The sequence below is a fragment of the Odontesthes bonariensis genome, chromosome 14 (assembly GCF_027942865.1).
Source record: "Odontesthes bonariensis isolate fOdoBon6 chromosome 14, fOdoBon6.hap1, whole genome shotgun sequence".
In the NCBI taxonomy this organism is placed as follows: Eukaryota; Metazoa; Chordata; class Actinopteri; order Atheriniformes; family Atherinopsidae; genus Odontesthes; species Odontesthes bonariensis.
Genome location: NC_134519.1, coordinates 22,310,512 through 22,382,600, shown reverse-complemented (window position 1 = coordinate 22,382,600; position 72,089 = coordinate 22,310,512). Strand labels below are relative to the sequence as shown.

The 72,089-nt window shown below is 41.3% G+C and overlaps 1 pseudogene; it reads left to right on the top strand.

Moving 5' to 3' along the window:
- Positions 1 to 22,001: 22,001 nt before the first annotated feature.
- On the top strand, positions 22,002 to 71,876 carry LOC142399117 (neurocan core protein-like; annotated as a pseudogene).
- The last annotated feature ends 213 nt before the right edge of the window (positions 71,877 to 72,089 follow it).

Below are 72,089 nucleotides of genomic sequence, written 5' to 3'. Positions count from 1 at the left end.
TTTTCACTAGTTCCCTGTTTACAGACCTCTTGAGTTGGTCTTTAAAGGCTGGACAACCTCATAAAGACATTTTACATTCAACTCTCTGAGGCCCTACTAAATGAAATAGATTGATCAGTGCGGAGGGAAACGTCTTGTTATGTAATGACGACAAAAAGGGCTGGCCAGGTCAGAGGGGAGATGAACCCCTGACCCGGCCTTAGCCGCGGAGTGTGCCGGTGACCACGGGGCTGTTGATGAACTCGTAAACCAGTGGACACTGCATTTGGTGACCTTTGGTGTCACTTGCTGGACAGCAGACGGATGTGTCTTTAACTCAGTAGGTCCTGATCAGTTGACCTGTGGAGGCAGAAAGCAGCTCTGGTGATAATGTTATCTCAGAGGACCGTTCCATCTGAGAGACCAAAACTGGCTCAAGAACAATGGAAATTACAAATTACAAGAACAACATTATGTCTTCAATGTCCTTTAAAAACAGTATGCACCATTGCACAGAAATTGTACATGATTACACAATTAACCAAAGTCTTACATGTCTTACATGAGATGTGAAACCTTCATTTAACTCGGTAAGTTTTTTAAAACATGGGTTAAACTGTTTACTTCTACTGCCTAGATTCATTCTGGAGATATCATCCTAATTTTGGTGATGATTATTTGAATAAATGCATGAAAAGATCTATATAAATATGATTTATGGCTACATCTTTTATATGGTCTGCCATGATCACTGAGTAAGACTACAGGGGCAGTGTTATTGCTGTTAACGAACAGATCGAGACACACCTGCTTACAGCTACTTACAATGTTGTAGTGTCTTTGAAACCTTTTAATAATTGTTGTATTGCTAATAAAGTAACCGTTTCCTCTGAATGACTGAACATGTGTTATATGCTTAGAGCATTTTAAAAAGCGCTGTTTTGAGCAATATTAGCTCTTAGTGAATAGATAAGGTGTGATATGTAGTACCAAGGTCTGGTAGCTTGAGTGCATAAGCAAATGAGACGCAATCTGATCCTCAGCCAGCCAAATACACCCACCCAGACAGTGTGACGACTGGCTGTCACACACATAACTGACTACATATAAACAAAGGAATACACCATGGCAACTTATTTAATGCATGTATGATTTCTAAACTTCCTTAATGAAATATTTATCATATCGCTAGTTTTATTTTGGCCACTATGGCATACTAGAAATGTTTCGTCCTCAGAAAGCTGCTCCTTAGCAGTGAAATATTTTTAATATTTTGCCACTGCTTGGTGGTCGGTATTAAACAGAAATGGATATGAACTGGTGGGCAGACCTTTCCCATCCCCAGCCCATCACACAGACACACTACAGGGCAGTCATTTTTCAATCGGCCCTATGGGCCTCTGACAGGTCTGGGAGAGGGTCTGCCTCCATGTAAGGCAGACTGGCAGGACCGACACCTCCGTATAGCATCGTTAATTATGGGCATCTGTTTGGATGTCCCAGTGTAGGGGCCTTCCAGGGTCCTCAGCTGTTGCCATAGGGACAGTGGAGAACCGTTGGTGGTTTGCGGACCAGACAGAGACCCCGTTATTCTCCTGAGAGGTGGCCAGACATGACCCCCCACGACTCACCCCCATTGATTCGGGTGGGAAACAGGGAGCAGCCATCCAGGAGAGACACAGATAATTTCATGTTCATTTTGCATGCTGTGGGTGCGGATCATGTGAGAGAGGAAAAAAAAGATTTTGGGTTTGCGCGCAGGAAAACTGTATGTCGGTATCAGAGAATGGTCACTACTTTTCAAATGATTCTCTGTAAGTAAATGTATTTTTTTTAATTTATCGTATGGGCAACTTGGCTTAAATTGAGTTGGTAAACTGTGATATGGTTGCAAAAAGATAAAGGGCAAATAAATTAGAAATACTAAACAATTCATACACCACCCACAGACAAACACACATGCAGACTGCATGAGCACCCTTTATTCCCACTTTGCATATATTAGCCAGTGTCTGTGCACTGAGATGCATTGTTGTGTTTTCCCACACCTCCCTATTTGATGTCTCTTTTGTCACTGTGAATAAAAGCAGACTGATGAATGGGAGGTGGGCTGCAGATCCATCTGAGGGGGAGAGACTCACACTGAGGCAGCAACAGCGGGTGACTCCTGCTGGACAAGATGCGAAAAGCAGAAAAAAACTGTGATGCTTCCGATTTGAATTGGAATCCTTTTTGACTTTCAGATATACACTGGGACTTTGCCTAACTTCACCAAATTGTTAATATTGGAATATGTGAGACGGCACAAACTGTCTTAGTTTTAGTGGAGAAAGGACTCACATGCATAATACAGGAAAATGCCCTCTTTCTGAAACTTATGGCAATTCAGTCTTGGTTTAAGTGTTGTCCCTTGAATATAGATATTGTTCTGGATTCTCTGAATCTTAGATGATGATAAAATTCTCAAATATTTTTCTGTTTAAAGTAATCACTTTTACTATTACTATATGATCAAGATGAAGTTAAAGTGAACTGGTTTTTATACAGAGGACAGAATAAACTATGCTATATATATATATATATGTTATGTGTTACAAATTCCCTTAATTCTTTGTAATTTTATGTGGAAAAATGTGCTCATCTTGAGCTGTTAAGTAATTTGCTCAAGTGTTCTTTTACAGAGTTGTGTCACATTGTTTTCACCAAATCAGCTCTCGTTCATTGTAAATGGTAGGTGATGAATGGGTAGGGTCACCCATGGCAAACAGATCCTAGATGAGGGACCAGACAAAGAACAGCTCACAAAACCCCTATGATGAGAAAGAAAATTGGACACCGTGTTCCTTCGCCCGGATGCGGGTCACTGGGGCCTCCCCCTGGAGCCAGGCCCAGGGGTGGGGCCCGCCGGCGAGCGCCTGGTGGCCGGGTCTGTGCCCGTGGGGCTCGGTCGGGCACAGCCCGAAGAAACGACACGGGTCCCCCTTCCGACAGGCTCACCACCCGTGGGAGGGGCCATGGGGGTCGGGTGCAGTGTGAGCTGGGCAGCAGCCGAAGGCGGGGACCTTGGCGGTCTGATTCTCGGCTACTGAAGCTGGCTCTTGGGACGTGGAACGTCACCTCTCTGCTGGGGAAGGAGCCTGAGCTGGTGCGCGAGGCTGAGCGGTTCCGGCTAGATATAGTCGGACTCACCTCGACGCACGGCTTGGGCTCCGGAACCAGCCTCCTCGAGAGGGGTTGGACTCTCTTCCACTCTGGAGTTGCCCGCGGTGAGAGGCATAAAGCAGGTGTAGGCATACTTATTGCCCCCCGGCTGTGCGCCTGTACATTGGGGTTCACCCCGGTAGACGAGAGGGTAGCCTCCCTCCGACTTAGGGTGGGGGGACGGGTCCTGACTGTTGTTTGTGCTTATGCACCGAACGGCAGTTCAGAGTACCCACCCTTTTTGGAGTCCCTGGAGGAGGCACTGGAGAGTGCTCCTCCGGGAGACTCCCTCGTCCTGCTGGGGGACTTCAATGCTCACGTGGGCAATGACAGTGAGACCTGGAGGGGCGTGATTGGGAGGAACGGCCCCCCCGATCTGAATCAGAGTGGTGCTTTGTTGTTGGACTTCTGTGCTCGTCACGGACTGTCCATAACGAACACCATGTTCAGGCATAAGGGTGTCCATATGTGCACTTGGCACCAGGACACCCTTGGCCGCAGCTCGATGATCGACTTTGTAGTCGTATCGTCGGACTTGCGGCCGTATGTCCTGGACACTCGGGTGAAGAGAGGGGCGGAGCTGTCAACTGATCACCACCTGGTGGTGAGTTGGCTCCGCTGGTGGGGGAGGAAGCCGGTCAGACCTGGCAGGCCCAAACGTATTGTGAGGGTCTGTTGGGAACGGCTGGCGGAATCCCCTGTAAGGAGAAGTTTCAACTCCCACCTCCGGCAGAGCTTCAACCATGTCCCGGGGGAGGTGGGGGACATTGAGCCCGAATGGGCCATGTTCCGTGCCTCCATTGTTGAGGCGGCCGACCGGAGCTGTGGCCGTAAGGTGGTCGGTGCCTGTCGTGGCGACAATCCCCGAACCCGCTGGTGGACCCCAGTGGTGAGGGAAGCCGTCAAGCTGAAGAAGGAGTCCTATCGGGCCTTTTTGGCCAGTGGGACTCTGGAAGCAGCTGATGGGTACCGACAGGCCAAGCGGAACGCAGCCTCGGCGGTTGCTGAGGCAAAAACTCGGGCTTGGGAGGAGTTTGGGGAGGCCATGGAGAACGACTTCCGGACGGCCTCGAGGAGATTCTGGTCCACCATCCGGCTGCTCAGGGGGGGGAAGCGGTGCACCGTCAACACTGTGTATGGTGAGGGCGGGGCTCTGCTGACTTCAACTAGGGACGTCGTGAGTCGTGGGGGGAATACTTCGAGGGCCTCCTCAATCCTACCGACACGCCTTCCGATGAGGAAGCAGAGTTGGGGCCTCCCATTTCTGGGGCTGAGGTTGCCGAGGTGGTCAAAAAACTCCTCGGTGGCAAGGCCCCAGGGGCGGATGAGGTCCGTCCTGAGTACCTCAAGGCTCTGGATGTTGTGGGGCTGTCTTGGTTGACACGCCTCTGCAGCATCGCGTGGACATCGGGGGCAGTGCCTCTGGACTGGCAGATCAGGGTGGTGGTCCCCCTCTTTAAAAAGGGGGACCGGAGGGTGTGTTCCAACTATAGGGGGATAACACTCCTCAGCCTCCCTGGTAAGGTCTATTCGGGGGTACTGGAGAGGAGGATCCGCCGGATAGTCGAATCTCGGATTCAGGAGGTGCAGTGTGGTTTTCGTCCTGGCCGTGGAACAGTGGACCAGCTCTATACCCTCCGCAGGATCCTGGAGGGAGCATGGGAGTTCGCCCAACCGGTCTACATGTGTTTTGTGGACTTGGAGAAGGCGTTCGACCGTGTCCCTCGGGGACTCTTGTGGGGGGTGCTCCGGGAGTATGGAGTGCCGGACTCCTTGATATGGGCTGTTCGGTCTCTGTATGACCGGTGTCAGAGTTTGGTCCGCATTGCTGGCAGTAAGTCGGACATGTTTCCTGTGAGGGTTGGACTCCGTCAGGGCTGCCCTTTGTCACCGATTCTGTTCATAATTTTTATGGACAGAATTTCTAGGCGCAGCCAAGGCGTTGAGGGGGTCCGGTTTGGCGACCTCAGAATCGGGTCTCTGCTTTTTGCGGACGATTTGGTTCTGTTGGCGTCGTCAGGCCGTGACCTTCAGCTCTCACTGGAGCGGTTCGCAGCCGAGTGTGAAGCGGCTGGGATGACCATCAGCACCTCCAAATCTGAGACCATGGTCTTCGGCCGGAAAAGGGTGGAATGCTCTCTCCGGGTCTGGAATGAGATCCTTCCCCAAGTGGAGGAGTTTAAGTATCTCGGGGTCTTGTTCACGAGTGAGGGACGAATGGAACAGGAGATTGACAGGCGGATCGGTGCGGCGTCTGCAGTGATGCGGGCTCTGCACCGGCCCGTCGTGGTGAAGAAGGAGCTGAGCCAGAAGGCCAGGCTCTCGATTTACCGGTCAGTCTATGTTCCTACCCTCACCTATGGTCACGAGCTGTGGGTAGTGACCGAAAGAACGAGATCGCGAATACAAGCGGCCGAAATGAGTTTCCTCCGCAGGGTGTTTGGGCTCTCCCTTAGAGATAGGGTGAGAAGCTCGGTCATCCGGGAGGGGCTCGGAGTAGAACCGCTGCTCCTCCGCATCGAGAGGAGTCAGATGAGGTGGTTCGGGCATCTGGTTAGGATGCCTCCTGGACGCCTCCCCGGTTAGGTGTTCCGGGCCCGTCCCACTGGGAGGAGGCCCCGGGGAAGACCCAGGACACGTTAGAGAGACTATGTCTCTCGGCTGGCCTGGGAACGCCTCGGGGTCCCCCCAGAAGAGCTGGAGGAAGTGGCCGGGGACAGGGACGTCTGGGTCTCTTTGCTCAAGCTGCTGCCCCTGCGACCCGATCCCCGGACCAGCGGAAGATAATGGATGGATGGACTTATACAGCACTTTTCCAGTCTAGCTGACCAGTCACACCACTTTTACACTACAAACCACATTAAACCCAGTCACACACACACACACACACACACACACACACTCGGTCACAGTTAATCTACATCATGCTCTTTTCTCTTTCACACACATTCACACACTGATGGATGTATCAGTGGGTAACAATGGGTTCAGTGTCTTTCCCAAGGACATTTGTGGAAACTTTGAGCTGCACTTTTCCAGTTTTTTGTTTCTTCTTGTCCCACCGTTCATCAGTGAGTCGCAGGTATTAAACTCAAATTATACAAATATAATGTTAAAAAAAAAGAAATAAATTCATGTATTGTGTCTCTAGTTGTACATCTGTTAGGATGTCTTTGCTCTGTCGATAATTACTTCAGTTAATGAACATGGATGCTCAGTTTCCACTAAAAAATGAGAAATGAATCCAACCCTCCATAGAAAAGAAAAAGCATTGTTTTTCTCCTCTTGAAATAATTTGTTCATTCATTCATTCATTTAGCAAGGACAATGAACAATACATCTTTTTCTTCTAGATTTAGCCAAAAGCCAATCTAAATCTGTAATCTAGTTAAAAAAACAAAAAACAAACAACAACAAAAACAAAAACAAAACAAAACAAATGAACAGAAAAGGCCACATTGATGGTGTGGAGCTTAATTTCCTTTAACTCTTTCTTCCTCTTTCATATAAGCGTCCATCACGTGTTATCTCATCATTTCACATTTCATTCTTCCCATGAAAAGCTGGGTTGGGTCTGTTTTCAGGAGTGCTTGAGAAAAAAAAGAAAAAGAAAGGTTTGCCCTGCATGTGTGGCACCACTTATAGCCACTAGATGGCACTAAAGTATTACAGTGAATCCACAAAGCATCCTAATGAAGCTGAACTCTCTTCTCCCTTTATTAATGTAACATTTATTCTGTGGTGAAGAATGAGAAGATTAAAGAGATTTTGTTCTGTCAAGTTTTTCAAACCACAAACTTCTAAAACTTTACTCCACATGTTTAGTTCAGAGTGGAAATCTTTACAAAAGTCTGTTCTGTCCTTCAACGTGATCAACCATGTCCAGCAGTCCAAGGCGTAATTTGCTGGAGCACCGAGGACAACCATCCGCAACTTGGTGTACTTCAAGAAAGTTTCTCCAATTATTTATGAGCAAGGAAGTGGCAGCGTGGGGGCAAAAGTGGCAGATGGGAGAAACAATGGTTGCATTGCAGTGATGAGACCATTAGAGGCACAGTGCCGCAAAAGAGTGGAGACACAGGACAAATGGAGGTGACCCGTTATCGGTTCAGCTCTCCTGAGGATGCTGAGGTTTCAATTATATCGCCCTTTTTACCCCAGAGGTTAAAGACCAGCCCTCTGCACAGGTCAGTGGGATTGTTAGCCAGCTCACCGGGTGTGTGAGTGTGTATGTGTGCCTTAAACCTAGAAATCAATAAAACAGAGAAAACAATATATGAGTTTGTACTTTAAGATGGGGAATTCTGTCAAGGATGGTGCTGTGATTTGTTTCATGGATCTGTCTGTCACTCAAGGATTTACAGGCCTGCCTGCATAATCCTCAGCCAACATGCCCTCCTCATCCTCGCCAGACACAGCAGCAACACAACAGATCGAGGAGAGTGATGTTCAACATCTGACAGACAAATGAAGGATGACCAATAGGGACATTTAGGCAATATTTTTTGAAAAATATCAGTATTTTGGGAAGTGCCTTCAACCAGATAGGTTTCTGCTGAAGACTGATTCTGTTCCCCACCTGACCCTTTACTGAGAACTGAATCCACCTGCCTGCATTTTTATTAGCTCATTAATTACTCTAAAAAATGGGAGAGCCAATGTGGATGGTTGTTCTATCTCTCTGTCTTGCAGCAAGATTACTCCTAAAGATCCCGGTTGAATTTGATGAAACTTGAAAAGTGGAGCATGAGCAACAGAAGAACCCACTGAATTTTGGTCTGAATTTCGCACTCTTCCTTTGAAACTTGGCCCTGAAGTTTGCAAAGATGTCAAATGCAAAGCCCAGACAGCAAGTTCAGCCCATTAAACTCAGTATAATATCTTAGAACACATTCATTTTACTATTGGTCTGTCTGAGAAATTACGCATGTTTTTTTTTTTTTCAATTTCAACAAAGTTAAGCACGACCAAAAACTACGACTCCAGGGACAAAAAACATGTAGCAATACACAGCAAATACTTGCTCAAAAGGCTCTCCTGCAGAGCTGTATTTCTTATATTGTAATTATCTGACAAAAAGCCTGTGTAATTTTTGCACGGGCTTCTTTAAATTCTAGTACATAAACAGGACTTTCTGGTTTGAATTAATCTCTTTATAAGCTATAATTAAGGCTTTTTGATTGCAGTGTTACAAATGACTATGATCATCTCCTTCATTATCAACTCTACTGATTTTGGTAAACTCAACATGATGTTTTTGGTCACAGTTAGTATCTGTTCCCAGGAAAAAAAAAATGCTTTCATGGTTGACTGAACACCAGCTGCTCAAAACCAAACTGCAGAAAAACCTTATAGGTAACTAGTTGGTGAGGGAGCAAATGGCAGCTATACAGCTAGACGTTTCTCTCACAAATTGGTTTGATGTTTGAAAAAGGGAAAAAAACAATAACAAAATTAAATACAAATGCAGAGCTAAAATGGGTTTAAGAAGGGTGGTCAGAAACCCAACCCCTAATGAAAGCAAATGTTTTCTGTGTGACACCATATTATCATTTGTCTACAAGATGTGTCCACACATCAACTGTCACTGGGTGAAGATATCTCAGATTTGTTTTCATAACTTGTTTCTACTGCCGGGTGAAAATGGCCCAAATGAACAAGTTGTCAAATCAAACTGACCGCGTACACAGATGCACTCATGGCACTCTAAGTGGCACCCATGACGCTTTGATAAACTTGTGCACTTTCAGAAAATATGTGGGATGCATGCTGTGTTAATGTTCTGACACGCCAAGTGCGACAGAATTGATAGAATACACCAGTCGGGCAGGTGTTAGAAGTGTGTGTGTGTGTGAGAGAGAGTGATTAGCTGTCATGTGAAAAAGTGGGTGCACCCAATCAAAGTTGCGACTTTTCCAATATTTTTTCGCAAGTTCTGATGCGCCTCCCCCATTTCTTCCTTTTTGAGGAATCTTTGGGTATTTGTGCTAAGAATCTAGAATTCAAAGGTCTATCTTTATTTCATTTTATCTTCCAGACAAATGTCTTCAAACAATCTTTAAGTACTTGTTGATTTGATGCAAAATTTACTGTCCAGTCAACAAAATCTCTCAAAAACACATGTGGTACCCCTGCCTGAAAGGTACTACCTCCAGTAGGGGTCCTTAGGCAAGACCCCCTTACCCTACCTGCCTACCTGTAAGTCGCTTTGGATAAAAGCGTCTGCCAAATGCGTAAACATAAACATAAACATAAACATAAACATAAACATAGAGCAGACTCAAGATGTCCCAATCTCATAATAAAGGCTCCAAAAATTGTTGAATTAGAGGTTAAGTGCTGACTCGTGATATCATTGACTCTCACTAACATTAACTTACAAATGATCACATTACATGTTTTCTTGGGAGAACTTGAGTTCAGAATCAACCCCAAACCGAGACATTTCCACCACAGTTAGTCTGAGGTTCTCCTGAAAAGAGTCCATATTTCTGCTGCAAACATGTCCACTGTTATGTTCGACAAACTACTCTCTCTGATTTGTCCTCAGGACATTGTTCCCACAGAACTGGTCCCTGCCTTAATGATTTAACTGTATATTTCAAACACACACGCACACACGCAAGCCAGATTAGAGCAATATCTCTCAGTGTAGATGCAGTAGTTTGACGCAAACATGTCAGATCCTGTGATGTTATTCTTAACAGTGGGATGATTTATTTCACATAATTTGGTGAAACTTTTAAAATGCCCTGTCAAACTCACAGACATTTATAGCCTTTTTCTGATGGCTGGATGGAGCCGCTTTAAATCTGGCACCTAATATGAATCTGGATCACCAGACTCTAAATGTATGGATTTAAGTGTTGGATAAATGTAGGGAAGTAGTTTTTCTATGTGTCAGATCTGCTTTTCTAATTTGTAGAAATTACATCAAGCATCCGGTTTTGTGCATCACGAGTTGAAATATTTCCCCCTTGTTTGTTCAAATCAACAACAGCTTCCATAGTGTGTACTTTTTATGGCTTTATGGTCAAAACATGAACAAACCATTCGAACTGTTTGTTTAATAACATTGTAAAAAAGACTGAAGTGATTCAGTTTACCCTCCAGACACAACCTGTTATGATCTTTTATATAATACCATGATCTGATCTGACCCCTCAGCCAGGGAATGAATAACGTGCATGTCAGTGCAAAGGCTCCTGTGTTTGCAGTGAGACATGATGAAAGGCTTCCAGAGGGATGTTTACTCTCTTATACGTAATGTAGTCCTTGAACACATTAAAGCTGCAGTCTGCAGGATTTGTTGTTGTCATACGTAAAGTCCTAATTTTTGGCATTTTAAGAGTTTACATGATCTATCAGAACGCTTGAAGTTGAAAACGGTGACCTCCGTAGTCGCAAAATGCAAGAAATGCTTATTTTTTTAACCGAAAAATAAAAAGTTATTCAACTTCCTGTCCCGCCCCATCAAAACACATGAGAACTCGTGCACGTCTACGTGCACGCCAGATGCGCCTACACGACTCCTCATTCATCGACTCACCTGTCATTTGCGATCATGGAAGACACAGTAAGTAGACTAGCCCGTAATGAAGTTCAATAGTCTAGATAAATAAGCGTGGGGACGAGCCTACCTTGTATCGCGCGTGCACAATCGGTGATTGACAGGCAGCAGAGCCCAGCTCGTAAACCTGATTGGTTACCTTTTACCGGTCCGGTCTGCAATTTTGTAAACAAACCTGCTGGCTTTGGAGGGACCTAGCGGGACATATAGGGGACCTAGAGAACTCATTTTTTTTTGTATTGGGGTATTTAATGTACTACTTTCAGAATTCCCGGACAGATCCAGGCATTATGCTTGAAAAAGAGTTGCAGACTGCAGCTTTAAGACGTGAAGAAGAAGGTGCGGTGAAAGCGGAACAAGCTTTTCTTGACAAAAATAAGAAAAAGAAACAGTTGGGCAAAGAAGCAGAGTTTTAGCTGGAGTAATGTAAGAGAAAGAGTGTGTCTGTAGATGAAACTGATCAAATCATATCAGTGTCAAAGTGGCAAAGTGAGGCAATAAGAATGAAACACACTTAGACCAAGTGGGGCAAGTTCTACCTGCAGCGATGAGGAAATAAAAGCCAAGTTGTTAAATTATTTCATGACTCTAAAATTTATTCCTGTATGAAGTTACAATGAACTGTGTGTACGTACACTACAGAGGAATAATGATGTGTGTGGGAGAGGAGATGAAGTTAGAGTAGAGCCAATTAGTGCGTAGTGGAGAAGGCCAGGAGAGTTAAAGGGACACTCTGTTGATTTCAAATAATAAGTTCACTCATCTCAATGAGAACTGCGTAGCATGAATATGAAAACACCTGTTTGCTTTAGAGAGAGATAAATTCTTCAGAAAATGATGACAGAGTGATGCCATCGGGGTAATCTTGGGCAGGGGCTGACACCTTAAATTTTAAACACTCAGCTTGCATTACACAGTAGAAGCGTGAAATTTAAAACACATGCACTTTATCAGAGCAGGGAGGATCTGATGACACATACGACAGAGACAGGTGACAGTAAATTTAGTATCAAGTGTTTCTGGAAGTTCACCCGCAGCAAGGGGACATTGATGTAAATATGTGATCTAATTTTCAGTGGCCTCATCAAAGCTGTAACAAAAGCCACGCCCTACCATCTTGTAAAAGGTGATATCTAATGTCTGACAAAGATTTAAAAAAGCATATTATGCTTTTTAATGGAATACTGCAATCCACTCCCTAATGGCCTTTCGAATAAGATCATTAAACATTTGCAGCTCTTTCAGAATGCTGCTGCTGGAATACAGACAAATACCAGGAAGGGAGAAGACATCACTCCAATTATAGTAGATCCTTCCACTGGCTTCTAGTTAGATATATACCTTGATTTCAAGCCACTTCTATCAGCTGCACTTCTCTGAATGGTCTGGGCCCAATTATATCAGATATATGTTTGACCAAACAAGATGAAAACCTTTGTTCCTTTGTTATTTTAAAATTGGTGTTGTGTAATTAGTGGGCTGTTTTAATACACTTAGTTTGCCTTAAATCACATCAAAGCAAAGTGAGAAGAATACTGCTTATAATAACTTCTGCATCTTGATAACTCTTGTGCTGAATGTAATTGTTGAGACATGGGAAAGCTGCAACATTCCAATTAAACACGGGCCACGCAGCAGAAAGCCTATGTGGTGACGCCATCTAAACCATTTTAAACGAGCTAAGTGTTTGAGGCCTGCTTCTCAAAGCCTGAGCCATTGTGGATAAACTGTAAACAGTTTAGATTTCTTAAGTTATGGGTGAATTTGGTGAAAACTATTTGTTCCAATCAATGCGACAATTTTTTCTAGAGTTGGCGCTACACCTTCATTTGTCATGTTTATGACGTGGTTAAACAATGCTATCGTAACTGACAGAAATTAGGGCTGAAGCTATTACAATAAAACCCAAGTTGTAATAAGACATTGCTTTTCTGAAAGCAGAGTGAACATTATGGATAATAGTAGAGTTACAGCACAGCACTGCAGAGAAAAGAGGACAGCAGAGGTAACTGGGTTTGAAACACATTTATAGCAGAGTACAGTGACACAGAGTAAAACAGAGCACAGCTGAACAGAGTTTGAGTTGTTACAATAAATTGGAGAAGAGTACAGCCGAGAAGATTAAAGTTCCATCAGTAGGGTATAGGATTGATCGTGTTAGTAATCTATTTCTGGAAATGGCGATATGAGAGAAAACTTTTGGTGTGTGTTTGTATCCGTGTGCGTTTTTCTCTCAATATGTGTGTAATATTCAAAAAGCCTTGACAGCTGAGCTTCCTCTTAAAAGCTGTGTGTTTTTTTTATCTGCTCCTGTGAAGACTAATACTCCCACAGAAACAGATGAAAGCAGGAGGAGGAGGAGGAGGAGGTTGAAGACTGAGTGTGACACGGACCACAGATGCTGCACAGGAGATCTCATTAGAGACATACACACACACACACACACACACGTTTAAATCATTTCTGCACACCCCAATCATGCATGAGAATGTGTCACATACAGACACGTGTGCATGAGCATCGACACACTCGTGCACCCACAGCTGCTCCTTCACACATGACCTGAATTTTAACTGCCGAGATAGATCAGAGCCTAATTTAGCATGTAAAAAGGTTTCTCTTTTTTCATGCTTTTTTTTTTACTTTCATGACATGAGTGCGTGTCTTTCTGGGTGGTAAAGTGAGTTGTTGGAAATTGGGGACATTTGAGCTGTCGTCCAGTCTGTTTGTAAAGCCAAGCTGTAACAGAAGCCCAGACACGTGCACCAGGGCATGCACAAACAAAAAACCTTAAGTCTGATAAATGTATTAAAAAGAAAAGCAGCACCAGAAATGTCATCTGTCTGTCTTAGAAGCATGGAGCTCAGGCATTTGTGTTATCACTGTCAGACTACATTTGGTTAGGAATTTGTATCTTCTCGTTTATTCCTGCTCCAAGTCTCTCCTCCCTTGTTTGCTTCTTACCAAGTCTTTCCAGGTTGCTGAAACCTTCTTTTTCTTTGACTGCTGGCTATTACTTATGCCCTTTAATTTGACATCAAGATAAATGAAAATACTTTAATTTTAGTCATGTGCTCCATCCTAAAACAAGAATGATAAAAAAGGTAGGTTTTGATCTTTCATTTGCATTTTTAAACATTAATCTTAATTAGTGAATTGTGTTTGCTTTGTTTTAATGGGAATGTAAATCAAATACTGTCTGCAGCCCATAAAGGACCATGCATGTTGAAGTGATAAACTGAGAAAATGTATCCTGAAGGATTATCTGAAAAAAAGATGAAAAAGCTCATAACCAATAACGTGTCAATGTTTTCACTGAATAGAGATGAGGTGGGCAATAGAAGTTATATTTATGGAATGATTTTAACCCATTTTAGATAAAGGATGTAATCTGATGTTGGGTTTGAATGTCATCTCTGATCTTTCTCCAGTTGTTCTCCAACTTTGATCATTGGTTAGATCATGTAATTATAGCTGAACCAAGACAACAGAGCAAACTTGTAATGAAATGTATTAAATTATGCTGAAATCCCTGAAAATTCACATGTACATATGAATCTTTGAAAAAATACAATGAATGCAAGTTTACCTGGTACAGGATGTGTAACAGGGAAAAAAGTGGCGTGAAGAATCTTTGGCTATTTGATCCCCTTTTGCAAACCGAATTGGTGGCATCACTCATGATCCTGAAGAAATATCCCCCTGATGGACACTGGGTGACCCGCATCATTGGATAGGAGGACATGAAATGAAAGCTGAATGTAGCAAACCTAGAACAGATAAAAGGAATGGAATTACATTCTAACACAATATATATTAAAGTGGTCTTATAGGGTCAAATTAAACATAACTGATGTTGAGCATTTCTAGTGTTTTCTGTGATTACCTTATCAAAAAGGCGGTGGTAGTAGTAGTAAGGTAGTAGTAAAAAAAAACTACAAAACTGATGTCATTAGTTATGCAGGGAATACTGATGCTGGAAAACTGAACATTTCACATTACATATTACAACCTATCTAAACCGTCTCTATTGTTCAGATTAGGTATGCAATGCTAAAATAAAGTATGTTATGCCATTATGTTTATAAAGTGTGATTCTTTTACCATAAAGCATTTCCCCAACCATTTGTGAAAATTAAGAAAAAACGAACACTATTTCTGATTATCATTGCCAAAAGGAAACAAACAAAGAAACCAAAGGGCAAAGTAACATATTTTTCATTTGCTTTTTTATGTTTTAGTGCGTATATTTAAGGATACAATGGTATTGAGGTAACATCTTGAAGAATGCAGCCAAACGTTGCCTTTTTTTGCCTTTCTTCCCTCCACTTTTGGGTTATGGTTATGGTTAGGGGTTCTGATTCTATATCTCCATTAGCAATTTAATAGACTAAATGTCCATCCTCATGGTAGTGTGGCAGTTAGAGCTCTGCTGGGTCCTTTCTGTGAGGAGTTTGCATATTCTTTCTATGCCTGTTTGGGTTCTCTCTTGGTATTCTGGCTTTCATCCACAGTCCAAAACATGCACGTTAGCTAAATTGATTATTCTAAATCGACCATAGGGATGAATGCGCGTAGTTGTTGGCCCTGTGATATTTGCAACCTGTCCAGGGTGTACCCTGCCCTTCTGTTGCAGCAGCAGCTGGGATAGGCTCCAACTGCCATGTGAATTGGATAAAGCAGTTATGTAAAATCAATGAATGTACTAATGAATGTCTCATAATGGGACTTTATGAAAAAGCGCTTCTAAAAACATTGCATAAGTCTCAATTCTTCAAAGGGCCACAAAAACATAAACAGAGACATTTTAAAGAGTTCCAATTAGGTAGTTAGGTAGTGAAAAAGTTAGTTAGTTCCCAAACATAAACCCTTGGGCTGTGGCGGAACAGAGGCATTACATGTGGTCGGTAACAGTGCAAGCCATGTCTCCTTGGCTTCCTATATTGGCTGCCCTGCTGCCACCCAGATGGGGCCACTTGGCTTGGAAACATTTAAACACAGCATGATGGTGATACCAAGTCTGCCCCATCAGCAAACTCAAGACTAGATTTTATAAAATCCACTTTAATAGACCTAGCTCCACCAGGAGATATCCTGTTTCCCCTCTTTTTATGTGGCTTGTTTGATCTCTTTGCATTAACAGCCTGCCCTGCAAATAACAAGTACACACAGGGGTTTAAACACACCATCTCAGCCAGTGAGGATAAACACAGCTGAAAGCCTCATTATGTCTCTGATTCTTTCAGAGGGTAGCATGTGTTCCTTGGAAGTGTCATTTTGTTCCCTTTAAGATGCTGTAAGAGCTTTAGAAAAATCAACTATCAATTATTTTTTGAGTTGTCCTCATCCTGCCTCCATTGTGTGCTGTGTTTTCTGCATTGTGTGTGGACAGCTGCTCCCTTGGTGGGCAGACACTGTTTGTCTGTTTGGCCAGGCCAGGCACCTGACATTTTTAAAAGTCATGGCTCACATTAAGGCTGAGTGAAACCATCTCTCGCATCTGTGTGTGGTTGCGAGTGCGTGCACTACAGTATGAAATCGTGTAATCCAATATTTAATCTCGTAAATAATGTGCATGAACAGGCATATTTGCCTACTTCCACCTCATACAGTGAAATGTATGTTGAATACATCAAATTTAAGATTATTCTGTCCATACAACATCTCCCGTGCTGCATGAGAGCAGCTACTGAGCAAATAAAAACAGCACAGAGCAAACATGTTCATCCTGCACTGATAGATCTGGTGTGCTTATGATCTTGAGGTGTTTTACATGTTTGGAGCTCCATGGAACAGTTCCCTGAGGCCTTTGCAGTGAAACTTTCAGATCAGAGTTTAGTTCTCCTGCATGTCTTCCTGTTCCTCCTCCTTCTGTCATTTTCGGAGGGAATCCAGGATGTAGTGAGAGCTTCATGCATCCTCCTCTGCTCCATCTGTCTCTTTTAACCCTCACAGGCTTGTTAGATCGGCTTGTGAAATAAACACCGTGTCTGGATCAGGGGCATCATTGAAAGCTTGTAACTAGTATTTTTGTTTGTGTGAGCCTCATACATACCACCCCCCCACATCTCTCTCCGTCTCAAAGAAGTTTTACAAAACCCACTATTATGTTTTGAATCTCAGCTGAAACTAGCCGAAAAACCAGAGCACGGCGCATGGACGAGGGAAACACACACTAGGAGACAAGTCAAGGTAAATACTCGGAAAGGAACTTGCAATGACAGAACATGGAGTCGGCCTAATTACCACAATGATAGTGAGACAATCTGGTGGAGACTGGTTGCTCCTGCAGCTCCTATAAAGGTGTCCTGATGAGGGCAGATTAGAAGCAGGTGTGACACCAGGAGCAATCCAGACTCTGCCCCAGGTTCCCAGGAAACCTGCCCAGCCCTAAGACCAAGAAACCAAAACATCACAGCCAAGCATGATCGTGACAGTGATGGGATTATAGCCAAACACTATACATTAGTGTTTGCATGTAACACTAAACACGTTTAGACATGTTTTGAACTGAGACACGAAGCAGCTTTTTTTATCTATATTTTTGCATTAGAAAGGAGGGTTTTGGAAGGGCCTTTCTTTTGTGCTGTTATTGTGAAACCAAGAAAAGCAGATGAAAATCCAGAGAGCATGACGAAGTGGTTTGCCCTGAGGATGCTCAGCTGGCTGGAGGTTTGCTGTGACATGTGACATGTATTGACTTGACATTCAGTGCTGCAACCTTTCTGCTGTACATTTAAGGTGACAAAGAGGGTACCAGATGTGCATTTATCCACATTATTTTTGATCTTTCCAGGGCTGCCCATATAAGAAAAAAAAACAAACCATAAGTCTACGTAGTTAAGAGTAATCGATACTTGTTATGTGAAACTCTCACACCTCATTGGCACTGTGGAAAAAATACCTGTCCACAGTTTTAGTTCCAGAGGATCACTTTCCAGCTAAAGAACAACAAGTGTTTCATTGCACGTTTGACCTTGTATATCCTCAAGTCGGCTCTGAATTCTTCTAATAGTCAGTAAACATTTCTCGGTTATGCCCCGCAATCTAGAAATTAGATTATTGTGTTCTCTATGCTTGGTATCTGTCAGTATTCAAGCTGCAGAATTTTGAACTGGTTGCAGGTCTTATTGGGACAGCCACTGAGTAGTGCATTACCAGTTTTAAAGATACCATAATGATCATTTCTAACGCTCTGTACTCAAGGCATGCACTAAGCACCAGTCCTCCTTGTTGATTGCCAAAAGTAATTGTGTCTGGCTTACCATTAATTTGTTGAAGGTTTTGCTGCATCCATATGTTTATTTTCTTTATACACAGATACAGCCAATATATAGGCCTACAGTTATGTAGGGTTAGATAGGACTTGGTATCATCTGCATAGATGACAAAGGCAACCCCAGAGTTTTGGAGAATATGCAAAACTCCTTGCCCTCAATGTATGATCTTAAGCACACAGTTAAAGCTTTAGTCTGTGTCGTTAATGATCTTGTGTATGAAATATTGTACGAAGATCTAATATCACCAGGACAGTTTGTCTTCTCAATATAAATTATAAGCCAATGTGATTGGCGGAGAGATTTGAGCCTCGAATAAGTAGGCAGCACCAAGTGGGTCAAGGTCGATTATATTCTTATATGTGTAACTTTTTAAATAATTGCCCAGTTTTCAAAAATAAGATGCAATTTGTCACGAGGGTGTGGGGAAGGTAGGACACGGATGCAGACTTCAAAAGCAAAACTGGGTTTTATTTACAAGGATCAAAAAACAAAGTACAAACAAAAAGCGCGGCTGAGCCGGATTAAAAAAACTAACTGTGGAAAAAATAAAGAACTTGGCATGGCTTAGAATAAATAAATACTTAACTTGAAGGACAACGTGGCGTGGCATGGCATGAGGGAAATCACAGGAGAGTAGGTAACAGACATGGGTAGGTACGCAAGCAACGAAAAGATCTGACAAACAGACAGGAGACTAAATAGAGGGCTGGGAGTGATTGGAGAGTGAGTGCAGCTGGTGACAATGAGTGCAGGTGACGTGAATGAAACTAATGACCTGAGTGAAGGAAGTGAGGGGAAAAACAATGGCAAAACCAAGACATGAACTGAAAATCAAAACGTAACCTAAAACCTGAAACTTATAACATGAGTCCCGTGGCGTGACACAATTGGATTTTCTTATATCAAACATATCAAAACAACCTATGAAGTTTTACCTCAACCTTGTGGATTTTCCAATTTATCAGATTTTCTGAAAGAATAATAATTAAATTAATATAGATAAAAAAAAATATTTTCTACCAATCATCACTGAAGTTGACATGAGTATTTTTCAGTGCCATTGTGAGACCTGTGCATAGTTTCTATGTCTATTTCTATTTATACTTTTGGGTCAGCTGTGCTGGACCTTCCTATGAATGGGAATGTAATCGATTTACAACCCATTGTAGAAGTATGCATAGTGGCAGTTCTCTGTAAAGTCTCTCAAAATAAGTGCCAATTTGTTTTTCTCTTCCTTGTCTAATTTGTTTGTTGTACTTTATTTTCTGAATAGAAATTGATTCAGCGCATCTGTAGTTACCGTGCTCAGGATGGCAGTTACAAACATTCGAGCTGCATGTGAAAGGCTGCAGAGGGCCCAGAAGAACCCTCGTGGACTGGTGCGGATGACAAAATTTGCATCACACAAGCAGACATGGAAACAGTGAATTGAATTTAAGGCACCTATTCTTGTTAGAGCTCTGATATCACAGCCAGGTTCTGTGTGTGGCCAAAACACAAAAGTTCAGTCTGTATAATGGCAGTTATGGGCAGGCGTTTCAACAAATATGGATCCTATTCATTGACTGTGTGAGTTTTGATTAGTTTGTGTGACTGGCTGAACTTTGCTTTTATGCTTTATCAAATGACCTGCACTTTTTTACCAGAGTTAACAGATGCGTGGCCAACCATCTGAGATATCAAGTAAGATCTTCGGACCAACCTTCAGAAAATAATATGTATTGGATTTTCAATGTATCATCCATTATAGCCAAATGAAACTGACAGGGAGTCAGGTACTAATGCCAGTGGATGGCGGTTTCAAACATTACAAAGCTCTGACTTCTCAAATCTGAACTTGGTACATGGACTTTGGATCCTATTTAGAGAAAGCAAACAGTTTTGCACAATGGGACCAGTAGATGGAGTTGCAATGCTCCAAACTGCAATGTGTCTGATAACTTGTTGTTTTTGCCTTAAATAATTCTGACATCTGATCATGTAAGGCTCCAAGGTAATGGGATGTATCAGGAAGTGAGGGTAAATAGTTGGGCTTGGTTGAGATATCAGTATGCTTCTTTACATTCCTTAAAGATGTTCTTTTCAAAGGTAAAACAAACAACACAGGAAAACTGTGTGTATTCAACTGCAGTTCCATGCAGTTCCTCTTAGAAAGCTTTTTATGACCATCTTTTTGCTCATTATTTTGGTTTTATGTCCCACAGCTTTACTGTCTTGGTCCACTTCAATACCTCTCATCGACAGCATCTTAAGAAGCCATAGGCAGCAGTTTTTTTTTTCTTCTGTTTTTGAAGCAAAATGAAGGAAGCACTCCCTCTGCAGCAAATGCACTTGAAAGCAACCATTTTATATTTTCTTGTCACATTTAGTAACAGAAAAATAACAGAAATAATGGTCTTCAAGAGTTTTTGTGCCCTTTTAAGTGAATATTTGGTGAGTCAGCTTTGACACTTCTCTGCTTGTAAAAGCTATTGCCTGATATGCGTTTTTCTATTCCTTTCCCTACCTCCTCCTTGATCTGCCCATGGCACTGGAAACAAAAAACACTCGCCTATTCAAATGTTGTGTTGCATACTTCAGACACTGACTTTTTTGATGAGGCAGCAGTCTCTTCTTCCAGAGACTCTTCTTGTTTGTTTCGACGGGTGCACCATGACTGCTGCATCTGTTAAAGCTTTCTGCAGCTCCTTTGCAGTCATATTAGGCTTTTGGTCTTTCTGCTTTGCAGTCAAGCAGTTTCATCTAGATGTTTTGTCAGTGACAACTCAAGCTGTAGAAATTGTGAGCGGATTGCACTTTGATATTTTGTTTCATAGACTGCTTTGTGGGCATCAGTGAGCTTCATTTTTAGATTCCCAGCCAGCTGCTGCACAGTGAAGCATGTGTTGGCACATGTTACAAGCAACAACACCTTAACATGTAAAAATATAACAAATGCTCATTTGATTGTGAGCTTACAGCAGGGTTGTCTGCATAAAACTTTAGCTGTTCTTAGTGTCAGTTTCAGGCAATGAAGCTGCATGATGTACAGCATTTAAACCAAAGACCCCACCAAACCAAAAATATCTCTCTGCATGCTTTCCTGAAAATTCAACATGGTAACTCATGGAAACCTTTGGACATTTGAAACTTGAATGAAGTGCTCTGAAGTAAAACTGATCAAAAGACGTAAGGTAAAATCAGCTTAAAACCAATGGGAATTCTTCTTCAACCTTTTGGAGAAGTCTTTATTTTCAGACAGACCAGCTAAATGAAATATTTCAATTCTCCAAAACTTGAGTGATTGAAAAGAACCCTTGGCCTCAGCTAGGGTCATTGTGATTACTTTAATTGGTAGGTCCGCCATGATTCCAAAACATACCCAGGTCTCAATTACACTAGGGAAAAAGCCATCTTGAGCATGAGAGACTGCAGACCTGATGAATAACAAAGAGCAGCCTGCTGCACCTCTTCTCACTTTATCACTGACAGGAGTCAATGTAAGAGCTGAACCTGTGCTCAGGCAGCCTCACATAAGCAACAAAAAGCTCTTTTCCCAGTTGTATTAAATGCAGTAAATTATGTAGTTTGATGTGTATTGACTCTGCTGCAGCACTAAGATGTTGGCATTTGGCAAACTTGGAGAAACGCTTGTGGAAGCTGTGTTTTCACTGATGAGTTGGGACACTTAAATATGCTCAGAATTAGCCAAATTTAACTTCTGCACGCATGGATTGGATAGAGAAAATATGATCTTTACTTTTCCTCATCCGAATAGAAGGTCTTGTTATATGTGAGTTGAGATATTAACGGAAATGAACAGAAACAGATTACACGAGAGGGTGACGTGAGGATATGCGCGGGGGGGTTCAACTGATGGTCATTGTAAGCTCATGGGTCAATTCTAATGATGCACAGACACCAGATCAGTGTTTTAGGTTTATGTAGGAATCGGATTATGGTCTCATAAAGTCCACCCCCCGTCTCTTTTTCACCCCCACTCTCGCCTCCCATCCTCGTCTTGAATGGGGGCGCTGCGTCTGCCTGTCACCGCTCGCCTCTTTGTTCAAACCGATGTTGCCTTTCTCCCTCGGTGTTGCTGCCGGTGCGGAGGGGGACGCTGGGAGCACCTTGCTGTTTCTGTGTGCGCGAGTCTCTGAGTGTGTGTGCATCTATTCCCATCTGGCAAATATCAGTCTGGCGGGATGACCTGCGCATAGGCTGCTGCTCAGCGAGGAGGTGATGCCGAGGAAGGAGTGAAAAGTCCAAAAACCTGGAGAGCTCGTGCACACACTCAGTCCGATTTCTTCTGCCTCTGCAAAGTGCTGTTTCACCCTTGTTTCGTCGTTTGCCGTCTGTGCACCCACCGGGAGCTTTGGGGAACACCTGCACTGAGGCGCACAGCTTTCACTGGCATTCCTGAGGATTGCACCAAAAGAAAAACGCATCTTGGTCTCTCAGATACGGTAAGAACAAAAGCGAACAGGGAAAAACTGTTTTTCTTTTCCATGCTTTATGAAATCAGTAATTTAGTCAGTGTGTCATTGCTCAAGCCACAGGGTGGCTGGAGGCGCCTGACACCACTCATCTGCTGGCGGACAATTTTAAGTGAATTAATGCATGTCTGCAATAAAATATGCACTTCTGGAGTAACTTGAACTAAGAGAAGAATCAAGAATTTCAGGGTTGCTCTCGCATCGCGCATTTTTGCGATATTTTATCACATGCAATTTGTGAAAGTCATTTTCCCGTGGACCACGATCACGGCGTCATCTTCTGACTCGCACACACATTTGACTTCTTTGGGATATATTTAATTATTTACAGATCAAAGCTTTTTAATATTGGTCTATATTTATGGCCCATATAGGTTCATACATAAATCATCAACTCAGCAAGTAACCTTGTTAGTGTGTCCTTTTCACGGTTTCATCTTAAGAGATCCCGTCTTCCCTTCATAAGAATGCGTACTTTGGTCCACACAAGCTGCCTCTGCAGCTGACAAAATCAGAAGAAATCAAAGGTGAAGGTTGTTGATGTTAGGAAATGGGACTGTGGAAGCGGATCTGAACACATGAACAGGTGTTTGTGAAAGATTTTATGTAAATCAGAGCCTTTAGGTGAGCCGACAACATGTGCTGAAAAACTGCCAAAATCAGGTCTGCTATTGATCCACCTTCAGAACTATCACCTGGGCATTACATCAAAGATATTCTGTTGAAACTAGATTACTACTGGGTCTGCTGGCTGGTTCACATTGAAGTACCTCATCATGTCTGCAAGCCAACTTTACTTTGGTCCTGAATAATACAAAAGTGAGAAAATGATGGCAGAAGATGCTGGCTTATAGCAGGGGTTTAGATATGTGAGAATCCCATATTGATGGGTTACTGCTCTGTAAACAAACACTGGCTTGAACAAATCACAGTGAAGGAGGACAACAGTTTGGGTCACCTTGACAAATGAGCTGTATTGTTTGAGAATATGAAAGCCCCTGTAGCCCAGTAAAGCCCATTCTGTTCCCCTTCACTACCTCAGTCTGTAGGAGTCCAAGCCTTTTCTTATTTGGCCTTGTTATACGCCTACCACCAGCTGTGTGTCAGTGGCATAAAGCAGGACAAGATTAACTAGGCAATGCAACATTATAGAGGAGCTGGAGCTTAGGAAATGTATGTTTAAAGCGGAGAGGTTGTGCCTGTGGGATGAGCTAAGAGGAGAATATGAAGGAATGAGGCGGAGAGACCTAGCTGAAAGTTTACTAAATGCATTTTTCATTCTGTCTGGATGTGGTACGTATGTATGTGTGACAGAGAGAGGTTGTGTGGGCTTCCATGAGACCCGGCACGCATACAGTTGCGTGTGTGTTAATGTGAGTTCGTAGATGAGTGCACTCATACGCACAGAGGGATCGGAGAGCGGTGCTGTGGGGAAGAAAAGAGTCTGATTCTAAAATAGAGTACAAGCTCAGTTCAGCTGCCTCTCTGTCTGTTGCTGCTCACTTTGAACCCACGCAGCCTTAGTCTTGTTTATCATGTCTGGGTCTGGACATCTGGAATCACTTTTTGTGGGCAGATGACAAGAAAAGGGTTATGCGAGATGCTTTGACATAGAGGGATTTGTGTCAAGATAATAGATTATAATTAGTCATTTAGCAGGAGAAGTATTCTTAACTATTGCACATCAATGTTCAAGCAAAAAGGCCAAAACGAATCCCTGGTTTTAGCTTCTAAATAACGTGTATTTGCTGTTTTTCTTTGTCTTGAATGGATACCAAATGAATATCTACAGGTTTGACTGGACAAAACTTTTTCCTAAGCATTTAAAACATAGAGACAAAACTTGACTGATAAAGTTATGTTATGTTTCCTCATTATGCATTCATTATCTTTGGGTTCTGATAAGTTATCTTGGTCTGTAGGAAAGAATTATTACCATTTCTCGTTATTATCTGATGAAAATGATCATTTGTTCATAAATTACACGAGACAGTTCAACCGTGCTGCTCACAAATATGTAGATTTTTCCAGTTCGATTATATGAATGCATTTCAAAAGCCTTGTTGATAGTTTATTTTTTGGAGAAGCCAAAGGTAATTCAGAGTTAGGGTTTGATACAATTTTTTATGGCAAGAAAATACAGCCTCTAATATGTCACTTATGCGATTATGGGTCCTATTCTTCCCCTAATACAGTGTTAATAGCTAACAGAATGGGGCTATATAAATGCAAATGAGTCCCAGCACTCACTTATAGCAGCCAAGTTATGATCAAAATAAGCCTCACCTTTGAGAGAGCCTCATGCTTCTTGCTTTATGAGCATGCCGCCCTTAAAATGTAAGGATTTTGTTCGGATAATTAATGAGTAGCTCAGCTTTTGTCATTGTTGTTGTTTTATAACAGCAGATCCAACTTTGAACCTGACTGTGAACTAAAGTATGAATTTTATGACGTCTTTGAACTTTGTGGCTCGTTTACAGCCAAGTTGGGAGTAGGTGTTTGAATAACAATGCCTTCACACAGTCACTGGAGTAAAAACTGTTCCCATTTTCAGCACTGGACAGTTCCCAATTCTCACAGTCCAAAGATCCAACTGCAAATGTCTGTCAAATGCAGAAAGTGCAGTGAATGTGTTTCATGCTGCTGAATGGGGACTCAATCTCAAACTGTGCCTCCCTCTCACTGTGGAATATTGAAACCCTTTTGCGGAGTGACTGCCCTGCTACCAAAACCCAAAGGGGATTGGGCGCACCAATCCATCAGTCAGCTTCAGTCTTTAGCCGGGGAGGGACTAAAGCTGCCCACCAGGCCAATCATCAGGAGCATAGATGAGGCCGCAGCTGAACAGCTCACACACACAAAGAGAGAGGTCCCTCTCTTTGTCTTTGGCCTGGGGGTCTTCTCGAAGATCTGGTGGAAGGCAAATGTTTGGCTTCACAGTTGGATGAGAAATACTTAAGGCTGCACCAAAGTTTTATCAGCCTCTTCAACACGAACATTACAATGATTGATCACCTTCTGCAGTCCAGAGGTCATTGCACTTGTGTTAGTTTTTTAGAAGTGTTAATTGCTGATTTTAAGATAAGCTATTAGCTTCCATCTCTCTGAGCATTTGACACTGGTTTTACACACTTGAAGGGCAGTACTCGTTTTTTCTCTATTCCTTACCTTGTTGGTATTCCCGAGACTCAGTACATCAATAAAACAAGGAATTCTTGACTGAAGTCCCACCAGCATGTCCATGTTTGTGTCTGCTATTCCATTTCATTTAACAGTTTCTCACTTGTTTTACCACCTTTCTGTGGATAAAAATGTAGTCTCTCTGTGGAATGTGTGGTTGTTTTGTTGTTGCAGATAGTGTGTGTGTGTGTGTGTGTGTGTGTGTGTGTGTGTGTGTGTGTGTGAGAGAGAGTGTGTAGTACAATACGTTTAATGTAGTCAATACAATAGTAGTGCCTCATGCACCTGATCCTTTTTTGGCTTTGTTTCTAAGAGCTAACCTTTGCACTTAACCTTTAACCTCTGCTGAATCAGCTCACATAGCAGCCACATAGACAGCCTGTTAACAACCCATATCTGTTTATACATAACCTCTGAGTTAAGTCAAAGCTTTAAACTATCATTTTCATATCAAACATTTGAACTTTCAAACTCCCTTTGAAAGCCATTTTAACAACTTGTTTAAGACAACCATGGATGAATGGATGATGTGATTGAGTCTTTTGAGCCCAATTTAGATTGTTTTGCATCTGCAGCTTGGTTGTTTTGGTTAAAGGGTTAGTTCGCCATTTTGCACATTAAGCCCTGTTTTTAGGTAGTCTGGGGTGAATTATAGATGTTCTGATCACAATTTGGACATTTGGTGCTGAACGGAGCATTTAGGTATCCACTGCTGCAGCCCCCCCACCTTTGCATTGAGTCAATGACCACTCAAGCAAACAATCATAAAACGGCATTAAACTTTCGTTTGCAGAGACATGAAACTCACCGTGTGGTCTGTGGTGGACAGCGATACGTTGGCTCGAAAATCACCGCGAAATACGCTTCCAGAGAAGTTATATTACCATTATTGTCCGTCTTCATTGATTTGTATTGTACACAAACAACGCACTATCGCCACCTAGTGGCTGGATGTCTTGCTGCTGCTATTCAACGGTGTCCGGAAAAATAGGTCCACCAAATGCTAAAACAACTGTTAGAAGGCACATTTCGCTGCGATTTTCGGGTCAATTTATCGCTGTCCACCACTGACCACACGGTGAGTTCCATGTCTTTTCAAACGAAAGTTTAATGCCGTTTTATGATTGTTTGCTTGAGTGGTCATTGACTCAATGCAAAAGTGGGTGGGCTGCAGCAGTGGATACCTAAATGCTCCGTTCAGCACCAAATGTCCAAATTGTGATCAGAACATCTATAATTCACCCCAGACTACCTAAAAACAGGGATTAATGTGCAAAATGGCGAACTAACCCTTTAAGTCATACTGCTCTCTTCATGTCATTTTCTCTGACAAATCCTGAACTAAACAGGGGACAGACAAAGTTTGCAACTCACACCAGTCAGTGACAAGGGGAAAACTACCCATAGTTGAACTGAGTAACACAATAATCTTTTTGCAGTTATACAGTGTGTTTTGCTGCATGTTTTTTGACCAGAAAATTGATGCACATTAAGCACAATTAGAATGGGACATTGTATCTGTTCTTCTTGTAAAACATAAAAAGCATTACAATGAATCCCATTTCTGACTGGAGAAGTTAAACTATAATTAAAAAAGTACATGAAATGTTAGGAAATGCTCATTTAATAACCCCATGAAGTTTTAAATCTTAACTATCATACAGTCAGTAGAAAGTATGCCTGTATACATCAGAATTCTAATCACATAATTTGAAATCTCTGGTTTTTGTCCATTCACTGTCTCATCATTTTTGATTTTTAGACCAGCAGCGATGTGTCTCCAGGGACAGCAGTGACAGGCAATAATTGTTGCTGACATGCCGTTAAGTTAAACTAATTTCAACTTGTTGTGATGCAGTTGAGCATCAAGGGAAGACAAATATGCCACTGACTGACACAACCACCACATTTTGCAGTGGGCAGTGTACGGCAACCAGAGCCAGCTACGTCCATCTCACTGTCAGATACAAAGACATGAGTGCCAAGTAGATTTACATTTTTTTTTTCAAAGAATGTATACAATATAGTTTTTTTTTTACACACCTCAGCCTGAAATTGTCTCCACTCCAAACAGTTTCACTGAGGGAGGATTCTCATTTTAATTCACATTAATTCTCACTAATCTATCACTAGAGACCAACAACATCAGTTCCTCACATGATGTTGACTTGCTAATAGACCTGATAATGTTTCCATTGAACTGAGAAACTTTTATTTCACAACTTGATAACTTTTATTTGTAATTATAAATCAGGTACTTCTGTAAAAGGATTTAAATGTTTGAAGACAGAAAGTCTCATTATCCACAGACTTTAGCATTTAAGATACAGGTTTACAGATTATTTTTTGTGTGATGTAACGAGAATATTTTTCTCTCCAGTACATGGGTTAGGATCCAATTGATGTGGATGTGATTTGATCTTTTTGGTGCTTTACAGTAAGGAGTGCTAATAATTCCACTGAGGCTGCTGTTTCGTGCACGATGCTTTCTATTTCCATCCGAAAGCTGTGTGACAATACTCAATTCTCACACATTTATGGGCACACGTAAAATCATTATGGCTCCCTCATATGTTAATTAAATGGATTTAAATAAAAATAATTTTCTGTGCTCACATTTGGCCACCGTACACCATATCTCACAAAGCCAAATCTACACATGCACATGTAACAAAAGCACACATTTTTCAGTGACAGAAAATGGCTCAGAATTAAGAGTTGAAGAGAGAAAATAGGCCATCAGAGATCATCCGCTGCAGGTCTGCTGAGTGTAGCCACACAGCAGCTTAATGGCACTACAAGAAGGTAGGAAACAGATGGCTGTTATAAGATCTGTTAGGTATCGGTGAAACATGCATTAAACATCGATTCCTCATGAGTACCTATACTGTACAGTAAGGTTTACTGATAGTTATTACAAAATTCAAGACATGACCCAAAATAAATTCTCCTCTCTGTCTCCTTTTCACTGGACTTATTTGTCAAAGATTCTTCAAGATGGATCTAAATTCCCCCCTTTCACATTATTGCATATCTTACCAGAGTTTACCTTGGCCTCTCCAGTGCATGTTAACAAGCTGGTTTGAATAACCCCTGTCCCTATTCTGAGTGAGATCAATGGTGTCACTGTGAGAGGACAGAGTGTGCAGTCTTGAACTGGAGGGGGCAGAAGCTTTCCAGACCCCTCTCTCCATCTGAATCCTGGGCCAGAACTGCATGAGTCATTAGTTGCTTTGAGTGTGATTAGTCACCACCAGCACAAAGACTATCTGTGTATTTGTGTGCAAAAGGGTGAATATCTGATTCAGCTCAGCTCACTTTTATTCTACAGTGTCTATCTCTCGTTTTTTAATTTCTTGAGCAATTAATGCTCCTGCACTTTGATTTTATGGGCTCTTTCATGACACCAAATCACCACCGCAGCCAGCCCTCTCTCAATTTTTTAGAGGCACCCTTTGAATGAATTGATGAAACTTGTTTCTGTGCAAGCACGGGTACACTCAAGCATCAACCAGACATCAATCAGTCATAGAAATCCTGCAGCCTTTTTTTTTTCTTTAGGAAAAAGCAAATTAAAAAGACTTACAGAGCTTCTACAGCAGCCTTTCTGAAGAGCTTTCACCAAAGCCGTGTGTTATTGTCAAAATGTTGATAAGATGACCTTCCTTTCAGCTCTCTTCCTTCATCCTCCTCCCCACACCACTTTGTCTGTCACTTATCTAGAGCTGCTATGCTGCTGTTCACACTGCTGCTCTCTGGGGGTAATAGTTTTGTGAGATATGATTAAAGAAAAAGGAAAGGACAGGAATTACCTTCTCCTGTCATGTCCCAGGAGAAGAAAAAAAGACATACAGACTTTTTCTTGTAAAAGTGGCTCTGTTTCTGTCCTCTTGCCAGAGTTTGCAATTACATTACATTTCTAGACATTGATTCTGCTCATTCTTCTTGTCATCGTGATGTTTTCTGAAAAAGGCTTTGGAACTTCCTGAGAAAAACATAGTATTAACTCTTGGATTTTTCCTTCTGTCAGGAATTCGCCCAAAGGGCATCAGGAGCTCAAACTCTCCATGTTCTGTCAAATGTGTAGCAAGGGGGAAAAGATTTTTTTTATTTATTTATTTTTAACCATAAAGAATACTTCATCTTGAGATAAAAAAAGGAAACTTGAACAGTAGAATAAAAAGGTAAAGGAATATCCTTGTATTGGTAAACCTTGTCCTATTTCCCCGTTTGTTTGTTTTTTGTAGATGAAATAATTGATAGGAAAAAGATTCTTTCGAATCTGTCCAATATTGAGATAGCTTACACTAACACCACATAAATGGCTGCAATTAAGCGCCATTATCTTTGCATGTGAAGCTACATTATCATCTTAATGAGCCTTTATCTATGTTTGTAATTCACCAGTAGCTTCTCCGTGATGACGAGTCAAAATGCCTGCTGTGAAACAGATACATTCTGTTAGATAAGCCAAGTTTATATCATCATGAAACATCGAGACGCAATTATGAACAGCAAAACATTGACTTTATCTATATGTCAAAATATGACAATATATGCCATATTTGTATATTATAAGCAGGGTTATGATTTTAAAAATGAATCACTTTTAATTTTCCTTTCTGACTCTCTTGTAAATATGCTGTCAAAAAAGTGATGTGCGTGCTTCTGTCTGAAGTGTCGGGCACACTGTTTGCTCTACATTTCTAGCTACATGGAGTGCTGATTATGTGATTCTAGACTGCTATATACAGTATATGCAGTAATCCAGCAGTAACTTACACATGAAGCTTATTTACTACAACATGAACTCATATCTAACAGCTTCCAGTGTGTGTTTGTTTTGCAGACACGTTTTGTGCACACAAATGCAAGAGTGCATTTTCTTGGACTTGACATGGGGCTTTATTTTTACCAGTACACCAGTAAATGTGTGCTTGCATGTCTCGTGAAGTGTAAAAGGACATATGTGTATGTGATTTGTTCCACACTTCTTGTGTTCTTCAAGCTATTTTCCTACCGGCTGCAGACTTAAAGGAGATCTGGGTCGATGGGCCCATCTTGCCTGTGTCATGATGACCATCAGGCTACTCTCTTGCTTTAACAAAGTGACAGCATAGTGCTGAGCCATAATGTAGGTCTGCCAGCCTCGTCGGTTAGCTCTCTTTACGTCTCTGTCACTCCGCTTGCCAGCTCTTACAATTGGCAAAGAATGCATCCTATTCAAACAACATCATGGAAATGTGTCAGATGGAAATCTACATTGAAGTCCAGTGAAGCATTTTACAGACTTCTGGCTCTTTTCTCTTCAAGACACTACTCTGCCCAAGAGAGTGAAGAGGGGCCATTTAAAGGGAGGCGTTCATGACATCGGATGTCTCGTTCTTTACAAAAGACGGTGCTGGTTAGTATGCTGCTGGTGTGATTGCATGACCAGTTCACTACATGTCGTAAATCCCCTCTGGTAAAACTTTGAATGGCTGCTATTTTTTTCACATACAGTTTTGTATGTTGTATAGCATCTATTGTGATGTCTGCAGGCTAAAGTCTGTATACTGTAGGTGCAGCTACTGGCTGGTGGGTCCCCGCCAATCCCAGGCCCTCAGATACAGCCCTCTAATGCTCTCTGTTGGTGAGACTTGGCAAACTCTTCATGGTCATGACCCTCTCCAAGTCTTTAGAAACGTCCTGTCAGCCACCCAACCAACCCAACTAATGGTGTGGGCCTTCAACATGCAAAGAGTCCAATGGTTGAACCCCAATCTGTCACAGCCCATCACAAGGTCCTAACCCACCTTCAGAGATGGGGTGCCTCAAAGTGTGTGGCACAGCGGTGTCTTACCCGCACCAGAATCTCCTTTTTAGTACTTTAAAACTTAAATGGCTGCCGACTATTAAAACTTGCACAGCAAATTGTTGTTTAACGATTGTATGGTTTGGCAGATGAATGCTTGCCTTTGACCCACGCGCTCCAGTTTTAAACAGTTGAAGGTTTTACTGGGCTTTCACATGGTCAGGAGAGAGTATTATTCCTGTAGTTTGTAAAGAGTTGAGTTGCTGTTGCATAATCTTCTTTCTTAGCATCAGGGATGCTGTTGGCTTGAGCTGCAGTTACCTCGGTGAATGCAAAAAGGCCTTTCTGGGATGAATTATTTAGTTTATGTAACTGAAATGGAGACAGCCAAATCTAGGCAGCAAGCATCAGCTCAAACTAATTTCAGATTCTTCAAAGTGCCTCTAGGACACCTCTCTTACTAATGCAAAGTCAAGAAGATTAACATTCATCCACAAGTTTGTCTAATTTACGTTTATTTGTGTTGCCTAAATCCCCCATAAAACAAGCAAGATAAAGCAGAGCTATCTTTTCCTCAAACTGCACACTCTCTTCTTCATCTCCATTTCATACGGGCTCTGTTTCAGGCATCTCTCCATTGGACTGTGAAGCTTTGGGCCCCAAGCCAAATCCTCTGGCAAAGTCAGCAGCTCATTTTTGATGTGTGGTGGGCTTTTCTCAATGTTGTGCAGTAGGAATGCAGCAGAGTTACTGTTTACTGCGGTAAAATAAAAGTTAAACCAATCTTATAGACACTTTTAGAGTGACCGTTGCCATAGGATACGGTCCAGATTTCTTCATTAATCTTATTGTTCATTGACACAAGATGAAGTCAGACTTTACAAAGTCTGGTGTGGACACATCTTGCATTTATGCATTTGTGTTAGCAATACCGATTTTATCGTAGCTCAGGTGGAAGAGAGGATCTTGAGTGAAAACATTACTGTGGACAACAGTTTCTCCAATCCAACAGTGTATACTTACATCTCCAGGAGAGTCAAAAGTCACCTTGTCTCATTGAGTGCTAAGAATTTACAGCCTCTCACTTACAATAATTTGTGTTATAACTCACTCTCTGGAAAAGACTGGGTGAAAGCACCAGCGTTGTCTGTTTATGATGCAGTATCTTTCAAGCGATAAATAAGAGAGCTCTACATTTGCCTGGCACTGGCCACTCATTCACTCAGTGTTCAAATTCTTTTGGAGGGCATGTTTTGAAGGTGTTGCCAGTTGTGAGTTGGTAACAATGGTAAGGCTGTAACAATAAAAGAAAATCTTTGTGAAAATGAGCATTAGTTTTTGTGCGAGTGCATGCTGATCCTTCAATAACCGGAGTGGCTTCACAGATTCTGGTCATCCACACTCGTCACTGGTTACCATCTTATCAAGAAGAGAGGCATCGTTGGGGGTTTGTGAAAACAAGATGTTTGGAGTTAGTATGAAGTATCAGGAAAACATGTCCCTTCAAAGCGGTAAATGTGATTCCAAAGGTTTAGCTTTTATCAGCAGTTCAAAATCAATATACTTTAGTTCTTTAATTAAGTACAGTACTAAAAGTACTGTTTATAATTGATTTAATGTTAAGTCTGTAATTCAACTTATTCAATGTCTAATGATACACATTTAAATAGAACTCAAGAGTCTCGACAAAGCAAAAAGCTTCAAGTTATTCTGGCACGCAGTCTTTTATCTGTGCAAACAGCAAAGTCAACAAATGGTTTCACGTGATAGAAAAATACCTGTGTTGTTACAGAAATTTTATCCAAAGCACTTTACAATTTGCGACTCATTTCCAACATTCACATACAGACACTTAGGCACAGAATGCAGTGAACTACTATGCAAAGAGCTTTTTTTTTACACCTGGAGCAATTTAAGTTTAAATGTAAACTTAAAGCTATGAGTCTCAACTTCTTGGACTGATTCAGCAAAACATGTGCTATAATTCACTATACATGGCTGCAAATTTGATTGTTTGAAATAGTTTGGAGGAGGGTTTTGACACACCTCCAAAGCACCTAAATGCAAGTGTATATGTGCATATCCAGGTTATACAAGTACATACTTTTTGTTTCTAGTTGACTGATTCACTTTTCCTTCTTAACCCCATCTCAGTGCTCTCCTCTCTCTTTTTTCCCACTCTCTCAGCAGGTCGAGGATGGTGCTCACTCGGCGTGCAGCTCTGTGGCAGGTCTTTTTCGCTCTCATGCTGCTGCTTCTCTCTTCAGGCTTGGGTGAGTTCGCCGTCTCCTCCTGCACTTTGTGTTTCCTTTAGCTGCTCCTTCGTCACCAGGGCCAGCAGAATTTAATTAGCAGGTTTAGAAGCAAAGAAATGAAGTTTAGTAAAACATTATGTTCGGGTGCAGAGGAGTTCAGGAAAATGAACAGCTGGATCAGAATACAGCCGCCTCACACAAAAATCTTTTAAACAGACAAACAAAACAGGATCGCTCTGTACTAGTGTTGTAAGTGAGAGATGACACGTTGTGGATGTTTGCATACATGCTCTGAAGGACTGAGCTGGAATCCCTCCAAAGCCATTTCAGTGTGTTTAGTTGACCATCTGTTCCGTCGCAACGCTATATGAAATTCAAAATGATTGAATAAAGGCCAAAAAACTCCAAGCTGCAGGTTGCAGTTGGATTATCTCAGGTTTAAGGTCCCTCATGCAGTCTGCTGACTGCCTGCAGAATTGATAAGTTCCTCTCCTTAATTACTTTTCTTTGCATTTGGCATCGATGATGGTGGTCAGCATGGATTTTCATTAGACCTGAACCTGCATCGCTTATTTTTCCACAATTAAATCATTACTTCACCAGATAAAATTCTTTCTCCACATCCAATTACGTTTTGTCTGTATTTTTGAAGGACAAAAATGGACAAATATTGTATTCCGAGTCTGTACGTTTATCACCGCAAAACTGCCCTCAAGCACACAACCAAGTTCAACGAAACATCAGACTATGAATGCTGACTTTTATAGGATGAATTGATGACAAATGGCAAACAGCGTGCCAGAATATAGAGACAATATTGTTTCTAAAGGTGAAACCCTGCATATCTAATATCTAACAGATAAGATTTATACCAGAAGTAAAACCCTGATTCCAAAAAAATTGGGCTGTTGTGTAAAATGTAAATAAAAACAGCACGTAAGATATTTACAAATCTTATAAATCGATATTTTATTCACAATAGAACAAAGAAAATGTGTCAAATGTTCAAAGCGTGAAATTCTACAGTTTCATGAAAACATCAGCTCATCTTAAATTTGATGGCAGCAACAATCCTCAAAGAATTTGGGTCCATGCTTGTCACTGTGCAGCATACCCAAATTCTTTTATTGTCCATAAACATCTGGGAACCGAGGAGACCAGTTGCTGGACCTTTAGGAGTGGAATGTTTTCCAATTCTTGTATGAATTGTCTGGATTCTAGCTTCTCAATAGTCGTTGGTATTTTGTTTTCAGCTGGTGAAAGTTCTGGACTGCCTCCAGATGAGTACAGTACCATGATTCTTCTACTACAAAGCCATGCTGTTGTAGTAGATGCAGTATGTGGTTTAGCATTGTCTTGCTGAAATATATAAGACTACAAATATTTAAGAAAGATGGAAGCATTTGTTGCTCTGAAACCTCTTTATACCTTTCAGTGTTGATGGTCCCATTCAAGATAGGTAAGTTGTCAGTTCTATAGGCAATAAAGCACCCCATACCATCAGAGAAGAACAGAAACTTTTTCCAGATTCTCCAAATCTTTTGATGACAGAATATACAATACATGATGACATTTTTTAAAGTCTTTGCAATTAACATTAGGGAACAAGATGCAAAAAATTACTTCACAATTTGTAGGGTTACTCTGCCTCTCCAAGGTGCTCTTTTTATTCTCAATCAGGTTTCTGATCTGTTGCCATTTAACCTAACAGGTTGCAACATGTTCCTCCAGTTCTTTTAAATTTACTACCACTGAGGGGCGGTCAGTGGTGTAGTGGGTTAAGTAGCCACCCCATGTACAGAGGCTACGGTCCTCATTGCAGCAGGCCCCGGTTCAAGTCCCACACCGGACGGCCCTTTGTTGCATGTCTTCCCCGTCTCTCTCCAACTGTCCTATCATTAAAGGCATAAAAAGCCCCCAAAAAATATTTAAAATTATTATTTTTTTTTTTACTATTGCTGACTTTTCTAGCCTTTTATTGCCCCATTCCAACATTTTTTTTATAGATATGTTGGTTCCATCAAACTCAAGATGAGCTAAGGTTTTTCTTGAAATAATAATGTAACTCATGTTCCAAATTTTTAATGTTTTATAAGTTCTATTGTAAAAAATATAAAAAGAGATACAGGTCTATAAGATTTGAATATCACTGCATTCTTTTTCTATTTAGATTTTACACAGGATTTTAAGAATTAGGGTTATTGTTTCCAACCAAAGAACTATGCAATTTTAGTGCATGTGCCAGACACTGGAAGCTGGAATCTGATGTTTTGAAGTGTAAGTAGAAGATGATGCTCTTATTTTAAGCTCTGTGAAAAAACTCAGGGTCTGTGAATGACAGACATGATTTTTTTCATGTCACTTCCAGCTCTCTCTTTTCATCTCTTTATTGGCTGTTTTTCTTTTTCCCATATGTCACCACCGTGCCACAAGGTAGTACACCTGTCATCCAAACCGATTAAATTTCCACCATTTATCTTCTTAATATCTGACTAACTCTTGTCCTCAACGTGTCTCTCGGTCTATTGCTTTCACATACATGAAATCTAAAGGGAAGCAACGAGGGCATCTTCAACTCATAGAGTTCATCTAATCTAAATGCAGAAATATCTTTGTGGGATTTAATTCCACTGTGTGCAGTATTCCAAATAATAATAATGATAAGAGTCTAGATAAGAGTCTAGAGGGGATATATATTGTTTTGTTTAAAAACAAACAGTGCCTCCCTTTAGATGAAGACTACCACAGAGGAACACTTAGACAAAAATCATCTTATTTTTTTGTTTTTTTTAAACAAAAGAAATAAGATGATTTTTGTGATGATTATGATGATGATTGTTTTGATTAAAAAAAACCCAAAGCAATGACAATTTCCGGCTGGGGCCATTCTGTGTGGAGTTTGCTTGTTCTCTCCAGGTACTCCAGCGTCCTCCAACCTATCAAAACATGCATGTTAGGTTAATTGGTGACTGTAAAGTGTGAGCGCGGATGGTTGTGTGTCTCGTTTGTCTCTGTGTGGCCCTGTGATGGACTGACGACCTGTCCAGGATGTACCCTGCCTCTCGCCCAGTGACAGCTGGGATAGGCTCCAGCCCCGCCCCCCATTTATTTTCAATGTTCTGTGTAGACAGTCATGACATGACTTACCATTATTGATCGTAACCATAATTATATTAAGTTGATATTGAGTTCCTTACACATTAGATAATATTGATCACTTTGGCTGAAATTGTAGTGATGGCACCTGTTAGACCTTCTAGATTGTTTATGTATCAATACAAGTTGTGTCCTTTTCAGTATTTATCCAGCTCCAGCTCTCTCATGTTGAACATAATTTATGATTAGGATGATTAAATATTATGATGACAGCTATTATTATTATCATCAAATATTATTAGATATAGTTATTAGTTACATTTCTGTGTCAATTCCATTTTAACCAACTACAGACCCATCTCAAATATTCCTTTTATAGCCAAGATTGTTGAGAAAGTGATTTTTAATCAACTCAGTAACTTGTTGAACTCCATTGGACTCCTTGACAAATTTCAGGCTTCCGACCTCACCACAGTACAGAAACGGCTCTTATTAAAGTGTTAAATGACATAAGGTTGAACAATGACTCAGGCAAGGTATCAGTTCTGGTCCTGTTGGATCTCAGTGCTGCATTTGACACTGTGGATCACAGTATACTGCTGAACAGGTTGGAAACCTGGGCAGGACTCAGCGGGACAGTCCTAGAATGGTTCAGGTCCTACTTGGAGGAGCGGAGTTATTTTGTGATTATTGGAAGTAATCAATCTGATCGAGTGGCTATGACATGTGGAGTTCCTCAGGAGTAAGTTCTTGGACCCCTTCTGTTCACTCTATACATGCTGCCTCTGGGTCAAATTCTGAAGAACTCTAAAGTCAACTACCACAGCTATGCAGATGACACACAGATATATCTCGCACTGTCTCCAGATGACTGCAGTCCTATAGAGTCATTGTGCGACTGCTTAGAGCAAGTCAAAAAGTGGATGAACCAAAATTTCATTCAGTTAAATCAAGAAAAAACTGAAGTCATTGGCCCTCATTTATCAAGCCGTCGTAGAAAGCATCGTATATATGAGCGGAGAACTCGTCGTACGCAGAGGCTCAAGTGAGATTTACAGAACATGCGTACCACACCAATCCCATCGTAAAACCGAGCGGCTGTTGATAAATCCGGCGGCCGAAATCCATCGTAATGATCCTAACCACGCCTTCTACAAAAGGGGGTTGAGAGGCCGCACCTCTAGAGTTTGCTACATGGATAGACGAAAGGCGGCAAAGAAACGCTGTCAACGCTGTTGACAGCTGGGACGGCTGTCAACAGCGTTGGTGATGTAAATCGCAGACCGGACGAGTTATGTATTTTCCCCTACTGTGATGGTCAATAAAATGTGATAAACTCCAGATTAAATGAAATCTAAAATTGAACGATGTTTTACTTTTTCTCCAATAAGATCAGGAAGAAGTGGTCCGATATGAAATTTGCAGCTCTCCGACGCAGCATGTCACAAACGGAGGGGGGGGGGGGGGCTCCGATCCAGGTTTGGATTTGAGTGCCTTGGAGGAGAGGGTGGCTGGCCTGATCGGAGCTACGTCTTTGCGTATGCGCAGTGTTAAAGCGCCTCTCCTGTACGGCTCATAAGCCACTCATCATTTTCCCGAAAGAAATCCTGCCGGTCCCGGAACACTCTCTCGCGCCTGATGCGCGCGTTCAGGTCCTTTAACAAAGCCAGATCTGCCATCGTTTCGCCATTACCGAGCCGCTAGAATCAGCTCTTAAATAGGCGGTTGAATAATGAGCCATCACTCTTCCAATTACGGAGTTGTACTTGTTTAATTTTTTTATTTATTTAATTTGCGTTTATGTTTATATTTATGTTGAAATCAAATAAAACATGGGCCTTCTTTGAAGTGATAAGTCTGTAATTTTAACCTAGGGATTTGTTGCGACTCCTGAGGCACGCACTAGTGACGCTGCTGTTTATGTATGCTATTGCAGTCACCGCAAGTCAAAATGGAAAAGTACGTACACGGCTTCAGACCTGTCGTGGCGATTTCATCTTTCCTGCACTCACGATGGATTTGATAAATGCCAACCTTTGCGCAGAAAAGAACGTACACACGACCTACGCATGTTTTTCGTCTTACGCAAGTTTGATAAATGAGGGCCATTGTGTTTGGCAACAAAGAGAAGAGGTTTGCTGTCAGTAAACACCTTGAGTCACTGTCTCTAGAAACTAAACACCAAGTCCGGAACCTCGCCGTGATAGACTCAGACCTGACCTTCAACTATCATATCAAATCAGTCACCAAATCAGCCTTTTATCAACTTAAGAACATATCCAGAATTAAGGGTTTCATGTCCCAAACAGATCAGGAGAAGCTGATTCATGCTTTCATCTCCAGCAGACTTGACTACTGTAATGGTCTTCTCACTGGACTCCCCAAAAAGAGTCTCAAACAGCTGCAGCTCGTTCAGAACGCTGCAGCCCGAGTTTTAACCAGAACAAAGAGATCACATCACATCACCCCAGTTCTCAAGTCTTTACATCGGCTCCCGGTCAGATGCAGAATAGATTTTAAAGTTCTGCTACTCGTCTACAAATCACAGAATGGTTTAGGTCCAGAATACATGAATGACATGCTACCAGAGTATAAACCCAGTAGAGCTCTGAGATCTGCTGACTCAGGTCAGATAGTGGAGCCCAGAGTTCAAACTAGACACGGTGAAGCAGCTTTTAGCTGTTATGCTGCACACAACTGGAACAAACTACCAGCAGAACTGAAATCAGCCCCAACTGTAAGCACTTTTAAATCCAGGTTAAAAACATTTCTCTTTCGGTGTGCTTATGGTTGAGTTTATATTTTTCTTTTTCCCCTCTTCTTTGATTGCTTTTAACTGTGTTTTTAATTTTTATTCTATTTTTTTTCTCTTTAAATTGCTGCTTTATGCTGTTCTTTTAAATGCCTTGTCTTTATGTAAAGCACATTGAGTTGCCTGTGGTATGAAATGCGCTATATAAATAAAGATGCCTTGCCTTGCCTTGTCAAAGTCTTAGATGGTTAAAAAATTCAATAATCAAAATCAGTCAGAATCAAATTCAAGAATTAAATTCCCGCGCTCCTCATAGAATAAACATACTGCACACTGTACCAAATACAATAAGACTAATTGTAGGATAGAAATCCCAACATGCTATATGATAAAACAGCAGAAGCCTGGTATGTTGTTGCAAATCTTATACAGGTAATGATGTTGTCATGGTTACATTGCACCTGTCATGGCAACCAGACTGAGTGAAGTGCTGATATCTATCTGCAGAGCCATGAGTGTAACCGTTTTGTAACCGAGTTGCAGCACTTAAACGTCCGCAGGAAGACATTCCTCTTAATTAATTAGCTTAAGTCACCCATGAAGTCATTTGTGTTAACTGCAAAACTCGAGGAGAAGATTTATAAACTTTACTATTGATTGAATTGGCTCCTGTGTCCATTAATAATCACTTTCTCAGTTTTCTCAGACAATCAGTTTCTCAGTCCTATGTGGAAAACATGAAAATGAAATTCCTAAGGAGGAACTGAGCTATCACGCTTTTAGAAAAAAATGTACTCTCACATGTTTCAAGTCATAGTCAATTTATTGTTTGTCCTCTTTAGGTGCAGCCTCCACCATAGTAAACATGCGTAGGATCACCCATCCTACAGTACAACAAATGCTTGCAGGCAAAGCTGTCCTCCCCTGTGTCTTCACTCTCCAGACCAGCTCCTCCATTCAGCCTCCACAACTCCTGTGGACTCACACAAAATCAGGTGGACACGGCACTCCTCTGGAGCAGATTGTGCTTTCTGCTAAAGGTAAAACAAAAATGCAATGTTCATCATTACTCAGCTCTATCTAGATAACATTAATGGTGCTTCAAGTGACAATTTAAAGCTGCAGAGTTTTATATTTACAGCAGAGAAAATGACTGTGTGTCTGAAATGAGTGGTACATGGGAAATTTGCAGCTGATTCTGGACCCCACTATTTTTTCACCGTACTTCTAAATGTCAAAACTTGCTCAAGTGGAATAATTGAAGACTCTTTACAGATGAAAACACATTAAAAGGTTTATTGTCATTTTACAGCCTACAACTTTGTAGGTTTGGTTTAGCCTCACAGCTTTTAGGGGCAATGTTGTTGCAATGTTTCAGGGAAAAAAAATGCTTTAAAACCCATAAACGAGAAATTTGAGGTTAATTCTAATAACGTCCCCAAACAATATTTTTTGGTCCACACTTAGTTAGCACCTTTTAATCTCATCTATGTTCCACAAAGTGCTTTAGAGTGTATTTCTCCTGAACTGAAACACTTATAAAATAACTTATTTTTTTGGACTATTATGCCTTTAATGGATAGGACAGTTTTAGAGAGACAGGAATCAGGGGGCAGATGCGGGACTCGAACTTGCAGCAAGGACTATAGCCTCTTGTACATGGGGCACCTGCTGTACCCACTATGCCACAGACCACCCCGATAAAAGTACTTATTTTTAATACATTTGCAGTGCTTATATATGCAGTGCTTTTTTTGTCTATAATCACACACGCTGGGGATCCACAGATCTTCTTGTTGGAACTCTACAACTCCAACTTGAGCCACAACTGGCCCCATGTGAGCGTCCAGCTGCTCAGAGTCATGCTTGCCCCACAAATGAGACAAAAACAAAATAAAAAATAAAAGCAGATGTTGATACTGAATGCACATTTGATGTGTAAATATATCAGCGTTGTCCTAATAGCTTGTTTCTGCTGCTCTGAGTGGCCAAAAGATCGGTTACTGTGCCAGAAAAGCACAGTATAGCATATCAATAATCTTTTTCATAGTGTTTCATCCATAAATGGAGTACATTGCGATTATTTATTGATAAATAATGTAAGCGGCAAGTAAGACCAAAACAAACTCGCTAAAGACCAAAGCTAAAAGTAAAAGCTTGAGGCGCAGCCTCTAAAACACTTTATAAATCTGTGTCTCGGATAGAACAGACCAAATTGGATTCAGACTGCAAAAAAAAGAGGTTGTGTTGTTCAGAGGAGGAAAAGCTAAAACTTCCCTCTTTACAAAAGGAGTGCACATACATGTTTAGAGTGTCATGGCACCAAATAATTTTTGAGAATCAAGTATGAGGCAGACAGGTAGAGAGAGGCTCTGCTCTACTAAGAACATCAATACACCACTATATCATAGAGTTGAAATAGATAGAAACTGTAATTTAATCCTGCTTGGTGGACAAAAGTATGTGACATCAGATGAAAACCAGCAAGAAAAATTAAGACAAAAGAATCAAATATAAATGTTTTTTTAAAGGAAAAAAGCGTTATTGCTCTAACATTGGACAAGAGTGTTTTATGAAACTGCATCATTGCTACCACAAGATCTAGAAGATCTAGAAAAATGCACATATGTAGGACTGTTTAAAAGTTAACATTCTGCTTCCAAAAAATTGGAGGATGCCAGAAGACATTGTAATGGAGAAACCACTCTTTTTGTGCCAAAGGTGATGTGATCAAGGTGAATAAGGCTTTCAGTGGCCGTGTCGTGCTGCCAGGATACACTGCCAATTCTCTGAATGCTACCATGGAGATCTCAAGTCTCCGTACCAACGACTCAGGCACTTACCGCTGTCAGGTTGTCATGGGCAACGACTATGAGAGAGACACTGTGGCCCTTGTGGTCTCGGGTAAGTGCAGCAGCCACTGATGGAAGAAAAGTTTAGTGCCACAGCTCCACAAAGGAAAAATTTAAACAAAGCAGAAATTCTGAGGAGAGATTAAGCTACATTAACACAAGAACTTGTAAAATCTTTCTTCTTATGTCATCCATTTTTGTTGTGGTTTTTCATTATATATTTTTTTTAAGTCTAGACTTGATGTGTTGACAGATAATGGCAGCTTTTAAAACAGGAGCACAGTCAACCCTTTTTGGCTTTGTTATTTAGTTAGATATTAATTTATCAGCATTGCATTGACTGACTTAATTAATGCATCTTCTCTGAGTGTGCGTTGTTTTTGTCCTCTTGTTTTCCTCTCGATTAGTTGTATAATTCTTTTAATTAAAGCATTTGGGCGAATTAAAAATTATATTTTTTTCTGCTCATCTGTGAAGTTTCAGCTGAAACTCACATAGTGTTTAATTAATCTGTTTGTGGTCGTGATAACATGCTGTTACTGATTTATTTATTTTTTTAATCTGTCACATGAAGAGAATTAAATTTTTACCACACGTCTCTGTGCATAGGTGTGGTATTTCACTACCAGGCTCCTAACGCCCGCTACACCCTCTCATTCACCGATGCTCAGCGAGCCTGCCAGGAAAACTCGGCTCAGATCGCCACACCGGCTCAGCTGTGGGCAGCATACCATGACGGCTTTGCGAGTTGTTCAGCCGGCTGGTTGGATGATCAGACTGTCCGGTGAGGAGAATACTAATACCTGTTTTTTCATGTTGCAATCTCACTGAATTATTTGCTAACTGTAATTGTTCTGGGTACTTAAAGTGATAGTTCGGAGTAGATTCACCCTAGGGTCATTTGAACCGTGACATCCAGCCAAGTAGCCCACCCGAAGTTTTTTCGATCTTGGCTGAACATCAGCTGAGTTACTGAGTTATCCCGAATAGCTTAGTACAAGCGCTAATGGAACCTGGCAGTATCTCCAAAATTACTACACTAAAATCACATGCCATGACACCAAACTTCTACAGTAGTACAAATATGGTGTGTACTCACAAAACGATGCATTTGGAAGTTTGTACATAGTCCTGGGCCCTCATTTATCATTAGTGCGTAGAATCCCTTCTAAATCCTGTCGTATGAGTGAAATTTAGAATGTGCCCAAGTACAAAAAAATCGGCATTCATCAAACGTTCTTACACAGGTCGTACGCACACTCGTAGGTAATCTGCAATGATAAATACCACACCTGCCAGTTCACCTTGCGCGGGCACGATCAGACTAATTTGCATCATGGAACGCCCCCAATTAACCATATATGGCACCAACATTCCCTTTAAAAGCCACCGGAACTTGCTTGCTTGCGCTTGACTCAGAGCTCGGATCTCGAAAACACATGAGAAGCAATACAGAATCATACGCGGCGGACAGCACAGCTTTATGCCAATTACGCACACAGGCTCCACACCTCCACACACGCATCGCGTCTGCAATCATAACTCATTAGGGGAAATCACATTTTGCCAATATTTTAGAGACCCCTCAACATTTCCCAAATCATGTTTTCGGGGGATCTCGTGTCAGTTTCAGGGGGTCTCAGATCCCCCGAGTCCCCCCGTAGTTCAAACACTGACCATACATATAACCAATGTTGCAAACATGCTGTGCAACACTCACCAATAAGCCATCCATCTTCAACAGCTCCTTCTTGTAAACGAAGGTCCACGGAGCTGTTCTGCAAAATAAAGGAATCGGACAGCACCTGTATATGCACAGGTATGGCTTGCGTGCGCTTAGTTTCTCGCTCGAGAAATGGCCCCAATTCACGGCAGAGGTCGAGCAATATATGTTTTGGAAATCTGAACCTGCTTAGAAGCCACTCACTACTTTCTGCCAATAAATCTGCACGCTCCCTAAACACGCGCTCCCTCCGTAGCGCACGGTTTTCCAGATCCTCAAGCAATGCAAGATGGGCCATGTTGCGTTCTGAATGGCATGTCCTACGTGTGCCTTTTATACCCATATCAACTAGGCTGATTATTGTCAGGTCTTCTGGTGAAACAATTATTGTTACACTCTGAATGAAATGCAATGAACGCCAGGTAGGTCTAATGCACCGTGCTTTGGAATTGCATAGGCTACACGGACCCAAATGCCGTCAGACATACTGTAATGCAACAATTGAATGAACATTGTAATATTCCCCTGTGCAGCAATCAACACCATTTGCAGTTTCGTAATTCTACCACTAGGCAATGTGCGTAAGCATGGTCAAAGCTGTGCGTAGATTTAGGCACATTTCTAAGTTCAAGTACATGTTCATAAATCCCACACTTTGCTCAGGAATGATCGCACGCACGCTTTACGCACAGATCTGTTCCTAAGAACGCTTAATAAATGAGGGCCCAGGAGTTTATTATTATCAACACAAGCCTAATAGCTTCTCTGCTGCTAAAGCTGTGTCGACGTCACTTCCTTGATCTGGGAGCTTCAAAGTAAGATGAGGGTTGATTTACTACTGTAGACAACTAAGTATATGCTATATTCTACATGATTTTTTTATGAATTTTTATGTTGTAGAGTTGTGAATTTATTTTATCAATGGAGAAATTGAGCAGCCTTGCAGCAGAGAAGCTATTAGGCTTGTGTTGATAATAATAAACTCCTGGACTATGTACAAACTTCCAAATGCATCGTTTTGTGAGTACAGACCATATTTGTACTACTGTAGAAGTTTGGTGTCATGGCATGTGATTTTAGTGTGGTAATTTTGGAGATACTGCCACAGGGCTCTCAAGTCTCACGCAATGAGTGTGAAATACACGCATTTCAACAAGTTCACACGCTTACACGCCACACATGCCATTTCTCACGCTGAGAAATGATCAACTTCGTCGCACAGAAATTCTAATGGCCTATACTATAAACGAGTCAATGGCAGGTTACTACTGCTCATACAGCTCAGAATAGCTCCGGTACAGCTGTCTTGATTTAGCAACCCATCGGCAAATCACAAAATAGAATTTCTCAGCCAATCAGAAAACAGAATTTCTTGTTGCTGGGTGAGGTCTGAAATAGCTTTCAGCTTCAAGCACGTGTGCAGAAGTTGTAGACGAGCTGGAGGTGGAAGAGAACCGTCAGGATCATCAGCAGGTCATATCTTCATTTATTTGAATCTTTTATTAGTTCCTATAGTTTTCCTATTCCTTGTAAAAGACCAATACCTGCCGATTAAAGTGTTTGTTGGAGTAGTAGGCCTAAATATTCAGCACACACCCTTTGACATGAGCAACTTAATGAAAAATGAAAAATATGTAGGAGCGTAATTAGGCTTCTGTGGTTAATTTTTTTCAAAGGTGACTGGTATGAGCAGATTCCCAATAAGGCTATCTACAATTGCCAAACTGGTATTAGTTCTGCCACACTGAAATGCTGATGCAGAGAGGGTTTTTTCCATGGTGGGGCTCAATAAATCATTGTAAATATTTAAAAAAAATGTTGAGCTACTTGACGAATTTGAATTTCCCCCATTGGGGGATAAATAAAGTATTTTTCTATTCTATTTCTATTCTATTCTATAAAACCAAGACCAGGAACACGTTGGCTCTGAATGGAACTCTGTCATCCATCATGACTGTGAAAATGGCTGTGCTTTAAATGGGAGCCCCCAATATCAGTCATCAAGCATCAAAATCTGCCACAAACACTTACAACACTCATAACATTTTTTTGTTTGTTAAGACTTTGCATACCTAAAAGAATTTATTTTAAAATATAGCAGAATTTTGTGTAAAAGTGAAGATTTGTGATTTTGGTATAAATAAAACAATTTCTTTGTTCTTTAAGTAGCTAATTTATGGCGATGGGATACTGCAAGGGACCAGCCCCCCGCGCACACGGCACGGCCCCTGCCCCGCCCGAATCTCACTCCAAGCAAACTTGAAAACTTGAGAGCCCTGCTGCCAGGTTCCATGTACTAAGCTATTCGGGATAACTCAGTAACTCAGCTGATGTTCAGCCAAGATCGAAAAAACTTCGGGTGGGCTACTTGGCTGGTTGTCACGGTTCAAATGACCCTAGGGTGAATCTACTCCGAACTATCACTTTAAAGACCAAAACAAACCATTTCCTCTATTGCTGATCAATCTAGTAGAAAGTATTTTCAAAACAATTACTTAGGTTTCATGTTTAAATTGTTATAAAACATTATCACCCAAGAAGATTTAGGCTACGGCTACACGAAAACGTTTTTCACTGTAAACGATACTTTTTCTTATCGTTTGGCTGTCGCGGCCACACGGAGCCGGCGTTCCCACTACCCCAAAACGATAGTCTTTGAGAACGGGTTCCAGAGTGGGAAGATTTGAAAACTGGGTCGTTTCGTTTCCATTGTTACAGCGAAAACGGATTCGTGTCTGCGTCATAGCCACATGGCTAACGCAGTGACGTATACACATACGTCAGTGACCAGAACAAAAAGCGGCTTCCATTCAAAATCCAGAAGAAGAAGACAACACAACAAGGACAGACAGCGATCATCATGGACCCCACAACATTGATAGCAGCACTGCTGCAGACACTGCTAACTACAGCGGCGTTGTTGAAGGAACAACGTGAGCTTCACGCTGGTAGTAGGGGCGTACACGCATGCGCATTGCTTCTTCTATTGTTCTGGTGTAACCGGTGGGGATGGCTTACAGCGCACCTAGAGGTGTTTCGTGTGTACTGCATCGTTTCATCGTTTTTCATCGTTTTCGTCTGGACCTGTCTTTACAGCAGCGTTGCCGTATGGCCGCAATAATTTTCGTACCCGTTTTCAAAAAAACCCTCGTTTCGTTTTCGTGTAGCCGTAGTCTTAGAAAACTAGCTTGGTAATCACAGAAAATATAAGAGCTCATATTACTACATCACATGCAAACACAATCTGAGAACCCATTAGCAGAATGCTTCGAGGCTTTCATTGTAATCGCTTGATAAAATATATCTTGGCTATTCCTTATTCAGTGCTCTGTCATTTTTTGAATGCAAATATGTTAAAAATGTCCATCCATTTTCTATGCCTCCTTCGTCCAAGTAAGGGTCATGGGGTGGGGGTTTGTTTTTTTGGAGAAAGAGAAACTTCTTCGAATGCTTCTATCCCGTTTCATACTAACGCATTGATGAAAGCATTGAAACCACTCTCATGTTTTTAATGCTATTTATAAAGCTCGCTCCAGCAGCTTGTTAGCTCAGCTTAGGCACTCTGTACATGCTGCAAAGTTCAGTGATTAAAAATTTAGCCCATTAGGACTTTGTGTCAAGTTTAGTTCGCTTGAAACATTTCCAGACTGTTGCTTTGCTCTTTTTATAATCCTGATGAAATTCTGATTTAGCCTCATCTAAGAAACTCACCCACTAAGTACCTTTAAGATAACTTTGCAGTGAATTCAGCATCATTCTTTCAAGTATGATGATCTTTCACAGAAAAAGTTAGAAATGAGAGAATTTCTTGGACATTTTCTCCCATAGTCCTCTGTGGTCATTACTCAATTTCCCTCCCATGCTGGTAACATAGGCTACTGGTAAAAGGATTAAATGACCAGGTCAAACTCTAACCATAGCTTGACTTAACTGTGCACATACTGTGTTTGTGTTAAGCTAAGCTAACAGTTGCTCTCTGTGTCTGCAGCTAACACCTGCCAAGACAACAAATAAGTTTCCCAGTTTCCCATGATTTCACCTTTATCAAAACGCCTGCTCATTTGACTTGGTTAACAATTCTCTTCTGAAGACTGATAGATTATGTGATACTGCCTGCTAATTTTCTACTTAGAGGACACACACATGGTCCAGTCCCATTTGTCCCCTCTCTTCTTCAATTAGATTATTTATTTATCAATACTATTCTATTTTGCCATTTTATCTGCTTCATGTTAGTTTTTAGCACTGTTGTTTTCTTCTCTCTTAATTGTGTCTTAATTCATTCTAATCCTGTGCCCTTCAAAAGTGAATACAAATAAGAATTTATTGTAAAATGACATTTCAAAACATCATCTTCATGCAATAAAGTGTCCACAAGACCTTTGTGCTTTTCAATTTCTATTGTTAGTGTTGAATAACGAGGTTAACTCTCATTTATGACTCCCACATGTTTGTATCTACAGTTATTCCGTCCAATTGCCAGAGCTTGGTTGCTATGGACACAAGGAGTACTCTGCTGGAGTGAGGAACTATGGAAAAAGAGACCCGAAAGAGCTGTTTGATGTGTACTGTGTTGCGAAAGAACTGGATGGTACACCCAGATACACACAAACACCAACACACACGCACATGAAACACATCAAAACCTGTCACTGCTCTCAGCTTTCACAAGGATGTTTGCATCATATTCTGCTGCAATTTTAAAGGACAAGTCCTGGGATATTTGTATAATATTTTTACTACAAATTGAGTGAAAAATCACTGGCCAGCCATGGCTTGCTCTCACAAATTTATGTTGTTTGTGTAGCCAAAGAGTGATATGAATTGTAGACATGAGAAGATGTTGTAGAAAATCGACTGAAAAAAAAAGGAAAGAAAAAATATTTGCTTAAACCCTCTGTGAATTAAACGCATGTTTAATCATTGTACCCTCAGCTGTAGATTGTGTGTTTTAACAGATGTGTATGTATTCACAGCTTGAGTCCACAAAAACACACCAGATATACCTTTTTGAGTAGTTTTTGCCGTAAACCGCATTTACTAATTGTTTTCGGAAATAATTAAGCACTTCTAAATTTAACTGTTTTATTTGAAATGTGCTTATAAAACTGATTGGCCTTGTGGTCAAGTGCCACAAGAATATGATAAAAAAAGAAACTATGAGCTTCTGGTACCTTCATACATGCTTTCTTTCAGAATCAGTGAATGCATTTATCTAACCAAAGTGTCTACCTCCAAGAATGTGATCAGGCATCATCTGCTTGTTGACAAGCTTTACTCTGATATCTTCTTCCTCCAGGTGAAGTGTTTCACTCCTCAGTCCCAGGCAGACTGTCGCTGTCTTCAGCCTCAGACCGCTGTGTGTCTCTCGGGGGTCAGCTTGCCACAGTGGGACAACTTTATCTGGCCTGGAGGGCCGGTCTGGACAGCTGTGCCCCAGGCTGGCTGTCTGATGGCAGCATCCGCTACCCAGTGGCCTGGCCTCGCCAAGACTGTGGTGGGAGCCAGCCAGGAGTTCGCACTGTCACACCGAACAGCACTGTTGACAACACGACAGCACTGTATGATGCTTACTGCTACAGAGGTATCGTCTCACAGGAGGACAAACACTCCCTGGATTAATATGATGTTACTGTTTTTATATTTTTTTTCAGCTAGCTCATCACTAATGGTTAATATAGAATACTGTACAACATAAACACCAAATGTTTACAGTTTGATAATAATGTTTGCTTGAAATATTGTTTCATATCAAAATCACACATGATACAAGTGAAGCTTCCATCTCACTCGTAACCAAAGCTTTGACTGGTATTAATGCAGCAAAAACAACAAAGAAAGTCATTGCTGCTGTTGTAGCCATGACAACACGCAGATTTTTGATCCCACCATCATGTATCTAAGAAACAGCTGGATTGACAGACGCTGTGGGAAGGAGGGAGAGAGAGGACAGAAAATGTTAAATATCGAGATGTTTGGCTGTCGTTTCAGGATTCCGTGTTGACTGATATTGTCACCTTCAGCTTAAGCTTTTAGATGCTTCAGTGATTCATGTGAGCAAAAATCTCTTAAAATTGTTTCTAAGGTAAAGTCAAGAACACAGGCTCCATCTCCCAGATCTACAGCTCCTTGTGGAAGCCCTGGAGCTATCTTGCAGATTCAAGCAATGCTGACTCTGCAGGGACAGACGGTTCCAACCAGACAACACAGCAAACCACCGCTTCAAGAGGTTTTACATTTTACATTTATAATAGGCAGAGCAACTGTGTCATAAACGAGCCGATTAATTAGAAAATAAATCACACAGTCGGGCACAATAAGAATGAATAATAACCGAACACATATTTGATTTTTCATTGCACATTCAGGGACCCTCGATGGTGGCAATGTTTCATCTTCAAACTGGACAGGATTGGTTGACCTTGAGGAAGAAGCCTCCTCTCACAGTGCTTGTAAGTCTGGTTGCTTTAACACGCGCTTGTTTTGATCTCAGAGGATAATGTTAAATGTTATTTTCCCAATTGTCTGAAGCCTTAGATCCCTGGTCTTCAGAGTCCTCGAGGTCATTTGTGACCCTTCAGATGATCCCAGGAAAGAGTTCCTTTGACTGGGGAGAGCCACTGGAGCCTGGCCCCGACTCTGAGGAGTTTCTCCAACCTCCAGTTGACCCAACTCCTGCTGAGAAAAAGGTCTGTTTTACGGGTTTTTAAAATGTCTTTGTTATGTTCTTAAAAACTGGATCTGCATTGCTTAAAACTAGTCTATTCCCATGTTACTTTAGGTGATTTCAAAGATAGTGAAGTCTATTTGGAAGCCTTGGAACTACCTGGTGGGGACTGGAGATGAGGAGGGAACCAAGGCACCAAATCATGCAGGGGAAGAGACAGCAACGAAAGAGACTGATGAGGGGTCAGATTCCTCCAGTGCAGCATCACCAGGTAAATGGTGACATGTGAACTGATAGTGAAATTTACTACCTAGAATTGCTTTTGTTACAGAATTAAATCAGTTTAACAGTTTAACACAGTAGCCTCGAATTCCGGATGAGCAGTGTGCTTTTTGTCCAGGCTGTGGAACAGTGGACCAGATCTTTACTCTTTACTCGCAGAGCGGCTCAGGGGGTCTTTGAAGTTAGACCATTCAGTTTCCGTGTGTTTCTGATGTTAAAGAGACGACGTACAACCATGTCACTCTGAGGATTCTGTGGGGGCTGCTGCCAGAATACAAGCTACTGGAGTCATTGTTGTGATCTGTTTGATATGTGATGGTCCTGTATGATCAAAGTGTCCACATTCTTGGCACAAAGTTGAACCTGTACGTGTTGGTTTGGGAACATTTCATTTCAGCATTTCAGCTCTTTGATTGAAAATCAGAGCTTTCCAAATCTAAGGCCATGGTTCGCTTCTTGAAAAGGATGCTCCCTTCTCATTATTTTGGTAGGGACCGAGGGAATGAGACTGCAAATACAAATGACAGCTGAAATAAGTTTCCTTCGGAGAGTGGCTGGGCCTCAGAGATAAGGTCAGGAGCTCATATGCTGGGCGTAGCTTGGAGTGGAGCTGCTGCTCCTCTCCATTGAAAGGAGTCAGCTGAGGTGGTTCTGGCATTTGATTAGGATCCCTGCTGGTCGCCTCCTTTATGAAGGTTATCGGGTACGTCTAACTGGAAGGAGACCCCAGAGCAAACCCTGAACTTGCTGGAGGGATTATATATGTCTCTTCTGGCCTGAGAATTGCTCAGGATCCCCCATCAGGAGCAGGAGAGTGTGATGGAGCTGGGGTGATGGATGTCTGAGTTTCCCTCCTGGACATGCCTCTGACTTCAGATAAGCATAAGAAAATGGATGGATGGATGGATGGATGGATGGATGGATAGATGGATTGATGTATATACACAGTAGAATAGCTGGGTTCTTTTTCACGTTGCACTGTAAGTATCAGCGTGTATGTAATATAGCACATGCTACAGTCCATAGACTGGGGAAACGGGGGAAATGAGGGTCTTCTCATTTGTCTAATTTATGGCTCCTTGTCTCTTCACAACACCCTCTTACTGCCTGTGATCTGAAAGTTGATCTCATCAATACATTTTGACAGACATCTTAGTTCCTAAAATGCACCTGAAGAAGGGACAAGGCCACCTAAGGAACAATGAGGGAGGACATTGTCAAATTAATGAAGTCAATATAAACACTGGCATGAACGCCTTTAATGTCCATCCTTTCATCCATTATTCTAGACGCCTCCCAGGTGTCATGTGGTTAGAGGCTGGGTACTCTCTGGACGGGTCATCAGTCTATCACAGGGCTAGTAGAGAGATAAACAAGACAAACAACCATGCTCACTCCCAAGGTCAGCTTAAAATTACAAATTACCTAACAGGCATATTTTCTGGACTGTGGAGGAGGTCGGGGGAACCTGGAGAAGACTCAAGCATACATGGGAAAACATGCAAACTCGACTCAGAAAGATCCCAGCCAAGATTCAAACTGGGAGCCTCTTATAATGTTCATATGACAGAAATAATAAAACACATTTAAAAGCCTGCGAAAAATCCGTGGTTACATGATGTGGTTGTGTCACATGCTGTATTGAATTGATGTTGGCTCAAGATGATGGCTCTGAAGCAAGTATGTCTCCTTGTGTTAGAGCCCTCTTAACTCATCTCCTCCTCAGGCATTCATGGTGGGTGGAAAAAAGACATGAGAAGAGAAATTAAGGAGGTAGAGATTGAGAAGCGGGCTAAAGGAACAACTCAGTGACAGCGTATGTTTAAAACAGTAGACTTTGAGTAAAAAAAAAAAAAGGTCATCTTAACACGATGGTGATTATTATTTACTGTATTTTTACTGTATTTATAAGTTTTTAGAAAACCACCACATTAAGGGAGGATTAGGTTTTGAGTGAGGAGAGCAGAGGAGGTGGGTTCTTTTCTAAAACCAGTAAAAACTGCTGTAAGCTTGATGTCTGGAGACAAACTGGAATCACAGTGACCTTTCTCTGCTGCCGCTCTCATAGGGACGCTAACGAGCTGTGATTGATAGCAGGCATGACAGCTGACAAATCCTAGCCGTAGGCATCTGCACTCCTCACAGTGATATACAATTAACACGGTTAGAAATGTACAGTGGAGTCTTTTAACAGCTACCTGCGCTTGACATTTAGAGAAAATGTTAAGAGTGTCAATTATTAATCTCTATTAATGAAAATTCTAAATAAATGTCTCTAAAAAAATACGAATACTCCTCGAAGCATATAGATATAGATTAAGAAAACCTTAGAATTCAGATACAGATAGAGATAGAGAAGAAGGTACTGAAGAGTTAGATAATTGCCTTCTACAGGAAATTTTCCCATCATAAAGTTTTTCCTCCCTCAGTTTAGTGTAAGTATGTCCTTCAGACTGGAGCTGAAGCCATTTTTCTTAAAGTAATACCCTTTTTTCAAATACACATTTTGAGTGAATCTTTCTTCATATCTTGGTGGGTTGTGACTGTTCTGCTATAGTACTATGCCCTAAACTACTGCCTGTGTTTCTGGTGGGGCTACCCAACAGGCTTGGGAATTTGCATTAACAAAAGAAATCAAGGTTTTCTTCAAACGTAAATATGAGTGAAATACGTCTCATCAGCTCCTCTCCATATTTCCCATGTTTCAGGGGTCCAGCGGGATCACAGGGTTTTCCCGTGTTGGCAGTGGATGGAAGTGGTTTGCAAAAAGAAGGTTGAATGTTTGTTGGAACTGTATTACAGAGCTGCTGATTTAATTCTGAGGCAATTTGCGAGACTGCGGTGCATTTTAGTCTCTGAGTCTGACCGTGTATGTGCAAACGTTTGTATCTGTGTGAGCTTTTTATTGAACTTTGTTTCTAAAGTTTATCACTAAATGGTCGTCTGCTTTTACTTTATTTTGTCATGGAATTTGAAAATTAATTTCCACCATAGTAGAGTTGTGGCTTTCAAACTTTTTGCTCTTGCCGATATTGTCGGTAGCCTAAAGCAGCAAAAAGGGTCACATGAAATGGATTTTGGAAAAGTTTACAAATGGGAAACATTCAGATTACTAAGGAAGGCTGCATAGTTGCAGAGTTGGTATTTATGACTTTAGAAATACAGTACAATAACAATTAAGGATCAGATGAAGTGGCTTGATTTGTAATATCATTTGATATTAGTTGATATTATAATGATATTTGTTATATTTTCATAATTCATTGTGTAATATTTTAAACATTCACATTCAGCCGGATGAATCTCAACTGTCTAATTGCTCATGGCAAAGTGGTAAAAATCCATTGGATTTTCACTTTGTAATTCTCGGCTTTGTCTTTTGTACTCATCTTCCTGTTGGCAGTAATTGATTGCTTTGTGCCCTTCAAAGGTCTGTTTTCTTGGGGAAGCTCATGGTTCAGCAGCCCCTCAAGGCAGAACACCACACCAGCCAGTGAAGATTCAACCACTCATCTGGCATCTACTCCGTCCTCCTCCAGTAACTCTATGACTACAGAGAGCACCAAGAGCTTGGAGAACTCAGAAGAAGCACACACATTCACCGCCTCCAGCCCTGCACATGAAATCACCTTTTCCAGGAGAGAAACCTGGATCCGTGTTGAAGCAGAGACCACAACCCAGCTGGCTCACAAGAGAGAAGAAACAGTGACTTCTAGAGCCAGTGGAAGAGGAGGACGAGGAAGGGGAAAGAAGAACAGAGGGGAGGAGAGGGGCAGAGGGGAAGTCAAGGGGAGAGGAGAGGAGAAGGGGAAAGCAGAGGAAGAGGGGAGTGGAGAGATCACAGGTGCTGAAGCAAAAGGGGAGATTCAAGTCTCACGCCGACCAGTTGGAACAAGTAAACCAAGAGAAAGATCCAGAGAAAGGAAAGGAAGGAAAGGACAGACCACCACTACTACCACTACCACCACCCCCCCCACCACCAGTCCTTTGGACACCACAGGGTTTACCACAACTGGAACAGAAAGTGACTTTGCTGCATCCAAATACCAGTCCACTTTACCAGCAGCAGAAAACTCATCCCTGTCAATCTCACAGGAACCATATCAAACTATGTCATCCTCTACATCCCCATCTCCGTCAAACTCACTGTCCAGGTCTTCTTCTCAATCATCCCAAACAGAATTACTTTTAGAGTCTCAGTCTTTCCAACCATCCCCATCCATTACCTCTTCCTCCTCCTCATCTCCAAACACTCTCTTACCCCCATCAACCTCATTCCACTCTCCCACACCATCACCATCCCCTTCCCATCTCCCATCACAGACCGAAACTGTTGGATTAGCTCCATCTCTTCAGGCAGGCATCCAGGACAGCTCCACCGACTCCCTGACATCTCTTCACTGGGTCCCAGCGGAGGAGGCCACCATCAACAGCTCTCTGGATTATGCTCTGTCCCAACCAGGGCGGCCAGATGATGAAGAGCCCGCCTGGTTGCATGCTGTGGGCTCTGGGGCCCTTTTACCAGGTAATATGGATGAGGAGAGCAACAGAGGAGGAGTCAACACCAGTACCACAACTCTCAGTTCAACAGGTAGGCATCACAAGTCTGTTTGAACATTTTATTGCATCCTTTTTGTTTGCCCATATATCTGTTAGGTAAAAAGTGTCAGTAATTCAGTTTGTTAATGCTGTCATGATTGCCTATAATTAGATTAGATTGCAAAAACAGCAGTCAGAGTAGTCTGTTTCAGGTCACATCCACACTAATATGTTTTAGTTTCCAACAACAGTGGTGTTTAATTTATTGATATAGCGTGCCAGCTCCATGAAAACAGGGCTGATGGAAAGTCTATTAGCAGCTTCGTTGTAGTGGTCATGCAAATTATCTTGTTCAGCTGTGGCACCATATAGGCTGAGAGAAAAGTCTACATTCAGAGACAGAACTGGGGCAGTTCTGTCTCTATTACTGGGGCAGTAATGGAATTGCAACACATTCAGTCAGGAGCCTGGGATTTGATCCCTGTGTGGGACCTTTTTTTTAGGCAAGAGCTGCTTTGGTTTAGGAAAAAAATATGAATTGGGTGGCCTGAAAAAAAATCCACCTGTCTGATTATGTGCATAAAGTGTTCATGTTGTCACCTGCGTACACGTGATTGTCATTCAAGCAACAGACATGAAGGAGGAGAAGCCTGCTCTCATCATTTAAAGTTCTTTAGTTTTTCTTAAAGTGATTACCATGGATGTCTTTGGGTTTTTTTAACTTTAATTTTTCATTCAAATGAAGTGGGTCAGATCTTCTTGATAAAGTATTGTCCTGTCGGCTACTTAATACTTTGTGGGGGTCTCATATTTGCTGTCTCAAGATCTCTCATTCAGTAATCTCAAAACTACTAGACTTAGAAGGTCTTAAAAGCCACAACATCTTAAACATGGTACATTTACATGGGGGATTGTTCTCTGAGTGCTTCTCCCTATTAGCAGTGTTATGACAAAATTAATCTATCAAAAGAGATTGTAGCAGCTATAAAGGTAACTAGAATGTTACATAATTACAACCCAGCATAATGTAACTGATCACCCTCTAAACCCACTATAAGTTAGTAGATTATCTAAAACTTGTGTTTCTTATTGGATTAGTTTTAGCAAAGTCTCACTGTCACAGCTAATTTATAAAGCATTTATTTTTAGCTCATGACTTTTCCACATTTTAATGTACATGGAAATTAAAAAGTAACATTCAGGACTTATTTAAGTGGGAAAAAAAGTCACCAGTTGGAGGCAGGTCAGTGAGGCTCAAATTTTCAGTCACAAGCAGCACTTTTAATACTAATTAATTCAAATTTACACACTTTCCAAATTAGGCTTTACTAAATACTTGGTTTGGTATGCCAAAATACTTTACTTTAGTGTTATATCTTGTGGTAGTGAAGTCTGCCTCCCCATCGCCAAATGACACAAAAAGCGGTGAAGGTATGAAAGAAACCTCCCACTGACATCCATTTCACGTAAAGCCATGCTGTGTGCAAAGAAAAAGATGAAGAATTTGCGAGTATCTGCATGAAAAAAAAAGAATTCTCTTTCATGCCTAATTACGATACACCGGGAGACTGCTCTGAAACGTCAAGAAAAAAGGGGAAGTATCCTTTAAGTCTGCCTTTTAATTTTCTCTGACCTTGCCACTGGCAGAATTATTCAAAGAACTCGGTGTTTTTCCCCCAGGTACATATCTTTTGTTCCCACCACAAGCAGAGACCACATCCCAGCCACAATCTGATGATTAAGTCTGCAGCACAGCACATCTCCATGAGGCTGCTGGCTGGCCACCTGGCTTACTACTTATTTCTTGCTTGATAATGAGAGCACATACAGGAAGCATCCTATCGCTGAGCGTTTAAAAGCCCCACGGGCATCGTGCTATCACACATTTCTATGCTGATTTATTTTTACTGCCTCTGAAAGCAGCTCGTGTCTGCGGCAGGCCTGCTGAACCGCCTGCCAGAGAATGAGGAGTCTATGGATGGAAAACAGCTGTAAACTGTATCGACAAGAAGCCGAGGGCAACCATCTGGGCTGCTGGTGCTCGGTATGAGGGTTGATTGATTGACTGAGAGACCCTGGAGTCATGCGGGCAGAGGACCATAAACACACAAACACACACTGATATCTTTGCTAGACAAACAGCAGAGGTGGATAGATGCAGTCGCAGGAGATTGGACTTGAATAATGGCTTTCAGCTTCCATCTCTCTTTCATGTACACACTCCAGCTCTTGTTCAGTCCCTTGTGGTTGGAGTTTCATGGTGGTGGTGGTCAGTATTTGCTCTCCTGACTGGATCACAAAGCACTTTATCAGTCAGTTCAGTCACAATGAGACTGAAGAACGAATAGAAGCCTGCGGTTGGATTCAAGGACCTTCAGTAGCGAAACACAGTGTTCTCACTTGTGGATTTGCATATTTCTTTCCACTATCTTTTTCTTAGTCAGTGTTTCTTTCTTTCTTTAAATTGCTTTGAGTTCTTCTTTGTTTTCACTCCTTCAATTCATGCTTTCCTGCCTTCACCAATCCGACTTGTGATGTTTAGATTTATGTCTATAAATTCTATTTCCAAGATAGCCAATATTTTCACTCTGGCTGTAATTACACAAAACAACAGTAATGTGTATATAAATGCTTAAATGGATCAAAGCATTGCCGTGGCAACATGTTGTCCCCTAACTGTCGCCTGTTATTTGTTGGATTTTTCTGTTTCCAGCTTATTGTTGTTGTTTGCGCTGGTGGTGTGCAGACCAAGGGACAGTCCACTCTGTCAGCTCCTTCCAGAGAGTATTGATTTTTATGCACCACTCGTTTTAATGAACAACCAATTGCGCAAAGGTTTATCTAACACACAGGCACACATACGTTGGTAAATCTTCTTGTCATATTTGTCAAGACGTGCCATGACCTTGACTGATGCCGAAAGTACAAATGCACGTTGGCCCGGGTTCACGTACATTAAATGAAATGCATGGCTGGTTTTAGCACCTGACTTCAGCAGAATTCAAAGCCTAAGCAGAGAAGCGTCACATGCAACATTTATCATATCGCTGAAGCTGCAGAGAAATCTTTCCCTGTGCTAGGTTGTGATGGAAAACCCTCAGTCTTCTTTTTTTTTTTTTTTGTTCCTGAACCTTTATTTTGAGCCACGAAGCGTGACGATAAATCAGAAGATGTGAGCTTGAGATGTCTGCTCCTGAGAAGTTATTGAAAAGGCTAAGCCTCAGGGCTAATCATGGCCAAGATATTGATTTTCGGTCATCATGCCATGTAAACACAAACACACAAACCTGCGCACACAGCACCCCCTCCTAAGCAGCCGTCAGTGTTAGAGCCAGAGCTGGTAGAACAAAGACTCAAACAGCTGAGCTTTTGCGGCCAGACTGAATGAGTGGTGGTTTTGAAAGACCTTAAGTTGTTATAATGAGCGGCTTGGTGGTGGCGGGGGTGGGGGAGGGGGCACGTGGTAGTGTATTAATTGATATGGAAATGTCTGTTGGTGGAAGTAGACCACACACACGCAAACATTTAGGCACTGAATAGCAGGGATGAAGCACTCAGCGGGAGGTCTGCTCATTTCTGTTGAGGATGGCTAATGTCTGAAGTTCTCACGCTGCCCACTACGCCCAGTGGAGTGAGTCGTGGCTTGCTTTCCATATGGTAACCATGACAACTGCGGCTGTGAGTGGATGGTGGGGTTGAAGCTCTTTGGCTTTGAATCCTTTTGAAATGAGACAAAGGTGAAATGGATATGCATGTGTTGTAACTGCTGGTTTTGGCTGAGCTGCATGGATAGAAAATTAGGAAGGCAATTTTATTTGTTTACTAAGTCATCACATTCAATGATTTTATTTTTAACCAGAATCTGGGCTGTCCCAAGTTTACATGATTGCCATGGATATAAACTTGTCAAGCTTGGATGCATCTAATCCAGAAAAAAAGATTCATTCACAGTGTCGCTAATTAACTCCAATATTTTTCCAAATACCCCCCCTTCCCTTTCCCCCATCCACCCACACACACATACACATATACATATATATATATATATATATACACACACACACACACACACGCTTACCTCCCCCACCTCCACCAACACCCCTGTGCCCGTCTGTCTCTATTAGTTGGGGTGGAGCCCTGCGTGACAAACCCGTGTCTGCACGGAGGAAAGTGCCTTCCTCAGGGAACGGGATACAGCTGCTACTGCCCACAAGGATACGCTGGAGAGAACTGTGAGATTGGTGGGTGATGCCCACACGTACACACTGACATGGCAAACAGACATAATGAAGCAAAGCTCTCTAACGGTCGACCAGCAGGTCAAAGGCCAAGTGGCCCCTCATAGCGTGAGAGGAGGTTGAATGGTAGATGGGGTCAAAGGTTATATTCAGACTGGCAGAAGAGAACGTTATGATCCCTTATGGTCAAAGTACACTAGCTTTCACTTACAGGGTTTTTATTTGGAAAAAAAACAAGTAAAAAAGACAGGTTGAGAAGAAAAAGAAATTGTGCTGCAGACATAAATGGCTGTCCAGCACAAATCTCTGGCTCTCTAACTTACTGTGATACTTACATAAGTCAGTGCTGGCTCTTGAAATATGAAGGTGAATTGATCTCTTTTTTTCCAGAAGCCCTGAGAGGCAAGCAAAAAAATCGAGTAATCCATTTTCTAAGTCTGACTCAATGAACGTTTTCTTCTTACTACAAGAACCCTGAAAGGCAAACAGTGAAAATAAAATCCTGCTCATCTCTTTTCTAAGCCTGACGACTTCTTTTCTTTTCTTTTTTTTTTACTTAATGAGCCCAGTATGGGAGACTCTAGAGTTAGTGTTACTCAATACCTTACTTGGTTTTATACAAACTAAAAATGTAAACAAAATCTTTTAATAGCAAAATGACAACATTTTAATTGGCAACAAATCCTGTACTAATAAGCCCAGTATGGGAGACTCTAGAGTTAGTGTTACTCAATACCTTACTTGGTTTTATACAAACTAAAAATGTAAACAAAATCTTTTAATAGCAAAATGACAACATTTTAATTGGCAACAAATCCTGTACTAATAAATCCTTCAACATCTACATGTCATCCTGTGCCCTGAACTTAATTTTTTTTATGGGGATAAATCTGTTATGGGGATATAAAAATTTGTTGCAAAAAGACAGTATAAATACAGTTAAAAAGTTGATGGTTGAAGATATTTGTACTTCAGTTATAAATATGTCAAGCTTTAGTTAAGTCAGGACTCCACAAACTAACAAAACTAATACAAAACACCTGCATTTTTGCAGATAGCTCATGGCTAATGGCTTGAAAATGTCAGAAAAGGATGATCTAAATGGAATGTAGCCACTATTAATGGGATTAGTTGCACTTGTGCATCAATAAATTGTTTTATCTGTTAATTCATTTAGCTGAATCAACCAAAAAAAGATATGAAGTTTGGGAAAATTGTTCTGTATTAAGATATCATGGTTGAATATTCAGCAGTTTGAAAAACAGGAAACATCCAAAAGATGACGCAGGACACCCCTTTGCGCAGGTTGTGGGACACTCCAACCCTGAGGTGTAAAGCATACTTCACTTTTTCCCTATGGTAATACATGCTCAGCTCATTAAGCAGTCATTCCTTAGTGAACAACTTATGAATAAATTAACCACATCCAGTAGCATATTTACTTCACAGCCTCAGTGAGGAGGACAGAAAAACAATCAAACTGACAGCTCGCAGCACATGTGCGGGTATGCTGGGAGGCTTTGCAGTGGATTTACAGAATTTGCAGTATTATCTCTCAGAGGAGCAGTTTCCATTCTGCATAATGGATGAGAGGGACAATGGGATCAGAGTTCTCATAGTGAACAACAAAGAGCTGTGCTGATTTAACAAGAAAAGACAGTTGGTGGTGTGCGTTAATCGGTGAACTCGCAAATCTCGCGGCCATTCAAGATCACAACACTCATAATTAGGCCAGGAATGTTTCTCTGACTAAATGTGTTGGACTTTTGTGTTACTGTAACTGTGATTCATTAAAAGTCTGCGATAGGAGTGAGCACATGACCCTGGGGAGCTCTGTTGTCTACTGCTCGATAAAGAAGTAAAAAAACAAACAAACACATATTGGGGTTGAAGTCTTTTTGAATTGACTAAATACACTAAACATTCTTACATAAAAACTGAATCTTTTCTGTAAAAGGTGTAAAGCACAAGTGTAACAAGTCAGAAATCACATTCAAACAGCAACCCACTAAAACTGCATGTCAACTTAAAGCCGTTTAAAAGCAATTTAAGAGTGTCACTCTGCTCTTATAAAATCCGGATTTTATTACTGCATCGTTATCTGACAAAATCATCATTCAAGTAACTTAAAGTTATAGGTGCGATGATCTCCCACAAGGAAAGGTAGAAGTGGCAGAATGTCTTTAACATTTACTCACACATTCCACAGCATCGGACATAAGGAAGTCAACAAATCGATTTCCCTCCGCTACATGTGCGCTGGGATAGGGAGAGTAGTCCAATTAAATGGCCAAGCCCAACTCCAACCGTAGCTCGACTCAACGATGCATGCAACTGCCAATTGTGTAATTTTCAAACGAAAACAATCTGAGCTAGGTGCAAGAGCTTTAAATAACAACTAAAGTGAAATGTCGAATGCTACACATGGTGGAGAGGGTTATTTTTCAGCGAGAATTGTAAAATCTGAAAGCCTCAGACACTTGTTCTCTTGAAATTGTATTTGATGTTATACACAAACAACACTGATTGATCACAAACTTTAGTCTGTTGGAAGAGCGATAAATCTTAAAATACATCAGCTTAAATCTCTGGTTTCAGTCTCTACATTTGTCCGCAACAAACAGTCTCCCCCTCTTTCATTCATCTAGAAAGAGCTGCCATTTTCATAAACAGATAAACAACCTCTGCTGCCAGAATGAAGTCAAACAAAACTTTTTAGATGTTGAAGCCTCAGCAAAGACTAAAATTGGAAAATGGACTTAAAAAGTATTCAAGTATGATCTTACACAGTCTCACGCTGGTACATTGCAACATATTTTACTAACCAACCATGGATTAGCCCAGATTAATATCGAATTATTTTGCAACCAGCAGTGTGAAAGTCCTGGTTATGGCTAAAGGTCATTCTAGTTTAATCTGTCAGACACATTTAGCTCCTCACAGCCACCAACCTTTGTCCCTGCTCTGCTTTTTGCTTGGAACTAAGTAACCGTTGAAAAGTGAGAAAATAATGTGAAGTAAGTTTGAACTTGTAAGTAGCTTTTTTGTTTCACTCTTGCTGTGAGTGTAATAGATTTCTGATGTCCTGGGGTGCATCTGTTATTCTGGGTCCCAAAAAATCCACTGTGGTGAGGATTACACGCCCTCTATTTACCATGATAAAGTGATTCTATATTGATCCCTGTAGTGGAATGTTCCTTTTGCCAGATTTTTTTTTCCCCCTCACAGAGCAGTTAGGGTGCATAGACTGCTGCAGAGCAACAGCCCTGGAACTGGTTGGGTGTCTGTTGCTGCTGAAAGCCTCCCCGGCAGGGATGAAGTCTGCCAAAATAGGAGATTGAACCCAGACCCCAGGTTCAGAATACTGCTGAGTCATCCAAGAAATTTATGTCTGCACTGTAACTGCATTAAAGTAAAAGCAATGGAACGTGAAGCCTCTATTTTGTCCTCAACCAGTTTTTTTTGTAAATTGAGACAATGGACAGAGATGAAAGAGAAGATCACACATACAGTGAATGAAGACAACTTTAGGGACTGTAAACACATAGAAATAAGGTTTTAACACTTAAAAGGCTTTTAAAGTTTATTCCACTTAAAGAGAATAAGGACAAACAAAAAAAGTGAGGGCGATGAGGCGTTCTGCACACTCCTCAGATCCTGTTTGAATTATAGTAATTTATTCACCAACATGGACACACTTCAGTATTGAAAGCAGGACTGATAACCGACTCACTTTGTGGCAGAATTTGAATCGCAGAAGTTTTTCTTTTTTCTTTTGAACATCACTTCAGCAGAGCACATATATCTATCTTGAAACCTAAAGAGATCTACAGCTGGTATGTTTTTGCTACCTTTTCTTCCCTGCAGACGTTGATGACTGCCAGTCCGAGCCTTGTGAAAATGGAGGGACTTGCGTTGACAAGATTGATTCATTCCTCTGCCTTTGCCTGCCAAGCTACGGAGGAGACACGTGTGAGAAAGGTGAGAGGAAGAGTGCTGCAGTCATAGAGAAATATCAGATAACTGTACGAAAGGAATAACCATGCACTGGTTGTTCTTAAGAAATGTCATTGGACTGTGGCACCAGCTAATTCTGAACACTGTTGAGTGTGCAACCACAGTGATACATTTTTAAAGATTCCCAAGTCATGTAACTGTGTAAAAGGATTGCTACTTGCGGTGCTGGAGGACATAGTCCTAATCAGTGTGCAGCGTCTGTTACTGTTGTATGTCATAACACATCCCACAAGGCCACGTCTATTCACAGCTATCGGACAATGTATCTGTGCGTCACTGGGCTCCAGGGTGACAAATGCTGAATAAATCCCAAGGATTTTTTCTCAGCATCAGCTACTGTTTTTGCAGAAAAGAATGCACTAATAAAAATTCTTCCACTAGTTTCACAGCAGTGGCAGGAATTCATATTTGAGCTGCTTATGTTACAGTTTTTAACAGATACAGAGTTTTTTCAAAGTTCCTTAAGTGAGTTGGTAATATTTTCCAGAGTGTATGTAGCTGACTACACATCTACCTGTGATGCATTGGTGTCTCCACTTAAACAACACCAAGATAATTGCTGATTTGGAGCTGGAGCACCAGCATCACTCTCCTCTTAAATGGGCCTTGGCACCAGCTGTTGTAAAGCTGTGCTTGGCTTGCAGGTGTTTCTTCACATTTGAAGTAAAACTCTTTGCAGCAGGCATTAGGACAGATATTAATGATCTCCCTTGGTCAGTTTGCATATTACTGTGAGATTTTCGTTTTTCAAGCAGAATCAAAATAATGTGAATATTTCAGCAAAGACTGCCCCCTCATTCACGTCAAATATCCATATCCATACATATGACTGTTCATATCCTTAAATAGAACTCATAAAGGGAATCTCTGAACTAATGTTCCTGCAGGATATAAGAGGTAATGCACACACACTGAGGAAGGCTGGGGTCTCGTACTGGCCCGAAAGTCTGAATTTTCAACTTCCAATTTAGAAAGAAAATGAAAAAGGACAATTAGAAGTCAAATTCGTGGATTCAAATTTGAGAATTTGTCATAAAAGCTGAGCAAGAGCAAAATAATTTGAACTACCCACTTAGGTATAGCATGTGCAGCCTGAAAACTTAAAACTGGGTGGAGATAAAGATGGTTTAGGCTGGATTTTTCTACTCAGGGTTAGGAGTGTGACATTGAAATTTTCAAACATGGGATCCAGAAACAAAGTGTAAGAGTTGTGCTTTTTGATGATTTTTGAGTTATTAGTAACCTAAAATACCCAAATATTTGCTTTTGTGTTCCTTTTAAAACACTGTACAAACATGTATTCCAACTGCTTTACAGACCAAAGGAAATACAAGAAAAAGGGAAATGAAAGAGAAAGAGATATACGGTTTAAAAGCAAGCAGAAGTAAGTGGAAAGACAACAAGTAAATAAAAGCTTAATGCAAATACATGGCTGAAAAAACAGTTAAAGGCACATTCTGTGGCAGAGAAACAAACCAGGGAGAGCAGGAAGACTTTACAAACCAAGCTAACTTTGCACTAACCCAGAAATACTTTGATACAGTAAGTCTGTCATGAAAAAAGAAAATCTGGTGATCAAAGAGGCATGTGGTAGCAACGAATCCACAAATACTGTGTTGGTGGTACATAATTCAACAAAAAAAAGAAGAAAATCTGGTCTCTTGAGCTTCCTCAGTGTGAATAATAAACACAGGATTCAAGATTCAAAAGCAAGATAAACATGAGCATTTGTGCGGTACATGGCACAAATTACAACCAGTATAACACACTTAAGCCCACGTTAAGATGCGCACACACAAATGCTGATTCACCTCCTCACAGGTTAGAGGCACTTCCAGCTCCAGATCTCGCCTCCCTAAAAGTGTGTGTGTGTGTGTGTGTGTGTGTGTGTGTGTGTGTGTCGTGTGCTCGCAGTAATGAGAATTAATGAATATCTAACACATACAGTTAAATGAAAGCACAAGCCTTGCTGTTATTAATGAATACCAATAGGGCAGAGAGAGGGCCACATGTGGTGTGAGTGGAAAATACACACATGTAATTGCAGTTCATGTATTTAGCTCAAGATGACACAGTCATCTATTTTACTCTTTATTTGCCAAATGAGATGGAAAATTTCTGCCTCTTTGCATCCTCCACAGACTTTTAATCTAATTATTATCTGACCTTCTGCATTTAAGTATATCTTGAGGAAGAAATAGTTTTAACTTCATTTCCCCACCATTTTACAGACATTGAAGGTTGTGAGCATGGATGGAGGAAGTTTCACGGCCACTGCTACAGGTAGGATTGATCAAAAAATGGTGTGAAAACCAATGGAGTTATAATAAATGTGCCTGCAACCACAGGCCGCTCACATCTGTAATGCTCTTTAATAGCCTTAAGTTAACCATGGCATATTCACATTACTGCTCAGAACCATTTAAATCTGTCTGGCTGTATGATTGCAGAAGGTATTTTCCTCTGAGCTTCCATTGTTCCATCCCGTAGGTATTTCACCCACAGACACACCTGGGAAGATGCAGAGAAAGACTGCAGAGAGCACAGTGCCCACCTCAGTAGTGTCCTTTCCAGCACTGAGCAGGAGTTTATCAATGGTATGTGTGACCGACTTCGTTTCTGTTGATTTGGTTTTATCCCCTCCACCCATCTAACACAGAACTTTTTTCTAGCAAAGACAAAAGATCAGGGCACAGAAAAATACTGTCCAGCACAACCTGACCCGGTCAGTCAGAGCAAGAACATTTTTTTAAAAAGTAAACTTAATGCAGTATTTAGAAAAGCAGGCTAAAAATACAGACACTTGTGAAATGCATCAAATACACAGAAAAAGGGGTCAGATGGTACGTTAATATCAAATGTAAGTTACTTATACTGTTGTTTGTTTCAGGTCTCGGTCATGACAACGCCTGGATTGGTCTGAATGATCGCACAGTGGAGGAGGACTTCCAGTGGACTGATGCCAATGATATGGTCTGTGATCAGTTTTTAGTTTATCAGAATCTCCAACTCAGTCTTTAATGGTGCTTGAAGCCACCAATCCATGAAAAAGTTGTTATTAAGAAGATTCAGGGCTAAAATAAAACAAATCCAAGCTAAAAGAATATGAAAAAGTATGGACTAATCATCCCATAATTTATTAGAATGCAATGCCAGATAAAGAGGCAAATTATACTGTGTATGCAACTTTGGCCCCTTTGCAGTGATGCGTGCAAGGAGTGCCATACCTGTAAGCAGGAAATTCAGCCATGTCTTGTGACCCAATAGAAGTGCGCAGTGGTATATCTTTCCTCAGAGAGACAGCCCTCTGCCTGTGTTTTTCTTATTTCTTATCATTCAGTTATGTTTGGGACATTTTAGGGCTGCAGGGGGTGAGTAGACACCAGGCAATGAGCGGTTAAAATCACTGTCTCCTCCCTCGGCTCTCTGTGTGCACGTCTGTTCTCCACACACTGTGGTTCGGTCTCAGTCCTCTACTTGGGCTTCTCCCTCAAATTTGCAGAGGGATACTTTCTCTTCTCTTGTAGAAATTGAGGAGTAGCAGACTCATAGCTATCCAGTGTCCCCCCCCAAAGACACGACCGAAGGGCTGGTTAACCACAACTCCTCGATCCTAAAAGAAATGGGGCACTTTACCCAGGGGAGGAATTAGGATTGGGCCTTTAGTAGAAAAGGCACTTTCAAGTAAAATCTTATGATGCCGTATTTTCCTGAAGGATTGTGTGGAAGTGTGAGCAAATGTGGACTTTTTATTTTTGCCTTAGAACATAACCAAGATTTAAGAAAATAATAAAAGAAGCTAGATATGTTTTTTTTTTTCTTGTTCTTTTCTTGGATGGCAAATTATCTTTTGAACACTGCTATTGTTCCAACACACTCTTTCATGTTGAGCAGGGAGGAAGGGTCACATTTGAATGTTGTTTTACACATTCAGCTCCTGAAAATAGTAGCTTTTTCTGCCTTTAAATAGCTTTCATCACCAAGACTGTGTGGATGAGCAAACAAACCGAAAACTGATCAGTCCGATTTTGACGACTGCTTTCTGACTGGTGCAAGATAAAAACAGAAAAACAGAAATCCCACACAAAGTACTTTGGAAGGCTTTGAGCTCATGTGTTACATGTAAAAAAATAAAAATAAGGAGCGATTTATTTTGAAGTAAAATCTCATTCTGTTTTTATATGCAAAGTCTCACCCTGTAATCCTCCAAATGGCATTAATGTGAAAATACCCATTTTTAATCTCTAGTTTAAATAAAAGGGAAATGAGCAGACTGAAAATTTCCAGTCTTGCTGTCCTGACATGAAAGAAATTGCGGCTGAATTCTAGTCTTTGCTGATGTGCAGGTATACGAGAATTGGAGGGAGAGCCAGCCGGACAACTTCTTTGCAGGCGGTGAGGACTGTGTGGTGACCATTGCCCATGAGGATGGCAAGTGGAACGACGTGCCCTGCAACTACAACCTGCCCTACATCTGCAAGAAAGGCACAGGTACTGTGATACTGCTAATGCCCTGCAGCTGACAGCACTTAATAACAGAATTTTCTTGTCGTCATTCTCTGTTTGACAAATTATATTTTCCCACCACATAAAAGGTTGATAATCAGTTCATGTACAGAGACAGTCTGGTTGCTTGTGTGTGACCAGCTGGCCCCCTGTTAGTCATCAGTGCTCATCATCACCGCTCGTTCTCTATACACAGACAACACTTCTTTTTCACAAAGTATCAGTGGTTGGCCAAACTTGAGCAGGTGTTTCACATCATTTACTGTTTTGCCTTTCACAAAAGGTCACACGCTCCAAAAAATATATGACAAACACAAATTTAAGTGAAGACTATGATTCAGTTAAAATCCTGTATTGATTTTTTTCATAGCAATATCAGTCTCAATCTTCCTCTTATAGGTGTCTCTGGCCCCACTTACTCTCTTCCAGGCTCTGAACTTGCAGTTATTGCCAGTTATTGCCAGTTATTGCCAGGTTCAAAAATAACATCTAAAATTCCTCTTAGCAATTTTGCCATGTTGTCTTGATGGCCGCCCCCACTCCTTCCCTCTTGGATTCAGCCAACCTCATGTGCATGCCATGAGAGCTTGTAGGAGTCGAGGAAAACACATGGAAGACATGAGCCGGGGAATGTTAGAGGAAGAAAGAGAAGGATGAAGGAGGGACAGAGAGGGATTAAGCAGTTTGAGAGTGTGTGTTTGTCTGGCTGTAAAAACCATGTCATCCGAAGAGACACATCACCTCCCTCTGGCTTCATTACATTCCCTCAGTGGTCGGATACAGCAACAAGGCTGCCATCTAGAGGCAGCGTGCACCTGAAACAATGTTCCTGAATAATTGATTTTCCACACTTTACTTGATGTCATCACTTACGTTTAGCAACTGTTTCATTTGTGACACCAGACACGGTCATTATGGTTATTTCAGCATCTTCTATTTGATAAGAAGCCCATTTTTGAAGCTTTCTCTGTATGAGTTGTATGGTTTAATTGAACTGTTTTTGGCAGTTTTATGTGGGACCCCACCGGCAGTGGAGAATGCCCATTTGATAGGTCGGCGGAGATCACATTATGACATCCATTCAGTGGTGCGCTACCAGTGCTCTGAGGGATTTTACCAGCGTCACATTCCCACTGCACGCTGCCGGGCCGACGGAAGCTGGGAGCGACCCAGGATCATCTGCACAAAGTGTGAGTGTGCAGTTTAAATCTGCTTTATGTCAGACATAATTGACTTTGGGGCCTCGTGAATATTATCATGTATCTTGTTACGATGTGTTTTTAAGCCTTGTTCCCCAGTCACCATAATTCCAAATGTTCTACAGAATTTTCATTGTATGTATATAATTATTTGTTTTCAGTCGCCTATTTTGGATTTAATGTGATCTAATTCTGGTCTTGGGGTCCCTTGGAGTTGGACAATACAGCTATCGCAGCGGTGAAATGGGATTGACTTATTTTAATCACTGAAATTCCAATTTAATCAAAGTGTGGAGTGTGGCTTTGGGGTCTGGACACTTACAATGAACCGCAACCAGCTGCAGAGTTTTAATAAATGAACAATCATTTCATCTTTTTTTCTCTTCTACTTTGCTCAAAGCTTTTTATTGCTGAAAAGCTCAAAAGAAGATGAGCAAACTCCATAATTCTCCACGCCAATACATCAGCACAAATGAGCTCATTAATTTTGATCATATATGTCTGCTAATTAGCGGTAGGAATTGATATGGAAATAGCTAAAATACCCCAGAACATATACTATATATAAGGTTTCTACAAAAATTGTTTTACCATTACATGATCGTTGGTGCCGGTGTAATTCAAGACACTAGAGGTTAAAAAATTCTTTCGTGCACTTCTGGCACTGCCAGTTTGGGCTACTTTTAGTCCAAAAAAGGTTTTCTTTCACAGAACTTTAAGTTGACCCAACCAACTTTAATTTGGTTGCTGGAAATTTGTGAGACCAGGTCAAGTCAAAAGAACCTGAGAAGTCATCAAACGATCATGAAAACGATCCTTTAGGTAATTTGTACCAAATGTCAACACAATGCCTTGCCATTGAAAAAGGGCTCTGCATCAGAGATCTTGATGAGCATGTTCTTTCTTTGTGTAGATTAAGTTTCAATGTCAAAACAACTACTTAGTTCATGGAGAGAAAGAAATTCTACTCCCAGAAGGACTGCTGTCTCAGGCCTCCTTACTAATTGTAGCCCTGACTTTGATCCCCACCGTGATTTAAAAAGGCGAAAAGAAATGATGGATTTACAATGCATATTATTTTGTGGAACCCTTCTGGCTCTGAGCTCAATTACAAAATTGTCTTTTTCCAGCGATCCACAAGAAAAATCCAAAGCAGTGGTGTTCCACATTTTTTCTGCGCAGTCTCAGTTTTTGACCCCTTTCCTCCTCTGAATGCTGTGTCTATTTATCATCTAGAGCATCAAAACATTTTGATGAAGTTCACCACATGGCTTCCCTACTCTTCAGTGGTATAGCCTGTGCCATATCTTTAAAGTTGATCTTCACCAGGACCTGCTGATTTAAAATTCATCACTACTAGTGGTTATGTAAGAAAACTGAGTGAACTTGTTCTGCAAGAAATTCACTTTAATGTAAAAGTCCTTTATGCCACTTTTAAAAGCCATCTTCTCGAAATCATTCCTTTTTTATTCTCTGTGCTACAAATTTCTATTTAAGCAGCAAAACTTATCAGTTTTGCTTCAATTGATATTCTGAAGGTTTCTGCAGAAGTTCCCCAGAGCCTGACGTAAAGATGATTTTAATCCCCCCCCTTTTTCCTCTGGGTGTTTACAGTGTTTTCCAATTTATTGTTTGAGATATCCAAAGTTATTCATTGTAAAAAAAAACAAAAAAACTTTTGACTTTTCCATATTATTATTATTTCAAATTTGTATTATTCTTCATTGTCTCATCATGATAAAGTTGATGTTTGTTTCTAGTCTTTACATAGAAGGAAAAACAGAAAAAAGGAAAAAAGCTATTTTAAAGTCATAAATTTCATGTCTTTCTGCCAGGACCAACATCCTATTTCTTGTGAGCTGAAATACAAACTATATATATGAAATATACCAAACAAATATGAGGGAATTGATATGTGAAAAACAAGTGCATAGTAAAAACTAGAGTGAGATATTGACATTTAACTGATTTTTAAACACGACGGAGGGGATTTAATTCACTGGGGTTCAGGACTCTTACACCTGCCACCTTCATTTATCTGAGTTGTGTTGTGCTCACGCAACATTAACCCAGAAAAACACGTTTCCCTCCTCCTGCAGCTCGGCGTTCGCACCGGGTACCGACGCCATCACCACAACCAGCACCATGAACGCCGCAGGAATAGGAGACATGGAGGAGAGGGGCACAAAGCCAGAGAGGACGTGCACAGCTACTACTGAACCAAATGATACAACATCTGCATTGCCTAGGTGCTAACTATGGCCAATAAAGACAGTATCTATCTCCTTTCCTGCTTCTCATCTCTCTCTCTCTCTCTCTCTCTCTCTCTCTCTCTCTCTCTCTCTCTCTCTCTCTCTCTCTCTCTCTCTCTCTCTCTCTCTCTCTCCTCTCTCTCTCTCTCTCTCTCTCTCTCTCTCTCTCTCTCTCTCTCTCTCTCTCTCTCTCTCTCTCTCTCTCTCTCTCTCTCTCTCTCTCTCTCTCTCT